This window comes from Ictidomys tridecemlineatus, chromosome 6 (assembly GCF_052094955.1).
Source record: "Ictidomys tridecemlineatus isolate mIctTri1 chromosome 6, mIctTri1.hap1, whole genome shotgun sequence".
Taxonomy (NCBI): domain Eukaryota; kingdom Metazoa; phylum Chordata; class Mammalia; order Rodentia; family Sciuridae; genus Ictidomys; species Ictidomys tridecemlineatus.
The window spans coordinates 158,380,432-158,452,520 of record NC_135482.1 but is presented as its reverse complement, the minus strand read 5'-3'; the positions used below and the strand labels follow the sequence as shown (position 1 = coordinate 158,452,520).

The 72,089-nt window shown below is 43.2% G+C and overlaps 2 long non-coding RNA genes across 3 annotated transcripts; one reads left to right on the top strand and one right to left on the bottom strand.

Annotated features, from left to right (window-relative positions):
* Positions 1–23,913: 23,913 nt before the first annotated feature.
* On the top strand, positions 23,914–44,651 carry LOC120888444 (uncharacterized). 2 transcript variants are annotated; one of them, XR_013423348.1, is made up of 5 exons: positions 23,914–24,151; positions 26,155–26,269; positions 26,463–26,507; positions 36,513–36,621; positions 44,335–44,651. It is a non-coding gene; the product is annotated as an uncharacterized LOC120888444 (long non-coding RNA). The 2 variants fall into 2 exon arrangements; XR_013423349.1 differs by lacking the exons at positions 23,914–24,151; positions 26,155–26,269; positions 26,463–26,507 and adding an exon at positions 32,415–33,079.
* Positions 44,652–53,504: 8,853 nt separating this feature from the next.
* On the bottom strand, positions 53,505–62,056 carry LOC144365142 (uncharacterized). Its single transcript, XR_013423347.1, has 2 exons — positions 61,740–62,056; positions 53,505–55,296 (listed from the first exon to the last, which is right to left on the bottom strand). It is a non-coding gene; the product is annotated as an uncharacterized LOC144365142 (long non-coding RNA).
* Between the last annotated feature and the right edge of the window lie 10,033 nt (positions 62,057–72,089).

Here is a 72,089-nt window from a genome sequence, read left to right as displayed (position 1 = left end):
CTGAAACAACCAGTGTTGTGCTTTCTGTCTTTGTGGATTTCCTGATTTTTGGACATTTCACAGAGATGGAATCAGGACGTATGGATTGTGATCAGGCATATAAAAAGCTTGGAAGTGGTCACTAGATCCTGACAACAAGTACAAAGTGGAACCAAACCAAAAAATCAGCGACTCTTTTTAGACCCATCAGAGGAGTGACATCACAAGGCAAACCACTCTCCCTAAAATTGTAGAGAATGAGAGAAACAGAAAGTCACAATTTACTGGGGGAGAAACCCATGAAGAAAGACCTCCATAAGAAACAATGTCCTACTGTGATTGGCTTATAAGCACAGCTTAATTTCTTTAGCAATTAATGGGTAGCGATACTAATTCCCCTAAACTTTCAGAACTATAGTAAACTCAAGGGAGAGAGAAAAAAAAAAGAAGAAAACAGTGATGGAATTTGGAGGCTCTGAGAAAGCAGAACTAAGAATGCATCAAATTTCATTTAAGAACATTTTCTTCTAGAACCATGGCTTATTTCCCAGGTATAAATATTTCTCTTATCAAAAGACTTCCTTTTGTTTTGAGCAGTGGGTAATTTATCCACAACCTGGTGGCTTACAGTTTGTATCTTTGTAGTCTGGTTGGAAGAAACCGTCTCTCTCTTCCCCACTGTGGCATTGACATCACCTCCTTGAAAACACTACTGAGTTGGGCGTCTATGGTACTTTCTTCTTTAGGAGCCTGCTGCCTGAGAGTGAGGACACATAGAACCGCTTCTTCTCCAACAGACTTGATGAGCTGATTGGTGACATAACGGTGTCCCTTACTGTTTTCATAAGTGTGGTGAAATTTATACTTGCAAACTCAGTAGGGAAGCCCTTGTGCAGTTTACTGTGTATCTGTGCAGATGAGCTGGTTCTCAAATGCTCTGGTTTTGTTCTCCATGAGCCTTTGAACATTGGCACATGTTCAAAGACCACATCAGTCAGTGCGAGTCGTCTGAGTCTTTCCCATGCTGCTCTCTCAGGATTTTATGGACCCTGAGAAGAATCTCATAAAGACTAGAGCCCATCTGTGACTGCAGTCTAGTGATTCTCCCTCTTTCCTACATGAAGTTTCGATTTTAAATCTGTTTGGGGAGTGACATGGTCAGCTTGAGTCATCTTAGACGCCAAAGTTAAAATAGAGCTGAATAGGCAGTAGTTGACTCATACTATCGTCAGTTAAACTACTGGTTACTTGACTTCAAGGGTGGGTTTAGTCAGTAATTTTTATAAAGTACCTAGATGCCAGAGAGCTCTTTCCATCTTGTTCTTTTCTCTAGTGGTGTGGGTCATTATTACCCTTCTACCAGGTACTATATTTTAAGAGCCTGTTGTGTTTTCTCTGTTTTCTCATTTTTTTCTCACTCACTCTTTCATATTTGCCAAAATATAATTCAATATATTACCCTACTCATTTGAAAAGTTTTAGCCTTTGGCTTGAGTTAGTTCTTTGATGGTTTTTAAAAATGCTGATGAGAATAGGCAGTGGGGGTGGCAGATCTGGGTGGAGGGGATGATTGGTGCTCAAAGATACTCTAGCTCAGGGAAATGAACCTTCTACTTGGGGCTAAAGGCCAGTTTCCTAAATAATTTGTGACCCAGAATCTTCTCTAGGATCTCATTTTTCCTAAGAGCTGGTTCAGCCATGGGATCCTAGAACACCAAGGCAGCAAGGACAGGGGCCGGACATTCTTATCATCAGGCACTAGCGAGCTCCCCGCCTCTGACCAGCCTGGTGTGCTGGAAAAGCATAGGTGGTACATTCCAGGGACCTGGGGTAAAATTTGGGGCTTGGCATTTTAGTTAGTTATGTGACATAGGCAAACTCACTGCATATCTCTGTTCATCAATTTATTCATTTTAGTAAAAGAAATATGGTAATATCTACCTTATGGAGCTTAGTGTGAAGATTAAATGTGCATAGAAGATACAGGCATGGGAGTTTCTGATTCAAGATTTGTCTCTGTCCCTTGAAGGGACTGTGTATGATGTGACCCATTAGAGAAGACCTGGCCCAATAATTTAGCATGTTAATGTCTGCCTCATTCATTAATTTATTTATTCTCTCATGGATCCATTTGCTTTTTCATTCAATGCCCACCACTAAATTTGTGACACTGGGTGGGCAGGTGTTGGGGGTTCTGTGATGAATCAGATCTACCTTACTTTTGGTGGAGATGCTGGCTGCCAAAGATAATTACAATCCCATGCTGGAAAAGCACTTCAGTGGTATTTGGAGAGTCAGCTAGCCCAGCTGGGAGGGTTAGGAAAGCAGAGGCCTAAAGGATAACAAGGAGGAAGCCAGGGGAAGGTGAGGCAGAGAGCGTAGCCTGGCACCAACAGTGGTCAAAGAGGGGAACAATGTGCCATTTGCAGTGATTTTGGTGTGGCCTGAGTATTTCCCACTGATTCCTTACCACTACAGAGATAAACATGCTGTGTGGACACACTCCCTGTGCCCAGGAATCTTCTCCTTGCTTCCTCAGTGAGGTCCCATGCCTCAGAGGTTGGTCCCATGGATGCTGTCTTTGCCAAAGACCCTGGGCATGCTTCACATTTACACTTAGAAATTGCAGTTCAGGAGCTGGGGCTGGGGCTCAGTGGTAGACCACTTGCCTGGTGTGTGTGAAGCACTGGGTTCTATTCTCAGCACCACAAATAAATAAATAAAATAAAGGTCCATAAAAAAAAAAAAAAAAGAATTGCAGCCGAGTCAGCATGTTAAATGACCTTTCAATGTCATTGGGAGAGTTCTATAAAGAACAGCTTCAGGTTCTTTCATGTAAAATATGGAAACATTAAAAATAAATAAATAAAATAAAGAGTGGGGTGCAGGTTCTGGTTCTTTTTGCAACGCAGAGCATCATATGCTGGATGTGGCCCTCTGAGCCTGAATCAGAGGCTTGAGCTGGCCTCGCCTATGTTTGGATTTGAATTTGAGTGCTTTGGTCTGATGTGCTGTCTGCAGTGTTTCCATGGTTCCATCCCTCCCTGCTGCTGAATATCTGGCTGACTTCCTCACACTGATGTTACCTCCTTGGCCCCAGGAGCCACTGGACTTGGAAGCCCTTTCTCCAGGAGACAGAGGTTAGAGATCGTGTCGTTGTTTCCCACTGATTCATCACCACTTGACACTAGCTCACACACAAAGCCAAGAATGAGAGACAGCAGGGTTTGGAGGGACCCTCTCACTTTCCATCCACTAGATGATTTTAATTTCTTTTCTCTTCTTTGAATCCTTCTCCTTTTCCTCTCTCTCCACCCTCTTCTTTTTTTAAAAAAAAAATAATAAGAAAAACTTGGTGAAAAGTAATTATACATAATAGTAGGACTTGTTGCTACATATTCACAACAACATAATTTGGTCATTTTCTTTCCCCAGTACATGTCCCATTTTCCTCCACTCCTCCCTCCCCTGGTCTCCTTTCTTTTCTCTACTAATCTCCCTTCTATTATCTTCCTGCTCTTTTATCTTGCCCTGCCACCATTTTCCTTTGCTGGAACAAGTAAATTCAATTCAGCAAAATCATCTGGGACAAATACCATGTGGCTGGCCCTTAGGCTGAAGGGGCTGACAAGGCACAGTGGCCACCCTCAGGCTGAGGTCAGTGTAGCAGGAGGCAGTGCGGGACTGTCAAGTAGGGAGGCCAGTTCTCTGGGGTGGGACAGATGCCCTGATGGAGCAGAGAAGCAAGGAGGTGGATCCAGGCCATCCTGGGGATGAGGATGGGACAGCAGGTGTTAGCCAGACAGGTGCCTTCCAGGCACAGAGAACAGGCACAAAGGATCAGAGTCTTAGCAAGGTGCATGGAGGCTGCTGCAGGACTGAGCACGTGGCTGGGACCAGAAAGAGGGATCAGAGGCGTGCAGGCTAAGGATGGGGAGACTCTGACCTTTCCCGACCTTCTTTAGGCATATAGGGTGGTGCTTAGTGACTCCTGGTAGCACTTAGAGCTGAGATTGGCACTGATTCCTGCCCTAGAGGAAGACTGTATTTTTCAAAAATTTCCTTAGAGAAAAGAGTCCCAGAGGAGTCGAGGGGCTGAGTCGGCACTTGTCAGGAAAAGTGGACTAAAATGCTGCAGGCCAAGCCCAAAATAGCTCCTGGAGGCTGACCAGATGGAAATTAGATTACTGGTCTGTGTGGGTGTAGCCCTCAAGAGGCTGGTAAAAATGGTGAGAACAAGGCTCTGAGCCTTTCTAGAGAGTGGGGGGTGGGAACATTACAAAAGAATATCTGTGAACTATGTTTTTAGAAAAAATTAAAAATGCAAAATATTTTTGAGTGCTATGGTGGGGGGGTGCTTTATTAAAAAAAAATAGGTGCCAAGAAGATTGGCATATATTTGGGAAGTAACTGGGCATATTTGGAAAGAAACAGACTAGAGACAGCTTTCTGATCATTCTTCCTGAGCTGGGAAAAATTCAGTCATTCTTCTCAGGCCACGGTCACTAGGCACATGGTGTCGCGTTGGGAAAATGCCTCAGAAAGGAGCTGGTCTGTGTTCTTATGGTCCTGTCGCCTTGTGACCACCTCTCTCTGGTCCTTTCGCGGGATGCCTGCTTGAGAATTCCCAGGGCCAGGTGCGGCGTCAGCGTGCCATGTCCGTGCCACTTGGTTTCCTTCTCTCATCACTGTGTTGTTTTGGGAACTTGGTTCAGGGAAATGACGTTGCCAGCCTTCAGACAGCCCTGAGCAGTCCCAAGTCCCCAAGGGCAGCTGGAGGGCAGGAGTATCTGGTTTCCTCATCTTAAAGCTGCAGGAAGCCAGCCTGGGATGAGCCCACACCTCGGCCTCCCAAGGAGGACAGGCTTCAGCAGGGAGGTTCAGATTTTGAGTAAACAGAGGATTTCATAAGCTTCTCGGAAACGGCCTGGGCCTGATGCTTGTCATCTGCTACTAAATTTGGCCTTTTCATTTTCCTTGCACAGGATACAACAGCAACCAACCGTGGCACGAATTCCGGGATGAATTTAGATAAACAACTTGGTTGCTGAGGATTTTACCTGAGAAGGGTCCAAGAAGCATCAAGGGTGTTAAGTATGACTCAGGGCAGTTTCAATTAAGGTGTCAAGAATAGAAAAACTCAGCGGCATGGCTGATGGTACTCTTTGTTCCTTTTCTATATTTGCAATTTTCATTAGGTCCAATCAACTGCTGGAGGTGAAACTCTTCCCATCCTTAGAGCTTTTACGTTTTGTGTTAGCTGGTTCCCATGTTCCAGTCAGACTGTGGGCTGCTTTGCTCTTGCTCATAGTAGACTTGCTGGATCCCCACCACCTCCACCCTCTCCTGGGCAGGTAGAATGAAGCTTTGGATTTCAGAGCACGTGCTGGTGCCAGTTGCTTATAGCATATTACTTGTTCATGGGTCTTGATGGTGTTTGAACACCAGGGGACCATTTCTCCTTGACTCTTTTTTTTTTTGGGGGGGGGTACCAATGATTGAAGTCAGGGGCACTCGACTACTGAACCACATCCCCAGCCCTATTTTGTATTTTATTTAGACACAGGATTTCACTGAGTTGCTTAGGGCCTGGCTTTTGCTAAGGCTGGCTTTGAACTTGCCATCCTCCTGTTTCAGCCTCTGGAGCCTCTGGGATTACAGACGTGCACTACCATATCCGGCTTCTCATTGACTTTTGTATCCCCAGTGTAAGCACAGTGCTTGCCACACAGCAGATACGTATTTAATGCTGAGTGCTCATCCTGATTCTGGGGGATGATGTTTTTTTGATAGGCAAATGATGGGACGGAGCATGAGCCTCACGGAAGGAGAGGTCAGAGGCAGGGGAAGGAGCAAAGGATTTAGAGACCAGAGATTCCTCTTTAATTTATTAGGTATTTCTGTCATGTTAGTAAACCATCAATGCGACCATAAAGTGATAACACTGCTTTCCTTCTAGATTTTTCAGGAAGGAATTAAGTGATGCAATATATATGAAAGTGCTTTTTCAATTGCCATGAGTCTTATGCTCAGAAGCATCATTGTTAGTGACAAGAAGCCTCTGTACCCCAGGGTTGGGACAGCTACGTTCTTTGTAGGTTTCTCTCATATTTTTTTTTTTTTCTGAAGATGGGTGAGTAAATTGCATAGCCTATTGTGGATTCTCATCTCAAAGGAAACTGTCGGTCCTATTTCCCAGGGTTGTTGGGAGGATCAAAAGAGACAATACACAGGAATGTCCCTTAAGATTAGTAAGGTCTGTGGACTGGAGCCATGATTCTAGTGAATAAGGAGAGGGTGGGCTTTTCCGGGGTCTTCCCTCTGTCTGCATTTCCTTGCTGTTCTCCTCCTGGTCCTGGCTCCCCTGTCACCAATTCTGGACATAGATACATGCATATTATAATATGCGGGGGAGGCAGAAAGCAAGACCCCTCAACTCTGAGCAACAACAGCTATAGCCCCCATATTTGCTATGAAATTACCCTGAGGGAACTGATTCCTTGTTAGTCTACTTGAAGATGGGATGGGGAGGGCAGTGGAAGCCACTCTGAAATCCCAACCTTTGGGGCAGGTGCATCCAGGGGGCTAAACAGACACCTAGAGTTTCTGGTATATCTGGACCCAAACAGGGTACAGGCAATGTTTGTCATTCTTTAATTCAAGATTAGCTTTTTTTTTTTCCCCCTGCCAGTGAGTTGATATACTGTTAGAACTTCTACCTGTACATGGAAAGTACACATTTTGAAGCATAATTAAAGATAACAAGGCTCTGCAGTTCACTGAAAGTGTGTTGCTACATTTCGTACTTTCAAGAAAGATTAGCAAGCAAGCAAACGCTCACAGCTGGTGTGTCAGGACATCTGAAGATGTTGTTTTGTGCTTTGTGCTGTGGGAAGAGAATGCAATGGGATGGGACTCTGTTGTGCTGTCTTCCTTTTATCCCTCTCTTTGCTTCCTGAGAAAGGGGACACATATATTGGATTGTAAACTCCCAGGAGAGGAAAGAGAGTTAAGGGCCTTCGGGGTGTCAGATAGAAGCTGAGAGGGAGGGGGAGGCATCCTAAGCCTGGGGAGCTGGTAGGGACTGGAGGGTTCAGTGAGTCACAGTACCTCACCTCTTCTCTGTCCGCACCCAGGTTAGCAACAGAGCATCCCAGGTTAGACTTAGAAATAGTTGACTAGTGTTTCCAAGGAGACCGAAGCCCACAGAATGGGGCTCCCAGCCCCAGCAACCATTGGTTTCCTATTTTCCTAGCCCAATCCAGAAAGTACAAGACTCAAGGACCTCAGGAAGTCCTGGCATCTCCCAGTATGTGCTGAGATTGGAGTTTGGAATTATTGCTCAGTGTTGGTCTAATAAAAATAAACAAACGTGATCTTTCTTGGACAGCTGAATATGAGTTTGCAAATTCACTCTCACTTTGTTGGCAGTATTTATTTTAGAAATGCAGTTTCCAGGGAGCTCAATGATATTGGGTCCAGCACCTACATCTTTAGTACCATGAGGGCTTTGAAGAGTTGGTTGTGGAGCAAAGGGGAAACTGAGAGCCAAGTTTCAGAAACGAGGGTGCTAGAGTATACAGGGCGGTGCTTCACCTGAACCAGGACCAAAATGGTCTCCACTTTCTCTTCCCAGTGGGAATCCCTAGAAACCCTAGAGGCTGTGGCAGTGGAGAACCACTAACCAGGTACGATGCTGAAGGTGTCACACACGCCAACTCATGTAACCCCCATAGCAGCCCTGGGAGGTGGGGACTGTTGTCAGCATGAGCAGACAGGTACAGAAATGCCCAAGTTCATAGAGTTAGTAAGAGTCAGAGGCAGGAGGAACCAGGTAGCTTGGCTTCGTAGTTCTCCTAACAACTAAGTTCTTCTGGTTGACGTTACTTATGACCGAGGGGCTGGGTGTAGGATGACATATGCATATATTTTGTGGTTATTAGAAGGTAAAGTATTCTTACTTTTTAAAGATGAATTTGTACAAGTATAAAAAGGGGGGATTTCTGGGTAAGACTTACTTGTTCCATTTCATCAATACAAGGTGATGCTCTTCCTGGAACATTTTGATTCATCTGGATTTTATTTCAACAAATAGCTTTTGGTAACTGAGGCAATCTTAAAGAGGATTAGAGCAAATTCCCCTAGTGCTACTCTATAACTAAACCAAATCTGGTCTGGCTGGTGGGTCTGCAGTATGTGGTGGGGGAGGATGAAATTGCAAAAATATTTTCTTTGTTTTCTGGAGAGAACATTGAATTCTGGCAGAGGGGACGCAGCAAACAGAGGGAATGGCGTCACTTGGATGGTTCCATTTGAATGAAATTTGACTAGGGATTTGGAGAGCATTATTACATGCTTGGGGAATTCCTGGACGTCAATAGATTACAGTGTTTTTTATAAGTAAATGCCCAAAAGATCACCGCAGGGGAAGGGATTTTGAGGATACAAGAACAATGATATATATATTTTTTTAAATGAAGACTTTATTTTCTACACGGATACTTTCCACGTGGTACTACTTTCTTGACTTTACTTCTTATGGTACTCTCAGCTCACAGTTAAATGTGGCAGAGGGGTTGTATGGCAGAGATACACTTGTGCTCTATGTGGGTTTTAATTATAGCATCAAAGTGACCAAAAGCTTCCTCAGCCAGAAGCCTTGAGACCATCCCATTCCTCCCCAGAGGACCACCATAGGGCTGTTGGCCTCCGTAAAAATGTGTCTCTGTAATGAACAGATAAACGAATGCAAGCCATCTGGGTGGCCTATGACAACCCTTTGTCCTTAGTAACTTGCCACCTTATATTTCTTTTTTTTTAAATATTCATTTTTTTTAGTCTTAGGTGGACACAATATCTTTTTTTATTCTTTTGTGGTGCTGAGGATCGAACCCAGTGCCTCATGCATGCTAGGGGAGGACTCTGCCACTGAGCCACAACCCCAGCCCACCATCTTGTATTTCTGATTTAGCTTTCCCTTTGGACCTGGGCTTTTGATTCTCAGCTGCAAAGTCATTCATCTGTCCATTCTTCCATCCATCAGGCCTCCATCCAGTCAGCATCCACCCATCCATTTGCTCATCAATTCTTCTCTTCATGTAACATCCATCCTTCTTTGCAACAGGTTCCCTCATTGTCCCTAACTCTCTTGCTCTGCTCTTGCTCTGGGGGCTGTTTTAATCAGCTTTTTCACTGTTGTGACTAAAGGACCTGACCAGGACAACTATAAAGGAGGAAAGGTTTATTGGATGGCTCACAGTTTCAGAGGTCTTAGTGCATAGAAGCCTCCCTTCCTTGGGGCCCTAGCTGAGGCAAAACATCATGGCCAAAGAGTGTGGCAGAGGGAAGCAGCTCCCATCATGATCAGAAAGCAGAAAGAGAGACTGCACCTATATACAAATATATACTCCAAAGCCACGCCCCCAATTCCCACCTCCTCCAGCCACACCCTACCACTTTAGTTACCACTCAGTCAATCCTTATCAGGGGATTAATTCACTGAATAGGCTAAGGCTATCACCCAATCATTTCTCCTCCAAATCTTCTTGTCTCACACGTGAGTTTTTTGGGGACACCTCATATCCAAACCATAGCAGGGCTGTGGTTCTTCTCACCATGGAAAGCTGTGGAGGGCACTGAGTCCACCCTCAGGCTCATCTTTCAGGACCCCTGTGTTGGCCAGTTCAAGTCCACTGTCCTGTCAGGCTGCTGGTCAACTGTTCCTGTTTAGCACTTCCCTCGATTCTCTGCCAAGTCCACAGCCTGGAGTGGGATGAGAGGAGGCCTGGCGGGGAGGGAAATTGAAATCCCCTGTGGCTCCTTTTCTTGGTGTAGGTCAGGAGCTACCCTCTGATCACACCTAAGCTTCTTCCACGTCTTGCTATGTACAATCAGCTGAGAAAGGTTTGGGTCTTCATACATTACAAAATTAGAAGAAGAAGGAGGAGGAGGAAGAGGAGGAGAAGAAGAAGAAATGGGAATCCTATCTAATACTTCCCTCTTTTTAAAAATTAATTAATCTATTTATTTATTTATATATGACAGCAGAATGCATTACAATCCTTATTACATATATAGAGCAGTTTTTCATATCTCTGGTTGTATATACAGTATATCCACAACAATTCGTGTCTTTACACATGTACTTTGTATAGTAATGAACATCACATTTCACTGTCATTAATAACCCCTTGCCCCCTCCCTTCCCCTCCAACCCCTCTGCCCTATCTAGAGTTTGTCTATTCCTCCCATGCTCCCGCTCCATTCCCAAGGTCTGTTGTCTTTAGAGTGAAGTACAGTTTGACATTCACAGCACAGGGACAGTGACTTTTCTCCAGCTAGCATATTCCCTTCTGAGGGCTGTAAGTCTCAGCAGCGTTGTCTAGTTTTAGTGGAAGACAAGTTGTGGAGTAATGGCAATAAATGGTCCATGGGAAAGCACCAAGGGCAATTGTGTGAAGCGTCCCTCAATATATGTGAACTTGAGTGTGTCCCATCTGTAAGTGAACACCATCTTCGCTGACCTTGGCCTGAGTGGCACTGTCTTCCATGGGATCTGGAGAAGTTGCCTTTCTCCTCCTACTGGGTCTTGAGTTAGGTGACTGCTTTGAAGATCAAAACTTAAACTTCTGAGCTGGGAATCCCTGCCTGTGGCCTCAACATGAAAGTGCACAGGGCTGAACTCAACTGTCATACCTTATCATCTCTCTCCCACTGCCCCTGAGCAATTTGGCTTTCCATCCAGAAGCTCCAGGGTGTCGCCATCTGTCAGGCCAGCAATCATTGGAAGCTTCTCCGGTGAGGGTCCTGCCACTTGCAGTACCAGGATTTTAACTGTGTCCAGTGTAAGCCCCCTCTCCAGTCTTAGGCACCTCGATGATTATTTGTCTGTGGCAACTCCTACACAGACAACCAGGCTGCCTCAAGGGCAATTTGGGTTGTGTCCCTGGCTTGTAACCGAGACCTGCTTTTTGTGTCTAACATTATGGAATTCCTCTGAGCCATTTTGAAGGAAGAGACTAACCATGCCTGTATGGGAAGCACTTCCTAAGTATCTTGTCATTCCAGCCGGAGGTTTTAAACATTCCATTCTTGCCTCTGTGTTTTTGTATGCAATCACCCATTGCTTAAACACAGGGTAACTTCTGAGAACTGAGCTGTTAGGCATTTTCATCTGCGCAAACGTCACAGGGTATACTTATCCAAACTAAGATGGCTGCAATGTCATTGGGCCATACGATCGTATGGGACCACCATATCTGGTCCCTTATTGACTGAAATGTTATGTGGCACACGAGTACACTTTATTTCTTCTTAATATCCATTCAACTCCCAGTCCTTAATGCCACAAGCATTCAGTGAACTAGCTGGGCACTTCTCTGGGTATTCAAGCTAGTCTCTGCCTACTTGTCATCCCTCCTCCGCCTTTTGACTAAGATCACATGTAATCCGGCTTGTCCCTGGGGTCAGCATTCAGTTCTGTCTCTTGTTGTATTACCTTGATGACCTTCTCTCGTTTTCATTCTTTCCCCTTTCCTCCCACCCCACCTTGGCTCACTGGGAACCTTCCATGAACCACAGTGTTTATCCTAACTATCCTGATGGCTTTCTTGGTCAGCCTCCTTTCTGACCTGATAATTCCTGAAAGTGCAAAGATGCCATCTCGTTGGTCTTTACATTCAGCACCAGGTGCTCTATCTGCACATGGTAGGCCCTCAATAAAATGTACTGAATAAGAAGATAAATGTGTTGATTTTTTTCTTTTCTTTTTTTTCTTTTTTTTTTTGTAGTGCTGGGGATTGAACCCAGGCATGCTAGGCAAGTGCCGTCCCACTGAGCTATACCCCTAGACCCTGAATGATCACTGTTAAGGTATTTTGTAAATCCTGGCGAAGGATTGGTTAAGAAAAATATTTCTGAGACTGAGAAGACAAACCAGAGCAGTTAAGTATGATTTTCATTTGAACTTGACCTTGAGGGTCTAGACTGAGTAAACAGAACATAAAAGAGAAAATATTGGATTTAGGAAATGGTAATTTTCTCAGTGTTTAAAATTTTTAAAATCCCATGCAATTTTACCCACACATAGAGAGAAGAGTGGGGGCGGGGGGAAGAACATTGCCACGAGAGAGCTGTGAATTCTATCTTGTCTCCGGGGCAACAAAAGGAATAATTTTTTTCAGAGAGAAGAAGAGAGATTGAGACAGAGTCTTACAGAGTGGATCTGGTGTTCCAACCAAAAGTCATTTAAAAAAACAAAACAAACTTTCCAAAACAGAAGGGGAGGTAGCAAAACCAAAACAAAAGGAAATGAGGTGGATTCCCTGTGCATAATCTTCCTGGGTGGAGGCCGGGAAGATGATGGTGAGACCAAGGAAATTTTATGAGAGTCAACAGGATTGAGCGAGACCCAGCGGGGTGGTTTTTTCTGGTGTTTACAGCAAGGGAGGAACATCCAGGAGGAGTGGGATGTCATCTAGGCTGTCCCCAAGGCTGATTGGGAACCACAATCAGCCCTTTGTGGGTGCGTAAAGGATTGTGGTCTCAGGCGCTCCCGAAGGGCACTGGCAGGGAAGACTTGCCCCTCGCCTCTCACGCTGTTCTCTGGCCTGGAGTCTTCTCGTTGCTGTTCCATTAGGAGCAAGTTTCAGGTCTGCATTTTGGCATGGTTGTTTGCCTCCTAATTCTGGCATTCTTCAGATTGGTCCGTTGTCATGGGGACAGCCGTGGGGACATCCAAATGGGGCCTTGTGAAGTGGGCAGAACAGGACTCAAGGAAGTCTCTATTTCAGTACGCGAGAGCCTCCCAGGGTGGATGGCATCAATTGTGAGATCTCTGGCTGCCTTGGGCCTTCTGAGCAGTCCCAGCTCAGAAGCACCCACAGTGCCAAGCCTAGCAGTTGGAGACCAGCACCCCAGGACTTGGGGGTGGTGAACAGTTGCAAACCTTGAGTAGAAAGAGCCATTGGGGGAGAATAGACAACCCCAAAGGGCCCGTGTGCACAAGTGATGTGAAGCCATTCTCAGGGCCTCACCCTCAACACTAGTGTGCAATAAGCATCACACAGCCCAGACAGCAACATCTAATAGTAAGGCAGCAGTCTGAGCTGTTTAGCAGTCCCCAAATGATACTGGAGGCCAAAAATACTGTATCCCTCAATGAACGACTTGCTCGATTTCCTAGAGGTACAAATATTGATGTTGACGGTGACACCAACATGCTATCAAGAAAACCTAAATATGAGCACCATCAAGAGCTCCATGGCTCATGATGGAGTTACGTCCCAATACACCATCATAAATTGAAAATATTGTAAGTCAAACATGAATTTACACCTCCTAACCTACCCAACATCACAGCTTAGCAGCACAGTCCATGGTACAGGATCAGTGGGTGTCCCTCTAGGTCACGTGGCCGACTGGGAGCTGTGGCTCACTGCTGTTGCCCAGCATGGCAAGAGGGTGTGGTGCTGTGTATCACTAACCCAGGAAAAGATCAAATTCAAAACTTGAAGTAGTGTTTTCTGCTGAATGTGTCTCATTTTTGCACCACTGTAAGGTTGGAAAATGATAAGTTGAACCATCTAAGTCAGGGATCATCTATATAAATATAAATACACACACGAACATATATGTATGTCGATATATATATGTATATGTATATATATGTATATGTATACATATTTGTATACCTAATGTATCTAAATCTATCTTTTTTTTTTTTTTTGGTATTGGGATTGAACCCAAGAGTATTTAGCCACTAAGCTATACCCTTAGCCCTTTTTATTTTTTTGTTTTGAGGCAGGATCTTGTTAAGTTGTTGAGGGCCTCTCTAAATTGCTGAGGCTGGCTTTGAACTTGCCATCCCCCTGCCTCAACTCCTGAATCATTGGAATTACAGATGGGTTCCACTGCACCTGACCACACACTTATTTTTTAAAACCTATAGTATATTTCAGGAAGATTTCCTACCAAATTGAGGATATAAGAAAAGGGAAAATATCAGCTCTGTGGAAAATTAATCTATGTGGACCACTGCTTTCTCTTACAATGCCAGTTGAATTAGGAGTTCTTACACATGGATTTCACAGAAGCCCTAGTAGAGTGGGAGGAATCTTCTCAAATATCTATTACAATGATTTTTAATATTAGGAATTCATCCTGCAATGGGATCTTATGCAGGAACTCATCTTGTCATGTGGGGAGGAGCTGTAGGAACTGTGGTTTCAGTCTTGGGTGTGCATCCATCAGCTCAGCCTGCCACATCAAAATACACAGACTGGGGGGCTCAAACAATAAAAATGCATTTCTCACTGTTCTGGAGGCTGGAAGACCAACATGGAAGCACCACCATTCTGGTGAGGGCCTACGTCCTGATTAGCAGATGGTCACCTGCTCTCTGCGGTTTCACATGATCAGGGGAAGAGAAATCAAGCTTTCTGGCATCATCTTATAAGAACACTAAGCCCATCAAGAGACACTCACCTGCTTGACCTCATCTACATATAATTCCTTCCAAGTATCTCATATCCAGATACCATTCCATTGAGGACTCAAACTTCAACATATAAATGGGAGAGGGGCAGACTTCAGTGCATGGCCGATGTAGAAGCTGAGACCCCGGGAGGTCCTGTGGCACGTTCAGGTAAAAGGGGGATGTGCTCCCAGGTCTGATGCCATCTAATCCGGTGCCCTTTCACCTTCAGAATCACCCGAGGTCTTGGCTCCTTCATGTCTCCTGTTCTTTCGAGAGCTGAGTGAGTTTCAGAAAGGACTGGCACAGGAGGCTGCCTTTTCCAGAGTTCACCAGGAGTGATATTGACCATGCTATTAGAGATGGCTATTTTACAGAGCCTTGATTTACGTCAGCATTAAGAAGTTGAATTGTAATGCATAAAAAAGGAGAGACAGAGAGAGAGAGAGCTCATGTATAATGGCATAATTTGGTGTGAACATACTTTACATATAGAGTTTATGAAAAATTGTGCTGTGAATGGATGATTATGAATGTAATGTATTCCACTATTGTCATGTATGAAATAAATAAATAGATAAATAAATAAATAAAAGAAGTTCATTGTCGTGTCACATTTAGCCCTTGCAGTGACCCTCAGGAAAGAAAGGTACTTTCTTTCCTTCTCTGCTTCACAGAGTGCAGAGATACTGTGCCAGGTCATGAAAAGTTGTGTTACTGGCAGATGGGTGTTCACCACACTGGGGACAGGCACAGACTTGAGTCTTCTGCTTCTTCTGTGTCAAACAAAATAAACAACAATGTTCCTGGCACATTTCCAATTTCCTGTTTTCTCATTAGATGGAGATCACAAGTCCCTTGATTTAGGGTCATAGGATCAAGGGACAAAGCCATGCCTCTTAAGCCACCTGAGACCTCCTGGTGCCATTGCATAGCACAACATGGAGTAGGATACCATTTCAGCATTAAGTATCTGTGTGTGTGTGTGTGTGTGTGTGTGTGTGTGTGTGTAAGGGAGAGATAATCTCCCTCTCCTTTCTTTTTTTTCTTTTTGGTATTGAGGATTAAACTCAGGGGGCACTGACCACTGAGCCACATCTCCAGCCTGATTTTGTATTTTATTTAGAGGCAGGGTCTCACTGAGACGCTTAGCACCTCGCTTTTGCTGAGGCTGGCTTTGAACTTGCGATCCTCCTGCCTCAGCCTCCTGAGCTGCTGGGATGATAGGCTTGTGCCACTGTGCCCAGCTCCTTTCCCTTCTTGGTGAAAATGTAGTCAGCAGCCACCCAGGAGTCCTGGCCTGCCAGGTGTCCTGCAGCAGACCTGTGCTATCGAGGTTTCTGTGAGTTGACTGATGCCCGTCACACATGGGGTCCTTCTCCACAGCTGTGGCTCTGGTTGGACGGCCTGCTCACTGTGCTCACACTACAGGAAGGGACGAGGGGTGTGGGCTGGTAGGGAATGTGCTTCACTGACTTGCACCCACACAGGGCCAGACTGGGAGTCACATGGACAAGGGTGACTTGTCTTGGCCTATTGCTGGATGACTTCAGGGAAGTTGCTTCGCCTTCCCGAACTCTCACTTCCTCCTTTACAGAGCATCACAAGCACATCGGAACTCATCTTTGCTAATGTAAGGTGCCAGCCGTATAGTTAGGGGTTCAACGGTGTGAGTTCTTGGTTTCTTCCTTAGATGCTGTGGACTGTGTGCTCTTAAAGAGACGCTGCTTCTACTGGCATGAACTGATGTCATCTTTCTTGGATGGGCCTTTTATTTGCCTCTGATCATGAATCTTATTAAATCTGAGATACTTTTATGCTTCTGGGTAAAGAGCACAAGTGAGTCAAGAAGAGAGAATGTCAAGAGGACATTCAAGGAACAGTGAGGACCAGAGGTTGGCGGAGCAGACTACATGGTTTAAAAGGAAAAAAAATGCACTTAGTTCATTCCACGGCCATAAGTATTGGGGGGGGGGACTTTTCAAATTATAATTTTATGTTATATTCCTTAAAAAAAAAATCACTGCTTCCTAGAAAGATTCTAACAATGAGAAGATCAACGGTAATAAATCATTACCTATTAGCAGAAGAACAAGGGAGAAAGAAGCATCTTTCAGAATCATAGTTCTGACCCGATTCTGCCTGTGGTCAATATTCCTTTAACACACCTGCCCTCGTTCACAAAGTCGCTCAGCAGGAGACGGACAGTTTAAGAGTTAAATAACGATCGATCGGACTCTTCTTCCCTGCAGATCTCAGTCTTCAAAGACGATTTTCTTGGTAACTCTTTAGTGACAACGTGCAGCTGCCTTGAGTGCTGTTCCTCTCCCATGGGAACAAGACCCGTGGTGGCAGGGCGACACGGGAGAAAAAAACCAACCGATGAACAAAACAAGTCATCTGACAAGTGGAGCTGACAAGGGCGAAGGGATTGCCATTGGCTTAGGGAAGGTTGGGAAGTTGCCGGTGGAGATGAAGCACACCGATTTAATTTAATATTGATTTCAGTTTCAGAGGAAGAAATTGCCTTTGCCCCTGAGCGTGCCGTCTGTCATGCAGAGATCTCTGTTTTTCTATTCTGACCAGGACCCCGCTCCCCTCCCGGAGGCCTCCCCACATGCCTGTGCCGCACACCGAGGGCACTTGAAGGGCTCATTCATTCCCAGGGCCATGGGGAGTAGCGCAGGCTGTGCGTGCACTCAAAAGCCTCTCTGTGCAGCCACCAGGAAGTCCCAGACGGAGGGGTCCCGGAATAAGATGCCTTTCTTTTTCTTGTAACCGAGGTTTGTTAAGAGGTTCTATAACCAGTGTGTGGCTCGTTCTTACAAATGATTTTTTTAAAAAAATACTTTTATTCATTTATTTTTATGCGGTGCTGAGGATCAGACCCAGTGCTTCCCACATGCCAGACACGTGCACTACCCCTGAGCCACAACCCAGCCCCTACAAATGATTTTGAATAACACCCAAGATCTCTGATTTTTATTCCTCCACACCAAGGGATTTATTTATAAAGAACTCACGTCAGGGTCACTCATGAATCAGGGTGACCGTCACTCTGGGGCCTGTTTTCCTTTCAAGCTATGAAGAAGATGGTGTCAGCCCGTGTCATGGCTATCTCCCGTGGCCTCTCCCTGGGTCAGTCAGTACAAACGCCTATTCTTCAGCCGATCACCCCAAACAATGTGACCTCCATGCCAGGGACAGGTGGATGAGCAGAGGCTGGGCCCCTGCCAGCCCTCCCATGGCGGGACAAGAGAGCTCTCTAATAAACACCGTCTGACGTGATTGAATCTGAGCTGGGAGATGCGGCTTTGACAGAAACTAATCATGGCAGGCAGCTCGGCCTATTCGTGCTGAGGATCTCTCCATGCAAGCCCTGGAGCTGGGCGGGCTGCTCTGCCTCTGCCTGGGCCTCTCTTCCTTCCTCGGTTCCTGTATCTTCCTTCAGTCTCTTTCCACTTGCTCTCCCCTCCTCTCTTGCATTGAAGAACCTGAAACATGGCCCACTGATTCCTATTTCAGGCCAATAAACATATGTGTTTCTGTGTACGTGTGTGCACGCGTGTGTGTGTGTGCATGTGTGTGTGTGTGTGTGTGTGTGTGTGTGTGTGTGTGTGTGTTTGCCTGTTTTTCCCCATCAGTCAAGGACTTGGCAGTTCAGGGTAGAAATGGTGCCATGAGTCATCGTTGGCAGGCAGGTGGGGGCTGTGACTGAATCATTCAAAAATGATTTACAAAAAAAAAAAAAGGATACAAAAAGCTCTGCCTTAAATAGCTTCTTGTTGATGGTGCAGGTCAGGGGACTTATGGAAGCGGAAAGAAGAAAGTTATGTTAACAACTAGCTTTGGAGACACCAGGTTATGTCATGAGACCAAGAATGGAGGAGATTTTGATTCTGACAAGAAGATCTAGATGCACTAAGCATATATTCTCTCCTTCAAGTTACCTTCTGTTTTACTTAGGCATAGAATGCTCTGGTAAATGTTACGGTAAATAAACTCACAGTTACATTTACCGTTTACTGAAAAAGATGACTGGAGCAACGTGGTTCCAGTTTGTTCAGTGACTGGTTATTCTTCCATGCTCTGCAGCCTTCATTGTTATCCTTAGCTGCTGCCTGCTCCCCCTTTTTTCCCCCTTATGCTTTATGGTCTTAAGATGGCTGTGGGAGTTCCAGTCATCACATGAGCATCCTCAACTTACAGGAAGGGATAAAGGTAAAAGAACTTATCTTCATTATGCTCCAGATATTTATTTTTTAAGAAAAAAAAAGGTCTTTCCTAAAGCCCCCAATAAAGTTTTTCCTCTGTGTTAGTCTATTCGGATTGCTATAATAAAATAGAGTGGGTGATTTACAAATAACAGACATTTATTGCTGAGGAGGAAGTCCAGGAAGTCCAGATCAAGTCATTATCAAATGTGGTGTCTGGCCAGGGGCAGGGGTGCAAGCCTATAATCCCAGAGGCTTGGAAGTCTGAGGCAGGAGGATCCTGAGTTCAAAGCCAGCCTCCACAACTTAGTGAGGCCCTAAGCAACTTAAGGAGACCCTGTCTCTAAATAAATCATTTTAAAAAGCCTGGGGATGCGGCTCAGTGGTTAAGCTCCCCTGGGTTCTATTCCTGGTATAAAAAGATTTTTTTAAAAAAATGGTGTTTGGTGCGGGCCCACTCTGGGTTCACAGAAGGTCCCTCTCACTGTGTCCTCACAGGAGGCAAGGCCCCCACACTGGGGCCTCCTTTATAAGGGCACTGATTCCTTCCATTCCTCGTGGTCTCCGCAGCTCCAGGGACCCGTCTCCTAATGGCATCCACTTGGTGATTCGGGTGGAGTGATGCAGACCCTCGTGTCATGGCAGCGAATGTCCGGCAGCGAGGAAGGCCTCCATTCTAGGGATGGATGTCTTGTCCCCTCATCAAAAATGGAGTCCTGTGACCGGGGAGAGAGGACTGGGAGTGGCAGCGGGCTGACGGACCTGTGGGGTCTGTCACGCCTTCCTCGGCATTGGTGACAAAGAGCAGAGCTCCAGTCCCGGCCCCTGCTCCATGACACATGGGTCTTGCCGAGGGCTTACGGCGGGTCCCCACTGAAGTCTTCAACTACACTTCCCTGAGCACAGAGGGCTTCTCCCGCTCAGAGTTCCCATCAGGCAGATCTGGGTTCAAATCCAACCCAGTTGTGCCTCTTGATGGCTTTGATGGCCCTGGGCAAGTTACTCAACCTTCCCATTCAGTAAAAATGCCCAACGTCGTCGTTTGTATCTCATTAAGTCACTGTGGGGACGAAAGAATGACTTCAAAGTGCCTAACACTGCCTGGCCCAGAGGGGTGCTCAACAAATGCTACTTTAAAAAAATATACATATTTTATTTATTTATTTGCAGGGCTAAGGTACCTGATAGGCAAGTGCTCTGCCACCGAGCTACCCAGCCCCAGCCCTAAGTGGTAGTTTTTAATAGCTGGCATTTATTAATGCTTAGAGGATACCTGTCACATAGTAAGGAAATTAATTCATTATTTCCTACAAATTAAACTTGTTTCATCTTCACGACTCAGCGAGACTGGTATTAGCACAAGGTCCTTCAACAGCTCAGGGAATAAAAGAGAAAAGTGAATTTTGTCCAAGATCCTAGAGATAGTGAGAGGCAGAATTAAAGTGGAATCTAGTTGCTGGCCCAGAGCTGGACCACTCGGTCCCTGGGTGATTCTTCTTCCATACAACGTTACTCTCCTGAAAATGGGCTCACACCCAGCTAGGACTAAAGCTTCCTGTCAGGCAATGGGACCCCGGACACAGGCAGCCTGGGGAGTCACTGTTGGGTGGCCTGGGGAGTGACCAGCTGGCTCAACTGGGGAGGGCTGTGTGCTGATGGAGAAGGTGGCCCAGGAGGACTGGGTCACAAGAGAGAGTAAGGGCCAGTAGCTCAGCTCTCCATGCAGGTCTTACCGTGCTAAGGGTTCGTCCCCACCATTGTGAGTTGGGCTGCCCTTAGTAGTACCTTTTTGTCCTGATGCCAGGAACTACCCTCCCAACAAAGTCTTTGAGGAAAGTAAAATGTTTTCCAGGTGGGGACCACTGAGATTTTGAAAAGATCAGTGTTCATGTTACTTTTTTATGTATTTATTTTTATTGATATATAACAGCAGAATGTATTACAATTCTTATTACACATACAGAGCACAATTTTTCATGTCTCTGGTTGTATACAAAGTATATTCTCACCAATTCGTGTCTTCATACCTGAACTTTGGATAACAAAGATCATCACATTCCACCACTAATGTTACTTTGATAGTCTCCCTTGGAATGTAGCTTTTAAGATGGAGAAAAATAGCCACTTTTCCTATGGCTTCCAAATAGCCCATGCAAGGTTTGAATGATCTCAGCCAATGGACATAGGAAGTAGCATCAAAACTTCATGAGCCCAAGGGAATTCAGGGCAGAAGCACCTTTTGGTTCGAGATCCCAGAAAATCAGCGAGAGGAAGGAACAGGATGGAAAACTGAATCCCTGCTTTGGTAGCTGTCCTTAATTTAAGTAATTTCCATTTGATTTTTGGATGGTGATGTTTCTTTCCTAGGGGAACTATGGATCTGAACCTCCATGCCTGCATTAATATGTATTCTATGAAAACAAATAGATGAATCACAAACAATGCTAGAAAGGTCTTTTTAGGACATAAAGTTTTATTTACTTATTTTAATGGGTTACACCAGGGCCCAGGGAATAGGATGGGGGGTGTTGGGGTGGTAATGGGCAGGTTTCACAATCGTACTCTTGGGAGATGGATTCTTCTGCATATCCCTTGCCCTTTGTTTTTGTGTTGTTTGTTGCCTTTGGGTTTGATCAATCATATGAAATCGTGTATTACAGAAGGACTTGCTCCCCATTGAGGGAAAAATGAGCACCCATAAAAGTGGGCCAGAAAATGTTGTTAGAGCACTGAGTGATATGCGCCTGCCTTGGAATGAGTCTCTGCATCGTATCTAAGGAATGACATGTGGATTTTTATGGGTCAGGTTTACAATCAGTTGCCTCCTTCACCCATCAGGGCGTTGCTGAATGATAATGATGAAGTTGCCTTTTAAAAAGTGGTTCCCTTGCACCTTCTTTCACATGATTCCACAATAATATTGGATGCAACTAGGATAAGGGGGATTTTATTGTTATCCCAATACAGAAGAAACACCCCTGGGCTCAGAGCAGCCTAAGAACTTATGGGGGAAGGATTGACTGTTGTCTTTGGAGTATAGATTCTAGAGGCCACAGGCCTTCCTGCTGGAGACTGGAGGTCTCCTTAAGCCTCCCAAGGATGTGGCATTTTTGAGTTCACAATGCATCAGGAAAGTGTGTGCAGCAGGAAATGAAGATGGATTCACAAAGTTTGGATCACCAGCTTTCTAATTCCCAAGGCCTGGGTTTGCTTGTCCCAACTGGGCTTTGGTGGTTTATCAGGAGAGCTGGAGTATACCCATATCCTAGAATCATAACCATAGAATTTGAACACTGAAAGGCACTTCAGAGGTTTACCCAGCTAGTTATCATAAATTAGGAAAGTGAGACTCAGAGAGGTTGATAACTGCCCCAAGGTTACACAGCTAATAGAGTAAGAATTTGAGCTCAAATCTATCTTTGGGTGCCCAGAACAATTCATTTTCCTCTATGGATTACTCTCTAGCATTTTGGTTTCTTTCTGCTGCCTGTAGTTTGTGGGCCAAAGAAGTGATGGAAAGGAGGCCGTGGAATGAATGGTGGTTAGGGACAGGGGCTTTGGAGCTGGTGAGACCCAAGCTTGCCTTCTGCCCTGGCTGTAAGATGATTGGACATCAAAAGCATGATCAACCCAGGAAGAGGTGGCAGCGGCCGCCAAAACTCTGTCTCTCAAGAAATGGAACTTGATTCTGGAAGCTGCATGCAGAATCTCCCGCTGCCTTACACAGGCCAGCGCAGGGCAATCTGCCCTCGATTATCTGCAAGGGAAAGTGAACCATGAAGCTCTGGTCTCAGGAGTGCGAGGAGGTGAGGGCGGAGGGGATCAGGCCCAGCGTTTGGGGAGCAGGAGGACGGGACACAGGCCACGCAGTCTGGCATGTTGGAGCAGGCAATCCAGAAACTCCACAAGCCGCCAGGGGACAAGGCTTAGGATTCTTTTCCACCTGGTAGTCCTGCCTTCGTTTCTCCGGATTCCCAGTGGGATAACAGTAATCATCTTTCCCTAGGAGCAATATAGGGCTTTGGGGAAGAGAAAAGGAGGTCATGGTGTTTGAAAGCACTTGGATGAAATACAAAATCTTTTCTCAAGTAAGAAATGGTTTTCTACTGTCACCCAGATACCAGCTGGGGGTTTCCTATGTCTTAAAAACTAGGCAAGACAGGCACAGTGGCACGCATTTATAATCCCAGCAATTCGGGAGGCTGAGGCAGGAGGACCCCAAGTTTAAAGCCAGTCTCACTAATTTAGGAGGCCCTAAGTAACTTAGTGAGACCCTATCACAGAGTAAAACATTAAAGGGCAAAGGGCTGGGGATGTGGCTTAGTGGTAGGGTTAAGCAAACTTGGGTTCAATGCCTGGTACCAAAAAAAAAAACCTTTCATCTCCATTTCTTGGTACTTCCTGGTGGTCTGCAGGATGCCTTCCCCTAAGGGGACTTTGCACTTGTAGTCGTCACTGGCTGATGCTGTGTTTCAGCTGTACTGGTCTCACTTGAGGACCCTGCCTTAGCCTGTGGAGGATGTTCCTGGTGTCCCCGGTGGACCCAGACCTCAGTTTCAGGGTCCTGGTTTTCTTTCCACCAAGCTCTAGGCTCAGGTATGGGCACTTCACTAAGGAGGGAGTCTAGGGCCAGGTCCCCTGACATCAAAGCCAGAGAAATTCAATGGAAGCAAACAAAACCAGCTCAGCCTTGTCCTCACAATAGTTTAGTTACAGTTATTTCTTTCAATTGTGTTTTCCGCCTCTGGGCAGGCTGAGTTTAGTGTTTCAAAGACACCGTCTGTGCCAGTGTCTGGGTGATGCTGGGTTCCCAGAGCAGGGTGGATATTTAATAAATCTGTTCAATAAGAGCAGGAAGGAGCAAACTTGAATCAGAAAGCAGCCACTCAACTATGTGAGAACTTTTGAGAAAGTTTAGGGAATGGGGATGTAGAACCATCTCTTTTGCTTAATGAGGTTTAAAAAAACATTTTGTTTCGGAATCTTTCACTTTCTCATGTGAGATTTTTTTTCTTATTATTATTTGAATGTGAGAAAAAAAAAGTGTTCTGTGTGGATGTCTAGTAACCTCCCATGGGGTGAGTGGGATTTGATTGAATTTACAGAACACATATTTAAATCTTTGCCTGTAATCTGTATTATCTGTTTCTACCACTCTGCCTTCCCACCTACCAGGATTCTTTGCAGATAGCAAGGGCTACACTCCCGGGGTTGCCATGGAGAGAGACGCTCTGGGATCATGGACAACAAATAAGGACACGAGTGTTTCTCTTTTCCTCTGGGGAACTTCTTTGGGTCTGGAACATACGGCTCAGTTTCCTTTTGTAAAAAAGTGGAATTTTTCAATATTCAGATTCCTCTAGTGTCCTGAAGACTCTCTAAGGAGCGATTTTCAGGCAGCATGTGTAGGAAGCGCTGCTCGGCTGTGGCCTCGGGCTGTCTGGCTGTGATTTTGGAAGGAGCAGCCATAGCATTGAGCACTCAGGTGATTTCACTGCTAATAGAAAATCTCTCTCTGGGACCAGAATGGGAGGGGAAAAAAAAGTCACTTATATGTCAACCCACTCTTGTTGATGAATCAAGTTACTTCGTAGATCTATCAGCTTCTCACTGAAGGCCCTGAGAGATTTCAGCTGAATTTTCTTTCTTTCTTTCTTTCTTTCTTTTCTTTCTTTTTTTTTAGGTGGGGGAAGGAGCAGGGAGGATGAATGTAAGTACTTTAACTTATCTGAATGTTTCTTCCCTCTGAGCTGTAATGTGAGATCCCTTCTCAGAGGAATCAGAGGTGGAAGTGATAGTTCAGGTTTGATAGCTCATCGGTCCTGTGTGGTGGGAGCAGAGGGCAATAAGAAGAAATTGAGCTAGGCCGTGAGGAAACTGGAAAAAATCCATTCCAGATGTTCCTTACCACGTGCAAAGTCGTGGTTCAATTTCCAGAAAGTTGCTTTGTATGATTTTCTTGAAGAGGATGTTGAACGGTCTCTGTTCTCGTTTAGATATTAGGTGTCCCCCAAAAACCCGTGTGTGAGACAATGCAGGAGGGTTTAGAGGACAAATGATTGGGTTACAAGAGCCTTAACTCAATCAATGGATTAATCCCCTGATGGGATTCACTGAGTGGTAACTGAAGGCGGGTAGGGTGTGGCTGGAGGAGGTGGGTCACGGCCCTTGTACCTCTCCAGTACATACTTGGTATCAGTCAAGTGGAGTTTATTTCTGCTTCCTGATCATCACGTGAGCCACTTCCTTCCACTACACTCTTCCGCCATGTTGTTCTTCCTCACCTTGATCCCTGAGGAAGGGAGTTAGCTGCCTATGGATTGAGACCTCTGAAACTAGGAACACCCAAATGAATTTTTCCTCCTCTGCAATTTTTCTGGTTAGGTCTTTTAGTCACAGCAGTGAAAAAGCTGACTACAACAGTCCCTTTATTCAAATTATGCCCCCAAAGAACTTCCACTGGTGGGTGATGTGACACTGAGACCTGCATGACATTCTTCCTTTAAGAGGAAGGACGGTCCCCCACCATCCCATCCTATGATGTCAGTGAAGAAACCAAACTTGATGCAGAAGAGCTGAGAGACCCATTTCAATCAACTTAAGACTTGAATGTTGTCCCCCTTGCTGTCCTCCTGCCTCTGTGGCTGGGGTGGGAGGGCATGGAGGGTGGGTGACGAAGCCAGGCTGACCATTAATTGATGTGTCATTGAGTGATCTGGGACACACTGTTATAGTTGCAGAATGGATGCTCCTGCCTTCCCATAATTTCCAGAATGTTCTACCTGCATTGAACTCTTTGTCATTCTTGAACTATGACTTTTCCTTTGCTGTTTTTGTACCTTTGCACAATTCACACTATCTGGAATCCCCTCCCTCATCTCCTCTGAGGACTCCCACTCATTCATCCTTCTGAGCTGTCACCCTGCCAGGAAGACTTCACGAAGGCCTTGGCCACCTCATGGTACCTCTGTCAAGACCTGACATGGTTTTCCATCCTGAGAACCACCAACATCCAATAGCATCCCTCTCTCCAATTCCATGTGAGGACAGTGGCCCAGGCCCTTTTGTCTTCGTGGACTTGTGCCTCTACAATGTTTGACACTTCAATAGGTTCGCCTAATTAATTATTTGATCAATCAATCCCATCATTGTCAAAGTTGAGAAAATATTAAAGGCTTAAAATCTCCCCTAGAAACCATATGACTTTCTCTTGAGGGAGCTGCTCACTGAAATAAACCCTGAGCTCCTGCGTGTACTGGGGAGAACAGAGTGTGCCGGAATCGCTTCTAGGGATTGACAGCTGACATGCCCCAGGCCCTTTCCACCCACCACCTCCGACTGTCTTCACAACAGCAAATAGGTGTTGACATCCTCACTTTACATCCGAGGAACAGCCCACCAAAGGTGGGTGGGGGAGTACCAGGGATTGAACTCAGGGGCAGTCAACCACTGAGCCACATCCCCAGCCCTATTTTATATTTTATTTAGAGACGGGTGTCACTGAATTGCTTAGTACCTCACTTTTGCTGAGTCTGGCTTTGAACTTGGGATCCTCCTGCTTCCGCCTCCAGAGCTGCTGGGATGACAGGCGTGTGCCCCAAAGGTGAGCTCTTGATCTTGAGTCCTGTTGCCTTTTAATACATCTGCCGTAGCACATGTTCATTAATGACCGGGAGGAGAGAGAGAGAGAGAGAGAGAGAGAGAGAGAGAGAGAGAGAGAGAGAGAGAGAGAGAGAGATGGGAGAGTTGGGAAGGGATGGCCTGAACAGTTTTATTTTTTTTTTTTTCACTTCCAGGTTTAGAGCATAAGATTTCTAAATGGAGTTGGATCAAAAGTGCAGGTAATTTATTTATAAAGGTGCCCTGGGCTTCCTGGAACATGGAGATCTGCAGTGTCCATAGCAAAAGTGTCACACTGGAAGGCCAGGTACATACACACACACACACACACACACACACACACACACACACACACACACACACACGAGTCTATTCCCCAAAGTCCCCTAGTCCCCTGCTGGAGGCCATGTAATTCTCAAGCATGAAGAAGTCCTGTGTGGTGCCTGGAAGAGGCAGCACAGTAACTTCAAAACAGCTCCAGTCAGAGCCGGCACAGGCACCGGGGGCCAATTCTCTGCTCCTGCCCTGGGTTTGCTCAGAGATCTGGGCAGGAGTCTGGGGTGGGAGGGGAAAGGCTTCCAGCTGTTCTCCATCAGCCGTAGGCAATGGCCTGAGCCTGGGATTTGTCTGGGCTTTGCAACCCTGGACATTTTTGCTGCTTGCTGCAGACCAAAGAGCTGCCAGGAAGCCCCAGAAAATGCTTGAGAACAAAGAGGCAATAAACACACGCTGAAACCTTTTACCAACTGGCTCCGTCCCAAACCAAAATGAGAAATGAATTACTGGGGTAAACGTGTGTGTCTTAAGTTGCTGGGAAAGAAAACCCTGTTTTTGGTTGGGAATGTTCAGTTTGGACCACTCAAAGTTGTGGTCAAATGAATATAGCAAATTTAATCTCCAGTAATGGGTCCTCTGAAAAAAAAAAAATAGACCTGCTAGGCTGTGAAATCTTGGCAGGTCAAGTTTTTAAATACTAGCATTGCTGGTGGAGGGCAGGGGGCAAGTTCTTGGTCAACCTGAGAATGTGTGTTGTGATAGGAAGGTCAGGGTCATGGTTAGGAGCAGCAACTGCAGCAGCTTTTCGGACTCATCACATCTGTGTCCTTTATCAAGCATCGTTATGAACCAGGAGATGCGCTGAAAGCTTGCAGATTATTACCTACAGTTTTCAAAGCAACTCTGCTGGGTTGCTATTCTTGCCCCTGTTTTACTGAAGAAGAAAATGGTGTTCAAATTACATGAGTAACTCATTCAAGAACGCACTGCTCGAATTTGAATTCAAATCTCCCAGACTCTAAAATCCATGCCATTTTTGCTGCTCTTCTTTGTGTGCAAATATTTATTGTTACTAATGCAATGTCCCAGGCCTGAACACTATTCAGCAGTAGGATATGGGAAGAACAATATTTCCTCAGTGACTTTTTCATTTACATATATTTGGATTTGTTCTTATTAGTTACACATGATGGTAGAATGTATTTTGACACATTTTACATATATGGAGCATAGGTTCTCATTCTTCTGGTTGAACATGATGTAGAATTACATTGGTCACGTAATCATATTTGCACATAGGATAGTAATGCCCGATTCTTTCTACTATCTTTCCTATTCCCATTCAGTCTCCCTTCCATTCATTCCTCTTTGTCTAATCCAAAGTATTTCTGTTCTTCCCTACTCCTACCCCTTATTGTGAATTAGTATCTGCATATTCAAGAAAAGATTTGGCCTTTGGTTTTTTGGATTGGCTTATTTCACTTAGCATGATAGTCTCCAGTTCCATCCATTTAATGGCAAATGCCATAATTTCTTTTTTCTTTTTATGGATGATCAATATTCCATTGTGTATATATACAACAGTTTCTTTACCCATTCTTTTGTTGAAGGGCACCTAGGTTGGTTCCATAGTTTAGCTATTATGAGTTGAGCTGCTATAAACATTGATGTGGGCCATGTCACTGTAGTGCACTGATTTTAACTCCTGATATGCCAAGGAGTGGGATAACTGGGTCAAAAGTAGTTCCGTTCCATTCCAAGTTTTCTGAGGAATTTCTGTGCTGCTTTTCATAGCAATTGCCTCAATTTGCAGTCCCACCAGCACGAGTGTGTCTTTTCCCCCACATCCTCACCAGCATTTATTGTTAATGGAGATCTTCAGTTGATTGTGTTGTTACCCAAGCAGGGGATCCAAGAGCCAGGGGCTGAGTCCCATTTCTGGTTCTCAATCACTTTTTCTGTTCTTTCCTTTCTTTGGTAAAATAAGTATGATGCCATGTATCCCTATTTATTACGATTGGGTGAATTCATGCTCATAAATTGCCTCCGATATTTTAAACACAGGGTAGTCACATATTTTTTCTAATTATTGGATTAAAGTCAGGCCATATATACTTCATTCTTAATTGAACTGAAGTTTTTGGAGGCGTCTGGGGAGTGACCTTACTTGGGATACAGTGTAAACTTTAGGGATATTGTACTTCACAGCCTGAGGAGGTGATATGGCCATCTCACCACTTATAAAGCCCTTTGAGGCCTACTTTCACAAGGGAACTTGCTGTCAGAGAATCATTAGGATGTCTAGAGGTTGCAGGTCCCTGTCTTGGAGAAAACGGATCAACCAGGAAAAGCATCCAATGTAATATGGCTCTTTTGGTACCATAGGTGGTTCTGAACACCCAAGTCACACTTCTTAAAATAAAAGGATAAAACCCAGGTACTTTGCACAGATCTATCCTTTTGAGAACAATTCAAGCCAAACAACAAACAAATAACAATACTCACAGATCCTACTAAGACTTTTCTAATATGATCATTTAAGTGAGATAATGTTTAAGTGACTCTGTTAAATTGCTGATTATCTGCTCATTCTCTATGAGGATATATGTGTGTGTGTGTGTGTGTGTGTGTGTGTGTGTGTGTGTGTATGTATATATCATAGTAGACATGAACATTCACTATAATTCTTTTATTCATTTTTGTTGTTGTTTTTTTTGGGGGTGTTCTGGGGATCTGAGGACCCTCGACCACTGAGCCACATCCCCAGCTCTATTTTATTTAGAGACAAGGTCTCACTGAGTTGCTTAGCACCTTGCTTTTGCTGAACTTCTGCCTCAGCTTCTGGAGCCGCTGGGATTACAGGCATGCACCACTGTGCCTGGCAATTCTCTTATTCTTTCAATAAATATTTCTTGGCTCTCATATTCTGGGCACTTCAACACAGCAAGGTGCAAATCCATGGCAGATCCCTGGCCCCATCAAGTTTATGTTTGAGGGGGTTTGACTTCAAAACTGTAAATGTCATATTTAGCATGACGTCAACACTTCTGATGCTCTTGGCTGGAAAATTCACACCTTGGAAGTGGTGGCAAAGGCTGGGTTTGTTTTAATAAATTGGTTTTGTACTGTGAGTTCCACAGAATCGGGTGCTGAAGTCTGTTGTTATACTCCATGCACATATGTGTTCGAGAATTGTGGGCTCCTTTTTTTAAAACATTGAAACTATTGGTTTCTTCTTAATTAAGATTTTTTTTTTCTTTTTGCCTAGTGGAGCAAAAACTGTGCCTGTTTTGATGGGGCAGCAGAGCTCAGCATGCACGCGGGGGGTCCACTCCTCCTGCTGTGCTTCTCCCAGGTTTGTGCTGATTGAGTCTGAGCTGCAGTACTTAAGAGGGAGGGAACTGGGGGGAGGCTCACTGGGCACCCAAAGACCTCTCTCCCTTTGATGTTAGCTCCAGCACTTCTTGAAATCATAGCAACAAAGACTCTGCACAGCTTCTTTCTTCATTCTCACCTTTTCAAAGACTGGCTCATTTACATGCTTGCCAAATGTTGAGTGGATAAGGGAAAAGATCTCAAGACCAAGACTCACAATAATGAGTTTCTGATCTTGACTCTAAAAATAAATAGCTGGACTCTCCATCAGGGGATCAGAGTCTCTGAGCCTCTATATCCTTGTTTTTAAAACCAGAAGTTCATCTCTTAGGTCCCCTCAAATTCAGATCATTGCAGATGATCTTTTTTAGGAGTTCTTGGTAACAATAGATATCAATAGCATGTAACTTGCATTTTTCTTCTGCCTCATAGTGAACCCTATGGAAACCCCCAGATGGAATCAGTGGCTCCTGCAGAGTGCTGAGGGGCTGAAGGCTCTTTGTCAGGAAAAAGGAGAATTTTATTACTGCCATTATTATGACTATGGATCATTTTTGGGTCACTTAGAATATTCCAGGAAGTGTGCTGAGTGCTTTATTATGCTTATTACATTTCCCTTAATTCCTCAACAACACAATGATTGGGTCCTTTCATTTTTCTCATTTCATAAAAAAGCAAATCAAGGCTCAGAAAGTTTAGTTAACTCGACCAGGCTCTCAAGCTAACAAGGACAGAGACAGATCTGTCTGGTTTCACAATCTGTCGTTCAGGAAAGATAAAATGTCAAATAAGTGCTGCTAGACAGTGTCACTGCAGACCACCCGCCCCACAGGTCTGCAGGTGTGTGTATGTGTGTGTGTGTGCACACGTGCGCATGTGCATGCGTGCAGGGGTATGCAGGTGTTGCCATCTTGGAGCATCCCTGTCAACTCTGTAGTGAGAAGTTCTTTCCATTCCCAGGAGGACACCAGAGTCAGCAAAGATCCTGGGCTGAAACAAAGTCCTTTCCCGTTAGTCCTGCCTCTGCCAGGACTAGTAAGAGCAATTGACACTTTGCCCAAAGGAAGGAGAATAGGAAGGGCAACTCAGAGTCCTAACCAACCCAATTTTCCAGCACAGAGAGTCTCAGTGACTAGGGCCTGAGTAAGTGTATATATATATATATATATATATTTCTGTTCATGCTAACAAAGCTGTCGTTGATGGACACAGGGGCATTAAAGCCCAGAGCACATCCTGGCATGGGAAGACTCGTGAGATGATAACAGCTGGTGGCTGGTAATGCAGACCTGGGCTCTGTGTGGGGACACATGGGCTGATCCTCTTGGTCCACTCCCAGGTCTGCATTACCAGCCATGAGCCCCTCCTCCTGCAGACTCCTTGGCATGACTCACACACACAAAATTGCTTCTGCTGGTGAATAGCCTTCTCCTCACAATGGATTTGCTGTACTATTCCACAGGGAAGAAAAAAAAAAACACACCATAAACCAAAGAATTAATGTACGTGTCATAGTCTGGTGGCTGGAACACTTTGGTGAAGAGGACCCAATAAATTCAGGGAGGTGCTGTGTTTGTGTTCAGCGTGGGCCCAAGGCCGCACACACCCCACTTGCTGTTCACATCGAGTGCTGCTAGATAGACAGTGTTACTGCAGACCTTCTGACTAATTGAAAATGTACACTTTTTTTTTTTTGTACCAGGGATCGAACCCAGAAGTGCTTAATCATTAAACCACAGCCTTAGTCCTTTTGTATAGTTCATTTAGAGACAAGTTCTTGCTGAGTTGCTTAGGGCCGCACTAGGTTGCTGAGGCTGGCATTGAACTTGAGATCCTCCTGCCTCAGCCTCCTGAACCACTGGGATTATAGGTGTGCACCACCATGCACAGTGAAAAATATACACTTTTTACTTGGTTTTTCAAAGTGCTATAATTTAGTCCTGCTGCTGGGCATGTAGAGCAACTGCAGATCCTTCAGATTCTTTGTACCACTCACCCCTTTCTTTGCTGAGCTGGGTGCAGGCTGCAAACTACCTCTGTAAGCCTCTCTGAACCTCATTCACAGTCTGATTTGAAAGGACTCAAGATCTTCCTTCTCTTGTTATAGATGAGGATCCAGAAGCCCTGAGCACCTGGCCAAGGTCTCAGTGACCAAGATCAGGAATCAGTTATCATGTCCCTTGGTCTTGGGATCTTTTTACTTACCCATTCAACATTTGGCAAATTTTTAAATAAGCTGGTTCTTTGAGGAGCTGAGAGTTGGGAGACAAAAGCACTGCCCTTGAGGAGCCCACGGTCTTTGTTGTTGGGATTGCAAGAAGCACAGGAGCCAGAATCAAAGGGTTAGAGGTCCTTGGGTGCTTAGAGAGCGATTCTCCCCATGGCTCCCATCTTCCACTGAATGCAGCTCAAACCCAATGAGCACAAATCCTGGATTCACTAAAAAAAAAAAAAACAACCCCCCCCCCCCAAAAAAAAAAAACCTCAAAAACTATTGGAAAATAAGGACTGAAAGATGGAGGCCAAGAGACACACAGTGTCTTATCCTTCCTGAGAGCAGGGCTGAAGAGCGGCCTCAAGTGACAAAATGCAGGACTCAGAGCTGGCCCTTGCCCCCAACTCCAGCATGGCTTTGTATGAATCACACACCAGAGAACAAGGGACTGTTTCTCGGGAGTCATTTGTCAAGTTGACATCCCTGCCCGGAGTTATTTAGGGCTTTCCAAAGACACTTCTTTCCCTCCCTGTTGCTGCAGGAAGCACCTGCGCAGCTGTTGGGCTGTGGTTTTGCTCAATAGCACTTTGATATCCCCTGAGGCCATCAATTACACTTCTGTCCCTGCCCGGAGGACATGGGCTGAGGCAAAGATAGGGGAGCTTGGAGAGGATGATAAAGAAGAAGAGGATGGTGGATTTCTCTGGGATCTGAGGCCAGACATTGTCTGGAGAGGGGCTTCTTTTTGATTTCTGGCAAGGACAGCCTGAGTCCTTGGCCGGCTGGTACTGCCTCGTCACTAGAATGTTCCCATGAGACTAGGCCTCCCTCCTGGAGCAGAGCTGTGCTCCTTGCCCACTGCTTAGAGGAAAAGCAGACGCAGCAGATGAGTGCTGCTACTGGAGCAAATCTAGTCTTCGGATTCAGGTAAATGACTTAGGAGAGAGGGAACTTGGAAAGGGATCAGAAGGAAAACATCGAAATAATTAGAAGACTTGGCAAATGAACCTTTGAAAGCAGTTAGGGGAAATTAGAGTTGTTGAGTCTAGGGAAGGGAAGGGTAAACGAAGAACCAGCTTTGATTACAGGGAGAATAATTGTGCGGAAATTAGTGGTCATTTCTATTGAAAATATGTGGGTTGGAGATGCTTTACATGGCTGCCTAAGGCTTTTGCTCAGAGAGTGTGGGCCTGACGGGGACACTGCCTTGTTCTTATTCATTAGGTGGTGGGTCTCCTTCCTTAGAGATTTGCATGAATGAAAATTACATCCTCCCAGCTGGGATGGCTTAGGGAAAATCTTAATGGCACATGGGCATCTCCTCTTTGTTTCACCCACTCCAACCATGCCAGCTTGATTCTTGCTTTGGAAGCTTCTCAACTGGTATTTGGACATTCCATCTCTGCTCCCTGGATCCACTCTGCATAAAGGTCCCACTCATCTCCCTTAAGTTCACTGTGGGCTATTGTAATGTCTGCTCAAAAATCATGGGTGCCTCTGGTAGCTTACTGTGTCTATAACAAATACCTGAGGTGATCAACCTAGAAAGAGGCCAGTGCCTTAAGGACCTCCCCCCAGGCCCCACCTCATAAATGTTCTACTGCCTTCCAATAGTAAGTACCACCCTGGGGAACCAAGCCTTCAGCACAGAGTCTTTTGGGAGACACTTGAGATTCAAATTATAGCAGTGCCTACTCATTCATTTGCTCAACAAAATTTGAGCACCTATTATATACATGCCACTATTCTAAGCCTTGTGCAAACATGGTACCAGGGACAGTAGGGCCTGAAGGAGTTCACTCAGTCTTCAGCCCCCATCATCGGGTTTTAATATGACTCTGTGATCTCATGACCACCACAAGACCTTCTTTCTCCTCTATCAACCTAGTTCATTCACCCTGCTCTAAATGCTCTAAGCATTCTGGGCCTTTCTTCTTTCCAGGCCTCTGCCTAGAATATCCTTACCCAGAGCTTATCTATCTTTTAAGGCCAATACCAGTCTCCTCTCCTCCAGGAGGATTTCAGTGACCTATTGGGGTTTAGAAGTCTCTAGCATTTCAGCCCCACAGTGCTCCTTATTGGCACTAAGATGTTTCCTGAGAAGAGAAAGCACACAGGACAGCTTCTGTGCCTTCTCTCGGTACTAAGGACAAGCCTGGAAGGGGTTGTGACCTGCTGGCCTTCTTTCCCTATCCAGAGCTCTGCTGCCCGTGGTCAGAGGACAGCTCAGTTGTCCCTGGGGCTGCCATCATTCATCAAAGGTAGGGGCTATTAAGGGAGCAGAGATGGAATGTGCAAATGCCAGTCCAGAACTTAAAGGATTGGAGGACCATTTATAAAACTATCTTGTTTTGTAGATGTGGAAACCAAGGTCCAGAAAAATCGATTTTTTCCATAGCCCCAGGTAAGGAGGTAGCAGAGTCAAATCTGTTTTCTTTGTCTGCTATGCTATCCTGTCTCTACCTAGTCCAGCAATCGGAATCCTCAAGGAACTAACATTTCAAAACACAAAAGGATAAACAGGAGTTGTATTCATTTTCTATTGTAGCTATAACGAACAACCACAAATGTACTGGTTTAAACAACAGAAATTATTATCTTGTGGTTTATAGGTCAGCAGTCCAACATGGGTCTTGCCAGGCAAAAATCAATGTGTTAACAGGGTGCGATTCTCTCTGAAGACTCCAGGAGAGTGACATTTTCCTGACTTTTCTAGATTCCAGGGGCTGCTGCATTCCTTGGCTTGTGGCCCTGTGTTCCCATCTTCAAAGCCAGGTGGAGTCCTTTTCACCTAGTATCACCCTGACTGGCCTCCTCATCTGCCTCCTTCTACTTTTTAGGACCCTTATGTTTTCATTGGGCCCACCTGGGGAATCCATTTAAGTCATCTTGATCACATCCTTAATTTCCCTCTGCCATGTAACATAACATATTCAGAGGTCCCAGGGATTAGGATGTGAACATTTTTTAGGGACACCATTGTTCTTCCTACCACAGCAAAGAAACAAAATGAGAATCCCTCTCACTATTTCTCTTCATTCCCTGTGACCTGGAAAACTCACTCTGAAGATTTTCTAGACCTCTGTTTTCAACCTCATCCTTCTCTTAAGAGCTGTGATCTGGTGAATTTGGCCAAGACTCAAAGGAAAGGGACGAAAATGCCAAAATATACAGAAAAGGAGGCTCACAACGGTTGGGATGAAAACCAAAGGGAGACACATCATGTTCCTGAGGATTTGGGCTTTATCTGAACACAGGGAGTTAGTATGTGAGACATCTAGAAGGAACCCAATGTGAAGGCCTGCTGGTCATTAAAACCATTAATAAGAGGGAAAAAGGAGGGAAAACATCCTGGCCAATTTAAGGAGGGAAATCAATCAATTCCACAGACTCATGATCTCATCGAATCCAAGGGACCTTCTGAGATTCCCTATAGAGCCACACCGAGTGCAAGATCCCCAGAGCACCTTTCGCCACTCGTCAGGACCCTTTCTTATAAAGCTCTGACTAGGGGGGAGGAAATTATCTAGATTCCCTTGGATCCTTTCTAATTCTTTTGAGTCTATGATACTCTGTGAACTCCAGATTTTATTTCTAGTTATTTTGTTGGTATTGGTGGTAATATCAGGCCAACTCTCGCTTTTCATCTTTTCCCTACCAAGATGGTGGCATGCTCACTGTTATTCAATCTTGGTGGGCAGGCTCTGAGCTCCCTAGACCACATGGAGTATTTAACCCTCACTTGGGATCCTGGGAAAGGGAGCAAGACCCAAGGAAGGAGTCATCTTTCTGTAGCACTGGGACCTTCGAGAGCTCTTTTTTCCTTAGTGCTATGGTGGCCATTGTTGAATATGCCGACTGCCGCTTTCCTACTCTTCCTGGTAACAGACCCTGTTCCCTGGCCACAGAGAGGGACATGTGACTCAGGAGGTCGATGACATAGCTCACATGCTTAGTCAGAGTTAATGGGCCAATCAGCATCATTCTTCTAACCCCTGGTGTGTGGTGTGGGGACTCCTCTCTGCTCAGTTCATAAGCTATGGAGAGAGAGGCTTCATTGGAGGCCGTAGCCTCACCTCACAGAGGAGCAGGTTTGCAAAATGGCAGCAGGTAGAAGCAAAAAGAAGAGTGTGAGAGAGTCTTAAGAGTTTCTTAAGGTCCCTCCATCTACCAACTTATTTTTTTTGCAGGGTTGATGGGGCGGTGGGGGGGGGTGCGCTGGGGGAAGTTTGGTTACATGAACAAATAAGTTGCTCTTTTAGGCTTAACATTGGTTCAAGATCTGTTTATTCCACTGGGAACTCGTGGTTCCTGAATAATTTAGGACCTTTTGTTCTTGATTTTTTTTTTTATTTTCTAGAGAGTTTGAAAAATAAACTGAAGATCAGAAACAATTGGTCTTGGAGTTCAACCTGACCATGATGGTTTATGGAGGAATCAGCAGATGGAGAAAGTGGGAAATGACCCAGGTGAGAAATCACAAAGGTTTCAGCACATGGGGTCTGGCAGGGAAATCCAGGGTCCTGTTAGCTTAGCTCCTTTTTGGACCACATCTTACTTAAAATAAATCATGGCCCATACTTACGAGTTTTAGGCCAACTTTGGAATCCTCAAGTAAGTGCCTTTCAGGTATAAATCAGAGGTTTAGAGAGTACTCAGTCAATTGGCTGGTAAACCCAATGCTCTGGCAGCCGAGAGGAAAGAAAGAAAACTAGGGAAGAGGATGAAATTTAGAAAAGTGAAAGGAGAGAGAGAGAGAGAGAGAGAGAGAGAGAGAGAGAGAGAGAGAGAGAGAGAGAGGATGACCCCATTATCAAAATAGTGAATAAATTTCGCCTCTGTGCAAGGCTGTGCTGGTTTCGACTTGTTGTGCCAAAACATCAAGTAGAAACCTTATTTGTGATGACAGCGCTAAGAGTTAGGTGTGTCTGGAGTAAGAAAAATGCACACCCAGGCATGACTGGCAGAAAAGTCAATGGGCAATTACTCACGAAGGCTGTTGAGGAACAAACAAGAATGAATGGGCCCACATCTAAACTAGAAGTTAAGCTAAAACATATGGAGGAAACCCACCTCCCCTTTTTTAAAAAATATTCACTTAAAGGCTGGAACAGTCTACACAAAGAGGCCATGCATCTCCCTTAGAGGAAGATGTTGAGAACAGTTTAGACTGCCTCGTGGCTGCTTCACCAAGCTTGATCCTATGCCTCTGCCCATCACATCTGCTTTTCAGTAAAGCTGTGGGGGAGGCAAGTTGTCCCCTTGGACCTTTAAACACAATCTGTCTACGGGTTTTGCATTTTTTTTTTCCTAGCAGAGTGAGATTTTCATGTTTGTTTTGCAAAGAAAAGGTTTAGTAGGTTTCTTTTCTTTCTTTCTCTTTTTCTTTTGCAATAAACTATTGAACAAGATGTACATAATTTCACCCCAGGTTTTAACCGCTCCCAGATTTGGATGCTGTGTGTCTTGACGTAGCCTTTAGCGAGTTAGGATGGATCTGAAAGGTCAGAATGTGCCTGAACTTTTGACTCTTCCCTTCAGCTCACTCACTGTTGTGTCTGCATTGTTTTAATCTTAAAAATGGAAAACCAGCAGCAATTCTTTCACCATATCTTGTGCAGAGAGACTTTTCCCCTCTTTATAGACCATGCCACCATCCAAAAGCTTGAAAAACACCCCAGGAAACCATCACGTCATTTGACAGGACTAATCGCCACACACAACTTGCATTTCCTTCCTGGACGTCATGGGCCACAGTGCCGTAGTTCCCACGTTATTTCTGTCGTTGTCCCCAGAACTGTAACTCTTGATCCTGAGCCTGGGCAGGACAGCTTGTCTCAGCATGAACTCTTATGTAAGTGTCTGTGGGAAAAACTGGCAATCGACAAATATTTTTTCCAGCTCTGATTTTCTCTGCAGCCTTGAAAAAATATTTCTCTGAGGCCGCTGCTGCTGTAGTCCTGCAACAGGATGGCAGATTCCCAGCTTAGAAATGTCTTGTGCTGCATTTCTAGGCTCTAAAATCAGAACGAAGAGAACTAAACTAAACTAAACAAAGATGCTGAAGTATGGAGAGCCGGGACACGTAGTTGGGTTTCTCTACAGGGGCTTTGTGGCAGTGTTTCAAAAAACTGGCCCACACATCCTTGCTGTGGGTAACCACTGCAAAATGACATGGTCACTGCAGGGCGGTGGATGGGAGAATCAGCAGAGGGTAGGCACTAACCTGGGAATGGAGAAGCGATTTCATGGGTACCAGCACCAAAATCAGACTCACTGTGTGAAGAGAGTGCATTCCTATATGCAAGTGCACTGGGACCATATATTTATAGACTCCATTTCTCCTTGGGCCACTCCGTGTCAGAAGCTGAAAGGAGGAGTACAGTACAACAGTAGCCTGAAAACATTCTCCTCTAACTCCTGTGACTGAATCTAGTAGAAAAGCCACCATAGTTCCTTCCACCCGAGCAGACAGTTCCTGTGGGTGTCTTGTAGGGATGTTCAGACAGACAGGACAGCCTCCTGGTTCACTGGGAGGAGGTAGGGGAGGGGTGGGAGAAACTCCTTGGAGCTAAAACCCTTCCTCCCATGGCAGTGGCCTGGGAAAGCTGCCTGGCAGCCATTGCTTTTCTGAAGTAGCTATCATCCCCCCACTGCAGGGATGGGTTCTCAGTTTCCCTGCAATGGCTGCTGTTCTGGGGCCACTGCCTGTGCTGAAGGCTAAGCTGATTCCTCTGTACCTCTGAGTAATTTAAATCATCTCCCAACAAATTACCCAGTGAGTTCCTTATTAGGGGAGGAGGGATTATAGGAATGGCAGACACATCCAGAGTCCTCTTAGTCTTCCATGAGTCCACCAAGACCCTTGAAAGAGGACTTATTGCCTATAGCTTGGCAATGATGCTACACGTCTAGGAAGTCACCACTCTGCTCAGTGTGCAAGGCTGGATCTGTGGCTGTATTAATCCCACTTCTCTTGTCATTGTCTCCATAACATGGAACTAGGAAAGAACCACCTAGAAAGGAAGTAGTTGTCTAAGTTCAGTTGGCTAATCATTTGGTCATGCGTAGCTAGGATTGGCTTTATAATTTGTGGAAATGTGCTAGTCAGATATCCATTACTATAACAAATTTTGGCTTACAGTTGGGGCTTTCAGTGCATGATTGGTTGGCCCCAACGATATGAGACTGTCAAGAAGCAGAACATCATGGCAGGCAGCTCGTGGTGGAACAAGATGCTCTTCTCCTGGTAGTTGGCAAAAGGCAGAGAGGAAAAGCCCAGTGTTCCACACAGTTTCCTTCAAGAGCATGCTCCTAGTGTCCTAAGACTTTTTTTTTCTTTCATTTTTTTTAAAGAGAGAGTGAGAGAGGAGAGAGAGAGAGAGAGAGAGAGAGAGAGAGAGAGAGAGAGAGAGAGAGAGAGAGAGAATTTTTTAATATTTATTTTTTAGTTCTCGGTGGACACATTTTTGTTGGTATGTGGTGCTGAGGATCGAACCCGGGGCGCACGCATGCCAGGCGAGCGCGCTACCTCTTGAGCCACATCCCCAGCCCCTAAGACTTTTTTTTTTATAGTCCCCCACTCCCTAAAGACTTCACCAACTCCCAATAGTGCCACAGGCTGGGGACCAAGACTTTACCCACTTATCCAAACCATAGCAGAGGCGCAGTACAAAATAGAAATGAGGGATCTGTTGTTGAAAAATTATCAAGATTTTCAAAATTGGAATAGCTGAGCTTTAAACCCGTACAGAACCCCTGCAACAGCACAGATCATGTGTTCATGAACCCCCCGACTGTAGTTTTTATTTGAAGTCTAGTTTTCAGAGTGGAGTGGCCAGAAAAGGTAATACTTTAAGAATTGTTCAAGAAAGCCAGAAAAGAGTCTGCCAGCTGGCCTCCAGCAGGGCATTCTTGTGAACAAGTAGTGCCTTGTGGGTCACTATGAATAACGGGCTCTCATCCAGTGACTTTCCATAGGTAAATCATTTCATATACTTGCTTGCATATCAATGATTTATATCTATTAAATCATTCATCCTCACAATGAACATATAAAGTAGGCACTGTTACCTCCTCCTGCTTTATAAGAGAGTAAACTGAGGCACAAACAAGCTCAAGGAAATATTGATTTAGTTCTTCATGTTCTGATAATCTCTTTCAAATGTACTCGGTGCTTGCTAGATGTTGAGGGACTGAATCATGTTAAATTTACAAATAATTGATTTGGGGGCTATAAGAAATTTATTTCGGTATCATGATGAGCTGTACCATTCCAGTAACTGAAGTATTTATTTCCAATAATCCAGGAGCACCTCTTTGGGTATTGAGGTACCTGGAGAGAGCAAAATCAGGATCGGGAGGTTGTGCAGTGAGCATAGAATCAAAACAAAGCTAATTACAAAATCTCAGGGGAGATGCCGACTAGACTAATGCAAATTTGGGAAATCATTCTTGTGTTTCCTGGTTGTCTTCCTGGGACAGGAGCGACCTGCTGCTGAACGCAGGGCCTCTCTCTGAAGAGGCCACCTCACCACCTCACGCCAGACCATCAGGGAGGTGGTCTCTTCCCCTCCATTACTACATCATGGTCTGAGATTGTTTTAGTCAGCTTTTTTTGCTGCTGCAACTAAAAGACCCAACCAGAACAATTGTAGTGGAGGAAAAGTTTATTGAGGGCTCACAGTTTCAGAGGTCTTAGTCCATAGAAGGCCAGCTCCATTCCTCGGGGTCGAGGTGAGGCTGAACACTATGGCAGAAGAGTGTGGTGGAGGGAAGCAGCTCACATGGTGATCAGAAAGCAGAGTGAGATTCCACTGGCTGGAAACAAATATATACCCCAAGCCACGACCCGATTCCCACCTCCTCCAGCCACACCCCACCACTTCAGTTACCACTCTGTTAATCCCTATCAGGGGATTAAGTCACGGATTGGGATAAGAGTCTCATAACACAATCATTTCGCCTCTGAGCCTTCTTGCATTGTCTTATACGTGAATTTTGGGGGACACCACAACTAAACCATACAGGGATAGAATCCCAAACATCTTGATCCTAGCAATGTTTTATCTACAAATGAACCTTGAGGATGCCCCATCCACGGGCCTTTTGATTTCTACTGGGTTTTACCCGAGAGCACACTGAATCCAGGCCACTATATAGTCCCTCAGCCCAGCATCTAAGTAGCTCTAAAGAGGAGTAGAAAGTTAACACCTTAGAATGAGATTACATTGGTTCCATCGTGAATTTAGGATAAAGATGCCAGGTTAGCCCCTTGGAGATAAATTAACTGCTTACCTTTGAAAAAAATAATGAAACTTTGATTGGTTTCAAGTGGGGTTGAGAATATCAGCATAAAGTGAATGACCTTGGCATCTTCAAGGAATTTTTGTTTCGTTTTATTGTTTAATTTGTAATCCTCCTCTTGAAAGATACCTTCTTCCTACAGACAGGTGTTTTTTTTTTTTTTTGGATGTTTCTTTTTTTTTTCTTTTTTTTATTTTTTTATTGGTTGTTCACAACATTACAAAGCTCTTGACATATCATATTTCATACATTAGATTGAAGTGGGTTATGAACTCCCAATTTTACCCCAAATGCAGATTGCAGAATCACGTTGGTTATACATCCACAATTTTACATAATGCCCAATTAGTAATTGTTGTATTCTGCTACCTTTCCTATCCCCTACTATCCCCCCTCCCCTCCCCTCCCATCTTCTCTCTCTACCCCATCTACTGTAATTCATTACTCTCCTTGTTTATTTTCCCATTCCCCTCACAACCTCTTATATGTAATTTTGTATAGCAATGAGGGTCTCCCTTCATTTCCATGCAATTTCCCTTTTCTCTCCCTTTCCCTCCCATCTCATGACTCTGTTAAATGTTAGTCTTTTCTTCTTGCTCTTCCTCCTTGCTCTGTTCATAGTTGCTCTCATTATATCAAAGAAGACATTTCTCAGAGGAGGATATACAATCAATCAACAAGTACATGAAAAAATGCTCACCATCTCTAGCAGTCAGAGAAATGCAAATCAAAACCACCCTAAGATACCATCTCACTCCAGTAAGATTGGCAGCAATTATGAAGTCAAACAACAACAAGTGCTGGCGAGGATGTGGAGAAAAGGATACTCTTGTACATTGCTGGTGGGACTGCAAATTGGTACGACCAATTTGGAAAGCAGTTTGGAGATTCCTGGGAAAGCTGGGAATGGAACCACCACTTGACCCTGCTATTGCCCTTCTCGGACTATTCCCTGAAGACCTTAAAAGAGCATGCTACAGGGATGCTGCCATATCGATGTTCATAGCAGCACAATTCACAATAGCTAGACTGTGGAACCAACCCAGATGCCCTTCAATAGATGAATGGATAAAAAAAATGTGGCATCTATACACAATGGAGTACTATGCAGCAATAAAAAATGACAAAATCATAGAATTTGCAGGGAAATGGATGGCACTAGAGCAGATTATGCTTAGTGAAGCTAGTCAATCCCTAAAAAACAGACAGGTGTTTTGTAAAATCATTTTCTGAAGAGAAACTGCTGGAAGTGATTTTAAAGGGCCTTTTTGGGGGACCATCTTGAAGAGTAGCACAATAAAAGGATGATGGTGAGGATGGTGAGGATGATGATAATGGTGATAGTGATGATCAGGGTGAGGATGGTGATGATAATGAAAGGAGCTAGCATAAATAAGTTTTACTATATAGGCATCAGCATTGTGGATTAAAATACTATCTTTTATCAACCCTATAAGGTTATTCTCAGTTTGATGAGAGAAATAGATTTTCAATCTGTAATGTCTGTTAGAGGTAAAAGTGATGAGTTTTAAAGTCTGATCTTCAAGCATTGAGAAGGGATGGTTCTGCATGGCTAGACATGGGCTGGATGCAGGTGAGGCAAAGGCAGGTGAACCAGGGGCCACAAGGAGCCAACGAAGAGGGTCCTCAAAGAACCAGGGCAGAGGTGTTTAGGATGAGGCATACATGGATAGAGCTTTCCAAAGATCCTTTACTGAGAAGGGATTGGATAGAGCACCTGAATCATTTCTCTATTTATTTGCAAATATTAATTATAACTTATTATATATATATATATATATTGTGTTGTGTGTATATATATATATATTTTTTTTTTTTTTCAGATTAACTGTAGGTTGGTCACATACATTCCCTGGTGTGGAGTTTGCCCACCTACCTCAATCTTTTGTTGCTCCATTGTAAACATTGTTACTAGAACCTCCTCAGATAGAGCAGGAGTCAGATGGTTTCCTCCTCCCTGGGAGGTGGTTTAATCATTTTCATTTGTAAAAGAAGAAACAGTGGCTCAGAGGTACTCATTAATTTTTACAGCTAGATAATGCACAGGTGCAGAGTCCAGATCTGGGGCTCAGATCTTTCTGGCTCATTCCCTGGGGCATCCCCCATGGGCAGTACAGGCCAATAGCAACTCTCAGTCGCAGGGATTCCATTGAGCTCGTCCATGTTTTCATTTTCAGTGGGCTTCCCTTTGCCCTGCCATACACAGCTGCCCCCAAGGGTGCAATAATCTCAACTACCCTGTCTCATTTAGCTTATTGCTCTGCACTGCTAATGGAAAGTAATGGAAAAAAAAAAACAAGATTATGGCTTGTGATTTCCTTACCTACTTCTTATGTTCAAATCAAAAGCAAAGTCAAGACACAATAATAGTAATGATAACAATGATCATTTATAGTTGTGGCAGGAAATCAAAGAGTGCTATAGCATCTATTCTGGGCCAGGTACTGTTGTAAGCATGTTTATTAGTTCAATTTGTCCCATATCTTCATAAAACAAAGGATGAAGTGTGTAAGGAAGAGGATACTGGGGTTTTCGTTTCCCTTGACCCAGTCTTTAAACTTCTCCAAATGAATTTTAGCAAGGCTTGACCTAAATAGAATCTGATTCTTACTTGTGGCTCCAAAAATATTTCTACTCTAAAGCCTGAAATTTTGGCAAAGGGAGGTGCCAGACAAGAAGCAAGAGTCTGAGGCCCACCCTGGATCCCCCAGGCCAGGGGGGATCTGTTGCTCAGAATCTGTGGCTCCTTCCCTCCTTCCTCTTCCCTTGCTTTCACACAAATCTTTCTTTTTCAGGGTGAAGAGCGCTTGCTAATTACTTTGTGTGACAACATCTCCTTTTCTCTTGCTCTCAAGGGTGAAGACCCCCACTCTTTGGACCCTCCTACATGTTCCTGCATCCTGGGAGGGTGGAGGCCGCTCTGCCTCCTTGTGCCAGCAGAACAGCTCAATGAGAGACACATGTGTGCAGAGAAGGGGGGAATTTGGCTTCTAGGGTCCACCGCACACTCAAAACCAAGGCTGCTGCAGTAACTCCCTTCATAAATCTTGACTTTTAACTACAAATTATTTAGACTATCTGGTTTCACTTCCTTCTCTTCTCCCGTCAGATTCAAAGAATCTTAGACTTAAGAGAAACATTGAGTCTGAATTAAACTCCATTATAAACTTGATCCTGGTGACGTCTCTTGTTTCACAGGGGAAGCTGGGCAGTAGGCAGAAGTGGGGGCAGGGGGACTTCAAGGCAGGGGCCAGAAGATATTTACAGACAAAAGCCATTTGCAAAGCAATGGAGTATGGAAGATGGAAAGGTCCAAATCGGGGAGGGCATGAAGAGGCCAACCTACTTCACTGTGATATTATCAACCTTAATCATTGTCTTGGGATGGTATACCTAACACAAGTTCTAAACAGGAAATAAATCATATTTCAGGGGTTCCAGTAAGGACATAATGACAGCTTTGGAGCAGAGTTGCCGCCACTTTCTGCCATTCAGCCTCTGCCCCTTCCCTGGGCCTTAGCCTGGGTCTAGGCTGCCCTTGGATCCCTACAGGGGGCCTTCCACCCAGTTCAAGTACCTGCTTGCAGCCTTCTCCTGGCCCAGCACACAAACAAACTTTGAGGGAGAAAGGAAAACACTGTCTTCTAGCGTCCTGAGGCAGGCCTGAGGCAGGCCTGAGGCAGGGATTTCCCAGAATTTGTTATGACTGACACCCTGTTCTCCCCACCAGGTTGATAGGAGCCAGGAACAAGGTCGAAAAGCCATGAGTCAGGCCTGGAGAATTTCAGTTTCAACACCCTCTCTGCAAGAGGCTGTTTAATCATACCTGTTACCTTCAAGGAGAAGGTCACTGACTCTGTAGTAAATGATTATATGCTGGCTGCTTCGTTTAGTGTTCCGACGTCTAGTCCCTTTATATTTTTTGGCTTGTTTTTTTTGGGGGGGGAAATCATGATACGCTTCATTTTGTTTTACGGGATAGGAACCAGTCACTGGCCAGTTGGTTAGCTGGTTCCATGTGATGGAGTGCATGCAAACAACTCTGTGGAGGATTGAAGGACAGGGCTGTAGTTCAAATTCTGTAGTTCAAATTCTGGGATAGGTTGTCTCACCCAAGTCAAGGGCTCACTGAATACTGCAAACCAGTTGAATAATCACTGAGGTCTAAGCAAGGAAGGAAGGAAGGACATAGGTACCAGGCTTCTAGAAAGAACATCCATTTATGCCACATGGTAACTGCACTCAGGGTCTCTAACTCCCAACTTCTGCCGTCAGCCCTCAGACCAACTGACCCAGGAAGATCATACAGAGAACTCAGGACTTGTGAACCTGTGTCCTGAAGAGAAAACTTAGTCAAGAGCCACTCTTAGCCGAGTCACGCTTGCTGGATGTCTTCCTTAGTGTCATGGCAAAGGCAAAGAAGAGAACTGCCAAATCGGGCCTACAACCTACCACCTTAAGCCAGCCCCTTCATTTTCCTCAAGAGAATAAGTGTTCGGAATGCTGTGGTTGGAGATTATTTATGGAAGGATGAGGAGTATGGTGGATCGGTTGATAGAAGGGTCAAATGCATTCTGATAATTTCTTCGCCCTTTTCCTGCACTTTTTCTCTCTAGGACTCATTTAATATTTATCATAAGCTTCTTAATAACCAGAAGTATATTGGGCTAGTCACCCTTCCATCACTATAATGAAATACTTAGGGTAATTAATTTATAAAGAGAAAAAGTTTAATTGGGCTCACAGTTTGGGAAGTTTGAGTCCATGATCCATTGGCTCTGAGGCCTGTAGTTAGCACGCCATGAGTAAAAACCATGGCCAGGAAGAAACAGAGAGTGAAGGGGGTTTGGGGTTCCATGATCCCCTTTGTGGACTAATGACTAAAGTCCTTTCACTAGGTCCATCTTTAAAGGTTCTACCACCTTCTAATACACTGAGGATGCAAACTACAGCACACATCCTCTATACCTATACCCAGGAGCTGGCCCAGACTGCTCAGGCCTGAAGCTTAATAATTGTGGGGGTCTCATTTAAGAAATTGAATATTTTTTTAAAAAAAAATAGAAGAAATGAAAATAAATTTTAATTTAAAAATACTGATAAATACCACATACATCACAAAATTTCAGGAAAACTCACATGATTTTTATTAACTGCCCATCATAGTATTATTATTCTGTTTTCCCCACAGTTTTTGACTTCGTACTCTTTGATGGTCTCTTCATATGACAACAACCTCAAAGAAAAAACAATAGGAAGATAACGCAGTCTTTCATCTAACATGAAACAGTTGGAATGCATAATCCTATGACCCGCAGGAGGACATATTTGCTATTTAGAATAATATTGTAAAATTTTTCCTTAAAGCGACAGAGAGAATTTCTTTTCTAACAAGATGGCCATGAGAATTGGATTTGATGCTGAGGGCCATTACCAAGTAGGAATGACGCATCGAAATTTCCTTGCCAAGCGTACCCCATGCTGCTTAGAGGACATTTGATGGGACATTGCATGCATGCTTTAATGAGGTGACCTTGCTCAAGGACCAAGGCAGATCCGGGTTTAGAGCTGATCAGGTTTGAGGAAGTAACCGGCTCCTTGAGTTTAAGGCGTTGCCAGTTTAAGATAATGGGTTTTAAGGAAGTTGGAAGTTGAAGATTATTGCTGGGATTAGGGTGTTCCTGCTGCTTGTTCCCATTGAGTTCTCGTGAGATTAAAATGGGATTTGGAGAGAGCCTCGTGGAGTAGGTGGTTTGTGCGGGAGACAGCAGAACGTGTTTGCCCCTGGACCTGTGTGGAGGCGGTGTGAGAGCGGGAATAAAGAATTGCTGTTTGAACCTACAAAGCTGTGAGTGCCTCGTGATTCTGGTGCCAAGCCGAGGCATAGACCTTGGCATTTTGGTGGCCTGTACGTGGGATGTCTGAAGCTTGGGGGTAAGTGAATTTGCTCGCTCCAGAAGGAGAGCAAAAAAAAGAAAAAAAAATGGGTGACCATTTCAAAAAACAATGTGTTCTGGTTTTGATTTATTTTGTTTTTATTTCAAGTTGCCTGTTCCTAGAACTTTCTCAGGCAAACTGGGGAAAATGGTTGACTCAAGGTTTGAATTTGTTCGCCTCTGAGGAAGAGAAATTGTTAGAGGAAGGAGGCACCCCAGTAAGACCAAGAACAGCTAGGGCATATGTTGATACTATACAAATATGTAGCCCATGGCTTTTTAAAGATGGGTTATTAAGTATATCAATGGGACCATCATGGTATCCTGTAGAAGGATTTTTCTTCAACAAGAAAGAGATGGCTAGTTCTGTTTACTATACTTGTCTAAGATCTTGGTTTTTACAGACATCTGATTAATTTACAAAGCTAAAGTGTTAAAATATCAACCACTAGATATGAAATCAAGTACTCTTTACTTATTAAGTTCCATAAGGTAATATATTTAAACATTATGTGTGTTTTCATAAATTGATGAATGGAAAAAAAGTTTAATATTGCTTTGGTCTGTGTCTTTGCTAAACAAGGTTACTAAGAGTTAAGATTCTATCATGTGTAATTTATATACAAAGAGTATAAGAAGTTTCAGTTTGGTTTCAATTACAGTATAATAGTACCTTAGAAAACATAAAAATATTTCATCTTATTAAAGTGGAGTAATTTGTCTAAATTCAAAAATTGTATAAGGGTTGTTTCAGAATGTGAATTTATAAAAGGGTTAACGGTTAAAAAAGCGATATAAAAAGGTTCAAGATGTGGAAATATATTTTAATATAAAAGGTTAAAGGTTAAATAAATGTTTCTAGATGAGATAATCTCTGTATGGTAAAGTAAAAAGTTGAAAAATGCCATTTAAAAAGATTTTGAGAAAACTAGACTTACTTTATAAGCTTGAGAAAGGAAGAAAGAAGAAAAAGGTATTTGTACATGGCAGATTGAGACAAAGCTTCTTAATGGAGTTAAAAAAAAAAGCCTTTGGTTGAAGGGCAGCCATGTAAACTAATATTAAGCGATTTAAACAGAATCTAAGCCTCGTTTAAAAGAGTGAAGCTGTAGGTGGTGAAAAAATACATTTAAAAGTACAGTATAGATGATAATTGAAAGGCTTTAAAAGGTTAAATTGAAGGTGGTTGAGATACCTTCATGGCGGAAAAAAGATTGCTTTACTCATTAAACCAAAAAGAGGGAGATGAGATAATCTTTGTGTGGTAAAGTAAAAAGTTGTAAAATGTCTAAGTAAGTTGCAAAAGGCTTTAAAAGGTTAAATTGAAGGTGGTTAAGATGCCTTCATGACGGAGAAAAAAAATATAACCCATGAAAATGGGAAGATAATAAGATAAAATATTTAGATAAAGAAGATTAAAAATTTGAAGTGGAAAACTTCAAAAGCTCTCTCCAAATCCCATTTTAATCTCACGAGAACTCAATGGGAACAAGCAGCAGGAACACCCTAATCCCAGCAATAATCTTCAACTTCCAACTTCCTTAAAACCCATTATCTTAAACTGGCAACGCCTTAAACTCAAGGAGCCGGTTACTTCCTCAAACCTGATCAGCTCTAAACCCGGATCTGCCTTGGTCCTTGAGCAAGGTCACCTCATTAAAGCATGCATGCAATGTCCCATCAAATGTCCTCTAAGCAGCATGGGGTACGCTTGGCAAGGAAATTTCGATGCGTCATTCCTACTTGGTAATGGCCCTCAGCAATTTTCTGCTTGCAATTTTGCATGGTAGATGATTGCAAGAATTCCTTCAGAATTCCTACTGCCTCCATAATCTCAAACCTCAATGATGTTCCATTTCTCATCTATTCGTAGGGCCAGATTCTGCACTTACATAGTGATAGACTTCATGTACTATAATAGTGCTTTCATATCACCATGATGCATGAGTTGGCATTTAGGTTATGGAAGTATTTTGTAGAAGTATTTCTAGAAGCAATTCCCACCCCACAATGAATAGCAATAACTTAACTATGTATAGAGGTGATTGTGAGCCCACTAAATATATCCTATTAAACTCAAACTAAGTATACCTTCAGCTCCACTTCACCTCAGCTAAGTTCCAAAAATATAATGGGACTCCAAAGCAACTCCACACAAGGTGTTCACAAGTGTGGTGAAGGAGATGTTAAGAGTAGAAGAATCTTAACTCATTGCGGTTTATTTTGCTTTTGCAAAGTTCATAAAACACAAATGACCATGGGCTCTGCAGCTTATTCTTCATTCACATTGAGGCAAATCTGCCTCTGCTTATATACTCATCCTCAGTATCCTCAGTGGGTTGGTTGCTAGACTCTTTGTAGATACCAAGTCCTCAGATGCTCAGGTCCCTTATATAGAATGTTATGTGTGTGTGTGTGTGGTTTTTTTTTCATCTAACCTATGCACACTATCTACTATAACTCTTATACCTAGATTACTTCTAACTCTCATACCTAGCACACGCCTGCACATCACTTCCTGCGTGCGGACTCAGCACGGTACATCGCATGTGGCAAATTCAAGTTTTGCTTTTTGGAACTTCATGACATTTTTTAAATCCATGGATGTGGAAATTACACACAAGAGGGCCAATGTATCCATTTTGAAGTCCAATTTGGTATTTGATCAATGATTGATAATTGAAGGAATCAAGAAATTAATCTGTAAAGACAATGAAGATTGGTGTGCTGGGACATCAAAGGAAAGGCTCTGCGTGTGTGACAGCCATGCATGTGTGCCAAGGGCTTCTCTGCCTGATGAGGGGTCTTAGGGAAGCACAGGGGCTGGCCGTAGGAAACTTCCAGGGATGTTGAGACGAAGGGGTCTGGTTTTCAGATCATGATTTTTTTTTCTTTTTCTAAAGCACAGGGTAGTCTTGGTTGACATATGAGAGGGCAGGCTGGACACGGCAGAAAAAGAGGATGAGAGGTTAGGTAGGGAGTGGGGGAGCGAAGAACAACACATACAGAGTTTCCTAATCAGGACTCCCATCTTCGCCTAGCAGTAGCGATTCTGTGTGTAGCTCCTGGAAGAAGAGCGTGGCAGAGGTCACCTGTGGGTCTGAAACCAAACCTCCTGAAGTGACCTGCCAGGGATGATTTCCCACTGGTCCTGGGGAAAAGGCATTGCTGAGCCTGAGAGTTTATCTGCTTGTTTCCAGGAGGCCTCTGTGATCAGCTCTTTTTCTGGTTGAGAAAGCAGGACAGGAACAGAGTGTGATCCCTGAGACCCATTTGTGCCCCTTGTGAGATCCAATCCTGAGCTAAGTGAGGCTTCATAGTCTCCATTTCCTTGTCCTCTGGGGCTCCAATTCTCTCCATTCGTTCATGGATCCCATGATGCTGTATTAACTGTGTGTTGATGGCTACCACATGCCACACTACTCTAGAGCTGGGGACACTGTGGGGAAATAGACTGGCAGAGCTCCTGTCCTCATAGAGCTTCCAATCTCCAGGAGGACAAAGAGTGTATCAGCAAACAAATGCCATCCTGCAGCTCCAGAGGGTGACAAGGGTTATGGATAAAATGGAAAAGGGGGACCTACTGGGGCTTGGTGGGGACGACAATTTCAGGAGCATGCTTCCTTTTGAGGAGAGGACATCTGGGAAGGGAACCGTGGGAAGAGGCAGTAAAGCCAGCATCCAGGAAAGAGTGTGTTAAAGGAAAAGGGAACCCTCTGCCACCTGCCACCAAGAGGTGCTGGCCTATGGAAGGTCAGAGAGCACGTCAGTGTGTCCCACATGACGTGAAAAAGATGGAGACAGGGAAAAGAGGAGGCTGGAGAGAAATGGGCTCCATAGATTATGGTTTGGGGCATAATGAATTGGAGCAAATTACCTTATGCTTTTAGCAAATTAACTCTCCATTTTTGTGATTCCATCCATGCACCTAAAAGGGCACGTAGAAGGAGACCCTGGTGAATGAATGGAAAGACCACCAGACCGGTGCCAGTAACAGCTTCAGGGAATTGTGATGGTAATGGAAGGAGTCACAGGCCCCAGAGGAGCATCAGGGCACAGTAAATGGGTCTCACATGACCCACTCTGGGGCATGTTCCAAACTGCCCAGACAGTGAGCTGGCACCAGCTATGAAGAAATAATCTTTATAATAATGAAGACCACTTTGGTTACTCTGAGTGAATAAGCTGGAGTGGGATAAGTGAGGCAGGAGAGAGGCCAATTAGAGAATTATTACTATAGCTCAGCCTGGAGATGGCAGTTCATGGTCATCCCTGCAGAGACATATACTGGAGACGGAGTTGGGAAGATTTACTGACAATTGGTGAAGGAGAGTGAGGAGGGGGATGGTGTTATCATTTGCTGAGATAGCAAGGACAGGAGGAAAATAGAATTTTGGTAGGAACTTTAAAAGTTCCATCATGGTATATTGAAAAGGACACTGGCCAGAGGAAATCTGAAGCCCAAGGAGGAGGTCAGGGCTGCATTTATATATTATCAGTTTTATTAGCTTCACTGGTGCTTCAACAATGCTGTGAGCAACCAGGAACATGTACAGTTCGATTGTTGCTAGTGGTACTGTGACAAGACACCTAGCTGTTCATCAGAACTTCTCACTTGTCCAAAGAAGTGTTGTCGCAGGGAGCAGCTGGCCACCCCTGTTCCTTTTAGGTGGAAATTCCTTGAACACTAATAACAGGCCAAGACAGTGACCAAATGGTGACATCTTATCGATTCCCTCTCTTCCTTGTTTAACTGGCTAGATGGAGGTGATAACAAGTCCCCTGGGCAATACTGACACATATGGGCCAGAAAATTCTTTGCTGTGTGTAGTAGAATGTTTAGCAATGTCTCTGGCTTCCACCTACCAGATGCCAAGAGTATGCCCAGGACTGAAAATAAATATCTCCAGACGTTGCCAAATGTCTCTTGGAGGCCAGAGCACTCCTGGTTGAGAGTCTCTACCCTAAGATGGTGAAACCACAAAATGGAAAACTCTTGATCTCTGAATCAATGCATGGATGACAGCCATCACTCTCTGATAAGAAAACTCACCTTGTACTTTCACATGAGTGTCTATTATATAAAATCATTAACATTTCAGGTCTTACTTGTTATTGCAACCGTGTTATTTTAAGCAGTCCAGCACCATAGTGATGCCATAAGCAAAACATAGCAGAGCCTAAAAACTACCACATTCCTGCCTGTTCAGTCTGTGTAGATAAATCATCCAACTTCTCTGAGCCTTAGTTTTTATTCTCATCTGAAAAATAAAGAAATGTTAGGCTAGATGTGTAGCTTCCAAACATTTAGCCCTATAATTCACTGGAAGAAATGCTCTGTGACCAAGGACACACATGAACTTCACAGAACAATGCTCACCATTATTGTGAGCGTGTAATTCCGATGCCAACAGGATGCTACGCTGCTGTTGCAATTAGGGGCATAAAGAACATGTAAGAAAATAGGAAAAGGAGGATTTTATTGGGTTGAAAAGCAAGCAGTCCTGAGTTCTTTTCTCATGGCAATTATCTTGAACATTTATGCATAAAACCCCATTTTTGCTTAGAATGTTTTTTTAATGGAAAGGAAACCTAATACTACATTTCCAATCCAAAGAAAACCTGGGTTCTGGCCCCTGCAATGCTTCTGACAGACTGTATAATCTATAAAAGTGGTGAAAGGAAAATATGTTGCTTCCATTAGGAATTCTGGAGGGAGAGAGAGAGTGGCGTTATTCATAGCACATTCTAAGGACCAGTTCTATATAAATATAAGGTGTTATTCTGTTTGCCTTTCATAATGAGAAAGAATGAAATATTATGAAACTAAAAAAAACAAGACTGAGTAATTGCTGCCATAGACATTCAACAGAGCACTGAGGACAAACTCAAAAGGTAGTCTATTTTCCTGTGGCAACCCTTTTTCCTTACTTTAAAAAAGTCTGTCTTGAATCCACAGGCTATAGGGCCCCTGGAAGCTGTAGTAGAAGCAAAGGAACCAGCTTCTGTGGAGACACTCTCCTCCCTGCCAACTCTTTTTGGAACCTTCAATGGAAAGTTTTATGAAAAGAAACAATAGAGTCAAAAAGAAGAGAGAGGTGCAGTTTTTTTTTTTTTTTGAAAATTCTAATTTTCCCAACACATTCCTCAATGGTTGCTTCCTTTGTGACATAGTCTGTGGGGGGATTATACATTGCTTTGTCATTGAGTTCCAGAAGTTGGTAAACTGTTTAATAGCTCTCTGAAGAGTTATATTTTGTTGCTGGAAACATAGACACCTCCTACGACTGCAATTTTCTGGACTTCAATTGCTTGTGAAATGTCCTTTGGAAACGCTAAGCAAGTATCAAGGGCACCGTTATCTTTCTTTTTCTACCCAGGTACATTAGTGTTTCATGCCTCAGTGGATAAGAAGAGAAATTATGGAAGGCAGAAGAGGGAGATCTGAAACAGATCTCAGGTGAAGGACAGAGTTACACATCAATACCGAGAATGTATCGTAGGATGTCTCTTGTTCCAGAAAGATGGTATAATGGAATGTCATCATATCACCCTTCCCAGAATACTCCAGTCTTGAAATTCCTGGGCACTGTAGTTCGTATGAATGATTATGATGATGTTAATGAAAACAGTAATAGTGGGTAGTAGTGATTTAATGATCTTTCAGTGATGGATACTATAGTAAGAAACGTATGTATATTGTTTCATTTAATCCTCATAATAACCCAAGAGGCAAATTCTATTGTTACACTCATTTTGTAAACGAAAAGACTGATGTTTCAAGAGGGTTCATAACTTGCATGAGTATCAAACCTAAAACACATGACACAGGTAGCATGTGAACTTGAGTCAGTTAGAATCTCGTTCGTGCTCTTAATCATTGCGCTGTGCTGCCTTCTTGATGTTCATAAAGTGTTCACAGAGGGTGTGCGTATGACATTCAGAAGGGGTCTCATGGGTATTGACACCGCTGACGGTGATGATGTCCTCTTTTGTTGACACCTTCCTCTTTTTTTTCTTTTTCTTGGAAATAGTGCTTTCCCTAAAATCCAATTGTGTTAGCTCTAAAGCACCATGAGAACATTTCTTTGCTTCTTCACAATTTGTCAGTTTATAATATTCCCTAATTGACAATCTTGAATCCCTCTTTCTTTTGTAAATAAATCCCCTTTGCCTGATCACATGCCACATGGAATATGTCCTGGGTCCAGTCATACTGATTGGCCCAGGATGGGAGACATGATTCCACTGGGCCAATCAGCATTCTTCTCTTTTGCCCCTGGAGGTGGGAGAGAAGTCTCTTTAGTTCAATAAACCCATAAATCATGGGTTTTTTATTTGTTTGTTTGTTTTCTATTTGACTTCAGTTATTTCAGGTTGGGTTTCTGAAAGAATCCTGGTTTATCCAAACTTGTCCTCTGTTCTCAATTTTTGTTTTACTATGGGCCCTTTAGCTATTGAAGAATTTGTTTCTATATCAATAAAGACCAAGAAGTAAATTTGAGAATAAATCAAAAGTGAAGTAAAGATAGAAATGGGGACCCATTAGGAAACATCTTCAATGTAGGTGTTGGAGGACATAGGTCTGAAGGAAGTTATAAACTTTCTTCTCAATATATTGATTTAAATATGGGAAGAAGTTTTTGCAAGAAGGAGGTATTACAGGAGATACCATCCTGCTTGCCTGTAGGAGAGTCATGAGGATTTTGTAGATCCATTCTTTTTCGTTTGATGCCAAGTTTGAGGACCCATGATACTTTAGGCTTTATGAAATATTTCTCCTCTGGACACTTGTGTTTGCATAAGTTTTCTATATTGGGTATGTATGTTTTTCTAGTAGAAGCTTTCTCCATTGTGTACATCTTTCTTCCCCCAAGGGACCTATAAAGAAAAAAAAATCAGCTTGTTTTTCTAAATAGAGGTTTGTGCTAAACACAAAAATTGAGCTACAAGTAAATTCTGCTCTGATCTTGAGGGATAAAATAAACACAAAGCAATGCAGAGCTATGTTTTGCCAGAGCCAAATAGAACATGACGTTCAGAAGTTTCCAATTGAGTTCCGAAATTAGAATAAATCTTGGCAAAATGCGTACTCACGTCCCATTAGGAATCTTATCACTTGGACTCAGTTCTGGCTATTTCCACTCCTTACTCATTCCAGTAGCTCCCAGGAGGCCTGAGGACCTTTCTCCATGTGTTTTGGAGCTGCCCCAGGACTGCTGATTTTTTCTTCCTTGTTGGCAAGACTGTGCCCCAGTTAGGATGGAAATAGAGCAGCAAGAAACCAGTCAGTGATCTAAGTTTTAAAGACCCACTTCCAGCTCCACTGCTTCTAGGAAGCCCAGCTATTGCTGCTGACCGCCTGGTTTTACAACTGCAACCCTTCTAGAAGCATTTGGTTATAGGTGTTGGGTTTAACCTTTTGATTGGTCCTTAAGTCCCGGCTCATAGTGAAAGGTTTCCTGGATTATACCTTCTATAAGAATGTAGTTTATTTCCAGATTTGTATCCTTCTTGGATAGGTCCTCTGGTTCAAGTGTGAGTTTGGGAGTTTCTATGAGTTCCTCTTAGGAAGTTGTTGAAAGCAGCCATATGGTTGCCAATAAGTGTCAAGCAAGGACAGGTAAGTAGGTGCTGAGCTACCTCCCAGGAGCCAGGATACCACACTTCATCACCAGTGTGGACTTTTAAGTGCCTCTAAGTCCAAGACTTTATCTCATCTCCCCCTGTTCATGAATCAGAGCATAGACACTTGAGTTCACCAGTGTCATCTTTGACACTTAACATGCCATATTCATTCTAACCTCAAATCTTTGGCTCATCCCAGATTTTCCTCTTGAGATACTTTTCTCTATTCTCCAAATGCCCTTCATCCCTCAAACCCATCTCTGGCCTTACATGCTCTGCAAAGCATCCCTGTCAACAGTTTTGACCACATTGATTTTTTGCTTCTCTTTTTCCTCTGTTTTCCGGAAACATCTTGAAGTCAGGGCATGTATTTCAGGTTTCCTTTTATTTTGTATCTCTTGCAGTTTGAAAAATAGGTCCTTGATATTTGCTCAAAGTACTTGGTATTTGCTCAAATCCAACAAAATTCATAATCTGATTTTAAAAACGTGAAAAATCTGAACACTAAAAATTAGAGATTGTAACTGAGATAAACTGAAGGAGATTCTAAATGGATCCTGAGTGTTCTTATCACCCACAAAAGGTAACTGTGTGAGGTGATAGCTATATTAATTAGCTTGATTACTTAGCTATATTACTTAGCTGATGGTGATGATATCCTCTTTTGTTGACAAAATTTAAATGTACATTAAAACATCACATCGTATACCTTGGACATATACAATTTTACCTCAATAAAGCTGATGACAAAGAAGCCCTAAATAGACGAAAGTATAGCTTCTGCTCATAGATTGGACCAGTCAACATTATGCTGCAAAAATTATCTTCCTAACAGTGAAAAAGGCAAAATTTTTCAGAAATAGCACATACAGTATATTAAAACATAAAATTGAAAAATTAGACTACCTTAAAAATAAGAATTTGTTTTTTATCAAAAGACACCATTAAGATGAGAAAACATTATGTCACATATCTGAAAAGGACTTATAATCAACTATAGAAAGATCTCCTATAAATTATTAAGAAAATATGGAAACCTCTGTAGAAAAAATATGCAAAAGACTTGTGGAGACAGTTTATAAAAGAAGAAATCTGAATGGCCATTAAACACATGGAAAATGCTTCTAACATCCTTACTCATTAGGAAAATTAAAATTAAAATCCTGATATCTTAAAACACAGCCACTGGAATGGTTAAAATAAAAATATTCAAAACCAAGCAATGATGATGATTTGGAACGTCTGGGCCTCTGCACTTGCTTAGTATATGATGCAAGTATGCAGTCGGTACAATTACCTTTCAAATCTATCTAGCTTACCCCACTAAAGCAGAACATATGTATATCATATGAAGTAGCACTTCCACTCCTAGGTAAATTTGAGCACATATGCTTATCAGAAGACATGTGGGCAGAACATTTATAACAACACTATGCACAATAACCAAAAGGCAGAAACAGCCCAAATATCTGACAACCAAATGGGGAAAGAAAGATGGTATAGCCATACAATAATAATGAACAAAGTATTGAAACGAGAAAAATTTGGATGCATCTCACAAACACATCATATATTGAGCAAAGGGAGTCAAACAAAGAGTATCTACTATATCATTCCATTTTTTTTTTAAGTTCAAAATGAAGCCAAACTAGAGGGCCACAGGAGGACTGTGGAGATGCAGAACTGTTCTTCATCTGGCTGGTGGTTACAAGGGTTTGTCCTTTTTGTAAAAATTCATTGATTTTTACATGTATGGTTAATGAGCTTTTTATGTCTATATGAAGTATTTATACTCAAAAGCAAAATGCTATGACCTAGAATGAACTGCCACTCAGCAGGGATTTTTCCCAGTGCGTCACTTCTGCTCGTAAGCTCTGGAGTAGAAAATGAGGAAAGTTTGATTCAACAAACATACTCATAAATCAAATTTCAAGCCTCATCTTGACCTTGCAAAGAATAAAGCATGGCTCTGAGCGACTCAACTCCTCCTGCTTCAACAAATTGACCCATAAAACCATTTTATAGATGTCACTCTTTGCTTTGCTTTCAACAAGGAAAGCATTTTTACTAATAACATTCTCATCCTCATTATCTCCCCATTGTAGCTCACCTCCTGGCTTAGAATTTCGTGTGTCTCATGACGATGATGAGCTTGTTGAAACGTGAATTATAATTATATATATTATTTTCTTATTCCACCATCCCACCTTTGCAGGGCAAAGTAGTCCTGTGCTGTTCATTTGAGTACACAAGAGAGGCTCAAAGCTAGATTTAAAAAAAAATTAATTTAATTGGATTAACTTCAAAATTTGGAGTGAGAAGCTAAGTGGGTAGCTCTAGCTGCAACTGAGCAAGCCTTAGATTCTCCCTTTTGCAAGTGGAGTACAAGGTCATCATTTCAACTAAAAGTCCATTATAGTATTGTAGAGCTACGCACGTTCTTCAACACAGTAGCCATTGACCACGTATAGATATTTAATTTAAATTAACTAAAACTTCGATTAAAAGTTCAGCCGCTCAGGTGCACTATCCATGTTAAGAATGTGATCCCAAATTTGATTCATGAAGCTTGTTCTTAGATATTCCAATTAACTTAGGATAGTCCAGCCAGAACATTCTTTGTTGAAGGCAAATTGCAAAATATAGTCTCCTGTTTTTGTGTAAATTCTATCAAGTCTACCAAAATAAGGTGAGCAAGTATTAGATATGAAGGCTAATGTCTTGAATTTAAAATGTTTATACTTAAGCACTAATTAACTGGAACTTTGATGGTGTCATTAGTCATTTAATACCTATTTCCTTATCTTTCCCCATGGGACAGTAAGTAATACCACCCCTCAGAATTATTGGGAGAATTCACTGATGCCTGCTTTCATTCAACTTTCTTTTTTTAAAAAAAATTTTAGTTGTAGATAAACACAATACTTTTATTTTATTTATTTATTTTTATGTGGTGCTGCGGATTGAACCTAGTGCCTCACACATGCTAGGCACACGCTCTATCACTAAGCTGCAACCCCACCCTTCATTCAACTTTCAACATTTAACATTTATTCAAAACTACTCTGTGTGTCAGAACCTCCATTGGCTGGAGATTGTCACAAAGAACCAGCTGGTGATTTGCTGCATATTTCTCAGCCTTTTCTTTATTATTTGCCTCTGAGTAGTCTTCTAATGTTTTAAAAAATAATCTCCCTCACCCACCCATGAAATTTTAATACCACAGACACTATGTTAGTTTTTCACCACTATGACCAAAATATCTGACAAGAACAACTTAGAAGAGGAAACATTTATTTCAGAGGTTCAGTCCATTGTTGGCCAACTTCATTGCACTGGGCCCAAGAAGAGGCAAAAACATTATGGTGGAAGGGCATGGTGGAGGAGTGTTGTTCTACTCATGGTGGCCAGGATGCGGAGAGGGCAAGAGGATGGGGAAACAGGGAAGATGAACCCTTCCAGGACATGCCCCCAGTTACCTGCCTTCTCCAGCCATGCCCCATCTACCTACAGTTGCCACCCGGTCAGTCTATCTAAACTAGGATAAACAAACTACCTTATAACTCTGCCAATGCATCATTTCATTTCTGAATATTCCTGCATTAACACAGGGGATTTTGGGGAACACTGCATATCCAAACCATAACACACTATTTGTTTATGTATCTCATGCATATCTGTGCTTTATAATAAAAAGCAAAAATTTCCAGTCTCTCCCCTGCCAAGAACCACTTCTGGCTCCCTTAGGGAGACAACTCCCCATTGAGAATGAGGAATGTAAATGATGACAGGAGTGTAGCAGATGCACCAAGATAAAGAGGCACAAACTGCTCAGTTTGTCTCACTGGGGTGCAGCTGTGATGGGTGAAGCCAGGAAAAACTTGAGGGAGAAAAGCAGGGTGCTGGTGGCCACAAAGAAGGAATCAGAACTACAGGGCAGCCCCAGGGAGGGTGCAAGGTGAGACAGTGTGCCTTCTCCTGATTGGGTGTATGAGGGGTGCTGATGTGGAGGCGGGTCAGCCTCACAGGGCCTTGAATGCTGAGAGTAGCCCTTGTCCCAGAGACATTAGAAACATATAAAAGTTCTAAGATGGGGAATGACTTGCTCAAACTGATACATTTGCAAGTTCATTTGGGTTTTGTGTGGATGAGCAGGAAAATCTGCTCAGAGATAGAGGCAGTAATCTTGACTTGCATGAGCAGTTACCTCTGACATTAAGAGAGGCAGATGGAGAGAGTTTGGAATACAATTAAGTGACACAGTTTATGTGCAAGCAGCTGGAATGCTGCAGGTAATTTTTTAATAGTGTTTCTTATTAGGATTTGGGCTTTGGAGAACATTTGGTGGCTTGGCGTTAAAGATGCATCCCAGAGGTCCAAAAACCAGATTTCTGAAAAGTTTGATATTTGTGTTTTTTAAAAAATATTTTTAGTTGTAGATGGACACAATACCTTTATTTTATTTATTTTCATGTGATGCTGACATTTGAACCCAGTGTCTCACACATACTAAGCAAGTGCTCTACCACTGAGCCACAACCCCAATCCAAGGTTTAATATCTGTTAAATCCATGTTTTGTTTTGTTTTTGAGGTGAAACTGCAGAGTAAATCTGGACAGTGAGTTCCAGGGGACTGCACGAGCTACTCTTCATCGGTACCTGGATCACTAAGCTGACTGACACCACAAACTGTGCAGAAATATGACAGGTCAGTACAGGCTCAGGCATTCTCAGACCTGTGCAGGGTTTTATTCATTAACTTCAAGGGCTCCCTTGTCTCATCTGTAGCCACATGTGAATCCACTGGCTATATCAGTTGTGGTACTTGCCATCTCCTCTACCCACCTCTGTTCTCTTCTTTTGTAATTTTATTTCATTTTTTGGCAATACTAGGGATGGAGCCCAGGGCCTCACACTTGCTAGGCAAGCATCCTACCACTGAGCTACATCCTACCCCAGCTCCCTGCCGTCTTCTAGTGATTGCCCAATCTGTCACCAACACACCCCTGAGAGGTGACCATACTCTCGTGTTTGCAATAGTAAATTAGGCCACTTTTGGTTGATCCAACACCATGTTTCTTATTTCTTGTCTGTCAGTAGCTTTTAGGATTATGAAAGATTCAAGAAAGCAGCAGCGATGTAACAGGCAGGAAAAGTGAGGAAAGTTCTCATGGGAATGGCCTTTCCATGAAGTGGAGGGGCAGGGTCAGTGGCTTTTGGGCAATAGGAGGACTGTTTGCCATTCCTGGAGAGGGCAAGGCGTCAGAAGGTGGAGCCCAGGGGTGGTGGCTGCTGATGCTGCTACTTCTTTCCATGATGGGGAGCAGGCAGCAGCTGTCCCTAGAAGCTTGTCTGACATGGCTGAGGAGAAAGGAAGGCATCTACCCACTGTCTTGGACACTGGGATATATACCAAAGCCTTTTTCCTTTAGCTTTATATGCAGAGCATGCTCCTCTTGTTTGACTTGGAATTAAAGATTAGTGCTTCTTTTGCCTCTTCTGAATCAAATCCATGCCCGGGTGGCCTCTTCCTCCCTCTCATCTTTATCATAATATTTTCCTTTCCAGCTTCCAGAACCCACCACAAGGGAGCAGGTAGTAAGAAGTGACAGACTTTCTCCCACCACCCCTTTGAACATCCTGCTCATTAGCTTCCCCAGCTCCATTTGGGTTCCCACAATGACTGTCGGACTTACCTGATCTTAATTGAACTGCCAACTGGGTTTCACAATGTTGGTCTTTGCTCTCACATGGAGACAGTTTAGAACCCTGCTTGTTGATTTGCAATGAAACTTAGGCACAGGGCCCTGGTGTTATGCTGGCCCAGGGTGTAGGAGATGGATTCATCCAGGCCCACAGTTTCCACTTAGCTTTTCTTATCTAAGAAGAGGCTGGAGCCAAAGATAGTTAAGGAACTTTGCAAGAGATCCCCCAAATGTTCCAGTAAGCCCAGAGCTTCTGACAGGCTGGAGTTCCATCCTGGGTGAGGGCTACTTAGCTATTAAAAGAACATAGCCAAAGAGTGCTGACTTGCTTCTGGAGAGAGATCTTTAGTGCTGGGTCATGGTTCCTGACACAGCCAATGTTTAAAAATTAACTGGAGGAAGAGCTTTGGGAATATGTAAAATAAACACCAAAAGAATGCAAAGCAGGAATTGGAGGCCAATACACTGTTACAGACTCAGTATTTTCAGCAACTTCAAGAGGATAAACAGTGATGTCAGATTCAGGGAAGAGTGAAAACTGCTAATGAGAAATGTGAATGATTTTACTACTAACTTCATAGGGCAAGAGAGATGTGGTGGGCCATCATGAATCAGAAGAGCCTTCAGGTCTGCGGTGGATAATAAGGTCAAGAGCACAAGATCCAACACCACAAATTTCACATGGCCCAAATTGAGCATGTCTGTCTGGCCTAATTTCTGTTGACTGGAGCTAGTTATCTATTGTATGATTACAGAATTATCTATTATATGGTTACAAGCCATGGCTATAATTGAATGAAGATATATTTGGTGCATAATCCAATGAAATATTTTAACAATTTATTTGATCATTCACTCTTTCAGTAAATATTAACTGAGCACAAAGTGCATACCATACACTGAACTAGATGCTAAAAACACAGTAGTAACTGAGATTGACATGGCTCCTACCCTCCCAGAGCCCAGTCTATCAGGGGAGATAGACTAGTAAAATCACAAAATTATTAAACCAGTAAAAACACAAAATTATTCCAAATGATAATCCTCATTAGAAAATGAAAGTACAAGGTTCTGGACAGCACAGAGCAGGAAGTTCAGGCCTGATCTGGGGAGAGGGATTGAGGGAATGTTCCTTGAGAGAGTGAGTTCTGAATTCATGGACGGTTGTAGAGCTATGTTCTTCAACATAGTAGCCATTGGCCACATATAGTTATTTAATTTAAATGAACTAAAACTACGATTAAAAGTTCATCTGTTCAGGTGCACTATCCATGTTCAAGTGATCAATAGTCATCCGCAGCAAGTGACTGCCATATTTTTATTATACAGTTATAGACATTTCCATTATTGCAGGATGTTATACATACTGAACGGTGCTTCTATATAGGATTTAACCAGCTGGAAAGGAGCACATGGTGGGGGAGGTATATAAACACCTTGAGAAAAAACAAACAAACAAAAAGATGCTACTTATTTTGGAGAAGCTTAATTGTAAGGGAAGAAGGAAAGAAGTACATAGAATGTTAGTTGATGGTGACATTGGGCCATGGGTTTGGTGAGGGATCAGAGGACACGGGAAATTTTCCCTCCTCCTATTTTCTAACACAGACACTGAACAATTAATCCCTAGGCATTTGTTCAGTTCCTATTCCCAGATGCACCCCCGTTCTGAGGCTTTGCTCTGGTTCCCACGTATACAAAATAAAGACCAAAAAAGCAGAACAAAGAAATAATATTGTGCTTGAACTGTTCAGTAAAATATAAAATGAGTGACAGAGAAATGACTATAAGTTTCCAATTGTGTGGTAAAAATCACACATAACTAAATACAATTGGGCCTCTGTATCCATGAAATCCAACCAACCACGGATGGAAAATATTCAGGGAAAAAAAATTGTGTCTGTACTGAACATATGTAGACATTTTTTCACTTGTCATTATTTCTCAAACAATATAGTATAACACCTATTTACATAGCATTTATATTAGGTATTATAAGTAACTTAGAGATGATTTAAAGTATATGGGCAGATGTACATAAGTTATATGCAAATACTATACCTTTTTACATAAGGAACTTGAGCATCCGTAGATTAGGTATCCATGGGGGTCCTGGAACCAATCCCTCATGGATACAAAGGATGACTGTATCAGCTATTGCCCTGTTTTCTGCCTTTTGCCACAGTGCCCTGCCCTCTGCCCTTCACATAAATGCCATTGTTCCCAAGCATTCTGTCCTGGGCCCTGATCTGTTTTCACTCGATTCTCTTTTCATTCTGCCCCTCTAAGTGTGATTGTCTACTACGTGACTTAGCATATGATTCATGTACTGACTATTTCCAAGCCTCTGATTCCAGTCCTGGCCCTCCCTTCTGTGCCTCAGACTTGAATTCAAGTGTCCACTAAAAGCCTCCAACTGTCTGTCCTCAGGATAGTGCAAACTCATTCCTGTGGTGCCCACCCAAGCTGCACCTTGGTTCCCACTCAGCAGTGGCAATGCTATGCCACCAGAAGCCAGGAGACTGGGCCTCATTCTGACTTCCCACTGACAGCCCATCAGTCACCAGCCCTGTGGATTCTATCCTCAATAACCTCTTATATTTATTGACCCTCTCCCCTTCCCTTCCACATTATCCTAATTTAAAATGCACAGTCTGGATGATATAACTGGTTCCTATCCAGTTTCCTTAGTTCCAGTCTCAGCCCTCCCCAATCCATTCCCTGCACTCCAACTATGCAATCCTCTCAAATCTGATAATGCCTTTCCATTTTGTAATACCTTTTAGTGCCCGCATTACAGTGGTCCAAGTGATTATCTGTGGTTATGCTCGTCTTGATTTGGCCCTGATTACTTCTCTAGATGCTTTTCTTATCCTTTGTACTTTGCATATTATTCTCCAGACACACTTAGCTTCATTTAGTTCTAGGAATCCAGCAGGCTTAACTTTGTTTTTGGATCTTTACACATGTTGTTTCCAGAAACATTTTCACATCCCCACCCTCTTTGCCTGACTTGCACAGTTTAGATGTTATTTTATCCAAAAAGACTTCCCCAAATTCCTTTGTGCAAAGTTAGATGTCCCTCCCACAAAGGAGTAGGTAAGTGGGTCAAATAGTGGGCCCCCAAAGAGATGTCCCTATCCTAATTCCTGGGACATGCAAATGTTACCTTAGTTGGAAAAGGCATCTTCATAGATATAAACATGTAAAAAAATCTTGGTGCATCATCTGGAATTTCCAGGTAGACCTTAAACACAATGACAAGAGTCTTTATAAGAGACATACAGAAGAGAAACAGAGAGAAGTGGAAAAAGACATATGAAGGAGATAAAGATTAGAGTAATCTCTCACAAGTCAAGAAACCAGGAGTCACCAGAAGTTCCAAGAGGCAAAGAAGGATTCATCCCTGGTGCCAGAGGGCATGTGGTCCTGTTGACACCTTGAATTTGGACTAGAATTCTCCAGAACTGTAAGAAAGTACATTTCTGTTATTATAAGCCACCAAGCTTGTGGCAATTAGCTACAGAAACCCTCAGAATCAAAAACATTCTCTCTTTACTTCTGATCACACTGCACTAAAGTGGTCTTGTGTGTGTGCGTAACTTCAGTGAGCTTCTTCACGAGGGCAGGAGAATGCATGTGTTGCTTCCAATTGTATCCTCCACTGTGGCCCAGTACCTGCTACTGACAAAGCAATCCATTGTCCTTTGATACAAGAATGAAGTGCTATTGGCTGATACACACAGGACGAGCTCTGGGAGGAGTTGGACTTGAGCTGCTGTGATAAAATGGGCAGGATTTGGGAAGGGAGTGATCACTCCCAGCAACTGGAACCACATTAGTGAGGGCCTGAAAATGAGAATGGACATAACATGAGATCAGCCTGACTATAGGAGAAAGTTCTGAAATAAAGCTGGACCAGCACTAAGGTGAACTCTTGGGACTTTCTCCTGCAAGACAGAACTTCCTCACAGGTGTACTCAGCAGCTCCTATGATGCTCAACAGTCATAGCTTGCCATGGCATCTTTCTCTAGCATGGCTGGCCTTAGGGCTTCAGGTCAGTCTACAGTCACAGTTTGCCATGGTGTCTGTTTTCTCCAGCACAGGGCTTCGGAGCAATCTACTATAGCATAGAAATATTATTTCTTTGTGTGTCATGGTTTAACATAGATTGGGAAAAACTGATAAGTTTAGGAGTCATTAAAACTTCTTGAATTAAAACATGAGTAAGATCAGCTATGTACTTGCTAGCCTGAGTACAAAATAAAAACGTGGGCCCTTGGTACAGAAATCATTAGGAATTTCAAGATGCAATAGCAGAGCATTCAACCAAGTGAGGTGACTTCTAAGCAGGGATTTTGTGTAATTGCACAGGTCTCGCACCCAAGAAACTGCCCCTGACTATGAAGGAAGATTTGCTAAAGACGGATAGGAGATTCCTGTGAGATGTGTTGAATGGATCGGGAGTTGGGGTGAGAGGGTTACATCAGGGGGACAAGGTGGGAGTAATTCAGGAAGACGGAACGAGGAGACCTTGGTCTAATACAGTTTCATGGGAATGCAAAAAGGAGGGAAAAGGTAAACCCAACTGATGATATGCTCCCAGAGTCAGGGGGTATTTCTGGATCTTTCCAGACTTTTCAGTGCAGGGGGGAGCATCAGGGGAGCCCTCTCAGAATGCAGTTGCATTGTGTGTGTCATTGACATTGTACTGGAAACGGCATCAAGCAGGAATAACTAGAATTCAACAGAGATGGGAGTGAACATGGGCATTTTACTCCACAAAGGAACCCCGTGGGTATTGGATTGTTTGCTCAACAACTCTATGACTTTGGTGAGGGAGATGGATGGAAAGGTCATGGGAGACAGGCCACCCTCCGGTGCCTCTGGAGACCCAGTGAAGACGTGAACGAGTGAGGTTGAGGAGTGACCAGGACCTTCATGAATACCTAATTGCCCAAAGGTGATGGTCACTGTACAACTTTAGCCCATCATGGCCCTGTAAGGACACAAATAAGGACTGGAGACCAGAGCTGCAGACTCTTAGAAGAAGAGGATCCAAAATTGTGAGATCTTCCCCAATTTTTAAGTTTGGAAAATTAAGTTAAAATTATGTCTATACGTATATGTGTATATAGTTTCCCTCCAGAATGGGAAACAAGGGCTTGAGGCAGAGCAGACTACATATATACTAAAGAAAACACAGCCCTCCTAAGCCTCCCTTTTCCCATCATGGGTATGATTTTATTACCTACCTTTTGGATTAAATAATGTCATTTAGGTAAAGTACAGAAGCCAGCCTTTGCCATATAAAAGCTAAATAGATGCTGGCCATTATAGTTCTTAAGCCTCTACTACATACCAGGTTCTTTGCTGTGCACTTTATATATTCTCCTTTATTTTATGCTCACATCCATTCTGTCAAGTAGGCTTTATTACATTTTCTAACCCATTCCCTAAAGGTGGGTTAGAAATGAGTGTTCAAAGATATAAAGTCACTTGCTTTAAATCACAGTCTGTAAGAGTGAGTAAGAATTCAAATCTCATTATTTCTGCCTCCCAAGGTATTGCTCTTTCAATGATGTCGCTTACCTGGTTCTGACTTTAGATTTTCTTCTGGCAGTTTCTTGGAAGAATGTTCTAGCAAATGGTACTTTTTTTTTAAAGTTAAAGCAAACTTCAAAAAGAGAAAAAATAGTCTCTTTCCTCTTACATACTCAAATACATACACCTTAACACCTGCTCAAAATGAATGTAATAAAAGTGCCAGTACATGTTCCCCCATCCAATGGATTGTTAAATAACATTGTTTACACGCATTAGCTTCTGTGTGTTTTTTTTCAATTCTATGGGACAATTATTGCATTCCTATTCTGCCTCAAAGGTGAATAAGTTGACAGTATAATGAATATGAGACTTGGTACAGGCCCTAAGGCAAGAGATTAACAGGGAGGACCCTAATGCCTTTATTGAGAAGACTCACTCCCTTGGGTCCACTCAGGAATGGTGACAGGTGTCAGAGCCAAGCCTGGGGCCCCAGGGCCTCTGTGCCCTGAGAGGCAATTAGCTATTTGCTCAGTGGCCTACAATTCATGTATATCCTCCAGTCCTGCAAATTGATCAGCCCATTTCCCTCTTTTCCTGGGGGCTTTCAACTCTGGAGTTATCTACCTAGAATCCTCCAGCAACCAGAAATTCTTTTCTGAAAAAAATTGAAAAGAGGAAGAAAAAAAGAAAGAAAGAAAGAAAAAAAGAAAGAAAGAAAGAAAGAAAGGACTTGCAGTGCTGATGCCTGAAATTAGCAAGAATTTTAACTTGTTCCTGGAACAAATTCTAGGGCATTGGAATTGCGAATGGCATTGGGTAGGGTGGGGGGAGGACCCAGCTGGGCAATCCAGAATGGTGAGACTCATGGCAAACAGCTTTGTTTGATTCTTTTGACTGTGGCCAAGCCAGTAGGGCTGACAGCATGATGTTCTCAGTAACAGCCTCGACAACAACATGATTTGTTTTTCTTCCAAAGCTGAAAACGGCATCTCAGCCTGCAACGGGAGCTTTCTTCTGAACCTGTGGGATTCGAGGGCTGATTTCAACCTCCAGAATGGGAAGCCAGGGCATGAGGCAGAGCAGCAGACTCCAATGCAAATGTCATCTGGCAATCCCTTTTACCTAAACAACATTCATTTTTAATTTGGAAGAACTTGTTTCATCTTTTAATAAGTAAGATTTCAGATTAAGATGTTCCTCTTTCTAACCACCAGATTGAAACTCAAGATCGTCTTCGGCCAAGGGCCACAATATCTGTGCTATTTCTATAATTTACAGCAGAAACTGAGTCTTGAAGCTTGGCCTTAGGTTCATGTCTGCTTAATGGGTTATTTTCTGGATTCTTTCAGGGAATTGGGAAGATGTAAAGTAAGCTTCAGTTTCCTCTAAAAAGAAAGCTGAAAGCTGATAAGGTATGTAGACCACTAAAAAAAATGATGGTAGCGGTTAGCTAGTCGTGTAGTTAATAATGATTGCAAGTGATTTCAAATCTCATGCACTACAAGAAATGCTAGAGAAGTAAGTGATAGTTCCCTTTCTCTCTTTGCCACTAAAAGAAAGCCTCTAGCCAGATCTGTGCTCTAATACTGCAGGGAAATTGTGAGTCACCAAAAGAAATGATCTTTGCCCCTACTGTCCTTGCCATCTAGTGCAAGAGCAAGGTGCGCATGGTTGCACTCATGGGTTCACGGTGAAAGAGAGGCACAGGCTCCAATGTGTGCTTTGTGCAAGTTCATTTCCAAGTCAGTGATTTGAACTCAAATTGCATCTGCCAATATAAATTATATTATAGAGGCTGAGAGAATTCTTGGGCTGGCAAACCACAACACATTTTTGCTTTTTCCGACAGTGTAGGATTTGTCCACCTTTTATACTTTTGTCTCTACCCATAGATGTGATCCCTAGCAAATTCCAGAGGCTCCACGGCACCATCCTGCTGGAGATAATGATTTCCATATGGACTCTGCTTTCTTAAGAGTTCCAGTGGCAGTGAGAATATGGTACATGACCGTTGGCAGGAGGAGCGAGTGGCAGGTGAGGCTTCCAAGACATTCAGGGCTTGGTTTGTCTTCAGAAAGGGACTTAAATCTTAGCCAGTATAAGCCAGGGGGGTTTAGGGAACACCTTCTTGGTGAGTCCCTTAGCCTTTAGGGACTCTTGGAAACTCAGTTTCCTCATCAGGAAGATAGGAACAACAACAATAATAAATGATGCTTCCCTTAGGGTCTTGTTGTAAAGAAAGGTGAGAGGGCATGAGATAACACAAAGTGATTCTGTCACATAGTTGGCATGTAGGAAATATGGACTACGGGTCTAGTAGTGAAAGAGACAAGATGTACAAATGTTTTGATAAGTTCAAGTACACAGAATGCAGACTGTGTATATACAGGCTGAGAGACAGGGCTGAAATTGTCTGGGTTTCAGGTGATTTGGGAGCAGCAGATAAAGCTATCTAGGACAGCACCAGGAGACTTTCATGTGGGTGACCCTCCACAGGGCATTGAAATGTAACTGTCCTGTATTATGTTTGACTACCCTCTCCCTGCCATCCTAGCATCTAAGGGACAAAGAATAGTACCCAGCAACATGCTTCACACTGGCATCTTGAAAAAGAGGAACTAATTGTGACTAGATGGACTCATGAAATTGATGAGGAGGGCCTCCTCTGGGGATCAGGAACCCTCGCAGCACATACACCAAGACTGATGTCCTGGACTGTAGTAGCTTTGGGACTTTGGCCAGAGAAAGACAGAAGTTGCCTACCTGGCTAAGGATTCAAATGAGATTACATGTGACCCCAGGTGAGGTGTTTTTCTTTGTTCCAGTGGTCCTTTATGTCCTAGAAACCCTACAACATTGAATCTGTTCCCCGCATTTCCCTGATGGACACTGTTGGTCTACTCACAGGAACCATTCATCGATCCTGCTCTCTGGAGATGGCGCTTCTTAGATTCTTAACACCACAACGTGGCTTAAAGATAAAGAAAAGAGAACTTAAAAAATATAAAATAATGGTAACATTGACAGACATCTGGAGAAGGAGGATGTAAGATCAGTATTAAAACACTGTTCCTTGGGGCTGGGCTTGTGGCTCAGTGGTAGAGCATTTTGCCTAGCACGTGTGAGGCCCTGGGTTCAGTCCTCAGCACCATATAAAAATAAATAAATAAAATAAAGATATTGTGTCCAACTACAACTAAAAAGTAAATAAATATTTTTTAAAAAATACTGTTCCTTGAAGTTATTGACTGGAGAGTAAACCAGTGCTATCTAAAGATGTTGAAAGAGTCTCCAAATGCATAATTGAGCATTCTACATATAGCTGATAGAAAAACCTTAAAATAAATAAATAAAACTAACCAAACTCAAGACAAGGCCAGTAGTACAAGAAAGCCAGAGAAGATAAAGGGGATTTTTCATCTTTTGGAGAAGTGAGTCAAAAACAATAAAAAGCCTGCTAAAAAGTTTATAAAGAAAAACATATAGGTATATCAGTTAGCTTATGTTAGACTATAATGAGGCAATAAACAATATCCGAATAGTAAAACAATAGCTTTAATATTTAATTTTCTTGTTCAGCTCCCATTTCTGTGGCTTTGGTAACTAGCCCTGCAAAAGACCCCAGTGATCCTTGCCTCTGGGAATGCAAGGGTACCTTGCATTGTACCTTCCCATGTGATGCCAGAGTTGGTCCACGTGACCCTATAATGCAGCAGAAATGTGATGAACTATCACTTCTGAGATGAGATACTCTCCATTATGGGTGGGTATGTACTATCTCTCTCTTGGGTGGATCCACCTGCCATGTTGAACAGCCTGGTCCACAGAGCTATACCACAGGAGAATATCTTCAGGATCCAGGGCGAAGAGTTATTAGACTTGACCAAAAGTCACAATCCATAGAAGGCAAAATTGATAAATTACAAATGTAAAAATCTTTACTCTCTGAAAGACCCTCTTAAGAGAAGCAGAAGTCAAACCACACAATGAGAACATATTTTTAAATAGCCAGGCATGGTGGAGCACACTGTAATCTCAGCAGCTTGGGAGATGAGGCAGGAGGGTCACAAGTTCAAGGCCAACCTTGGCAATTTAGTGAGACTGTCTTAAAATAAAAAGGACTGAGGATGTAGCTCAGTAGTAAACTAGTAAGGGTTCAATCACTGCCATAAACTAAATAAATAAATAAGAAAAGAAAAAAGAAAGAAAGAAAATATTTGCAAATTGCACATCTGACAAAGGGTTATTATCTGAACAAAGAATTCTCAAAACTGAACAGTACAAAAAAAACGAACAATTCAATGAGGAAATGGGCGAAAATATAAGGAGACATTTCATCAAGAATATACAAATGACAATGGGTATATTAAAAGATGTCCAACATCAAAACCCATTAGGGAAGTGAAAATTAAAACCGCAACAAAATATCACCACACACCTATCTGAGTGACTAAAAAGAAGTGACACCACCAAGGGTGAATGGTTCAACAACCAGGATACATCCAAAGAAGCCATAAAGAGGAACAAACTCCTGGCACAAGCAACACCCTGATGGAGTCTTCAGAGCCTCATGCTGAGTCAAAACAAAATGAAACATAAAACCACACAGAAGGAAACCAGAAGACTACACACCATATGATTCCATTCATGTAGCATTCTTGAAATGACAAAGTTGTAGAAATGGGGAACAGATAATGTTGCTGAGGTCACAGGCTGGGGGAAAGGTGAGAAGAAGAGAGGCGAGTGTTGCTTCAAAAGGGCAAGAAGAATCCCATGAAAATCCAAGAGCATTT